This window comes from Furipterus horrens, unplaced genomic scaffold (assembly GCF_987537825.1).
Source record: "Furipterus horrens unplaced genomic scaffold, mFurHor1.1.pri manual_scaffold_1, whole genome shotgun sequence".
In the NCBI taxonomy this organism is placed as follows: Eukaryota; Metazoa; Chordata; class Mammalia; order Chiroptera; family Furipteridae; genus Furipterus; species Furipterus horrens.
In genome coordinates this window covers 11,279,552-11,351,077 of record NW_028327171.1, presented here as the reverse complement: position 1 = coordinate 11,351,077, position 71,526 = coordinate 11,279,552, and the positions used below count along the sequence as shown (strand labels likewise).

The window sequence follows — 71,526 nt, the reverse complement described above, 5'->3', positions numbered from 1 at the left end:
TAAGATTCACATGATCTCTGAGCAAAGATGAGGTACAAATTTCATATTAAAAAAAAAACCTAAGAGGGTATATTAGTTTGCTAGCGCTGCTGCAACAAAAGACCGCAGACTATGTAGCTTAAACAACAGAGAAGTATTGTCTCTCAGCTCTGCAGGTTGGAAGTTCAAGATCAAGGTGTCAGCAGGGTTCATTTCTTCTGAGGGTCTTCTCGGCTGGCAGATGCCCGCCTTTTCACTGTGTCCCATATGGTCTTTCCTCTGTGTCTGTCTGTGCCCTAATTTCTTTTTAAAAGGACACCAGTCAGTAGATGAGGGCCCACCCCCGATGAATTCATTTAATCTTAATTACCTTTTTAAAAACCCAATCTCCAAATATAGTTACAATCTGGGATACCTGGGTTAGGACTTCCATGTATGAATGGGGGAGAGCACAATTCAGTTCATAACAGGATCTAAGAAATTGAATCAAGTTCTTTCTTCTAATGTTTGGGCCTGAAATGAATGGAATACAGTAAGTAGTGAGGCATAAGGATGCCAAGAAAGCAAAGAAGAAAGGGAGGGAGGGAGGGAGAGGAGGGGAAGAAGAGAAAAGCTTGATGAATGACTAGAGTCTAAATTGGTCCAAACAAGATCTTGCTTCATGAAGGAATTCACACTATCTACGCCTCCTCTAAAATAAGAAAAGATGGCGGAAGATGCATGCTTGCAGCAGGTAAGGCCACGCTCTTCTCTGCCTGACGTGCCCTGTATCGTCCCACCGCGCCTGGAAGCTGCTCTGTCACCATGGCAACCAGAGGCTCTCTTGCTCGGAGGCTATCGAAGAAACCATACACTAGGCAGACCTCAGACAAAAACTGCCCCCAAAAGTGTTCTTTTAAATCTGCCCTGGAGATGGCCTCCAAAATGAACAAAACAGAAAAGTATGAATTTGCTACCTTTGAAAGGTATTCATGGTTCATTGCTGAACACTGTGGTCTTCATGTCTAGTGAAGGGTAGAATCCTCCGTTGCTTTTCATGCCCTGACTCCGTCAGCTAGGGAGGCATAGAAGACAGCTGGCCCTGGGACGTTTCCATGAAAGCAACAGCCTGCTATTTCCCTGGCCTCTCCTGGGCCACACTGGTAAAGGACTCCCTCATCTACCATTTCTCCTCATGACCCCTGCTCTGCGTGAGGTAGTTTAGAAAAATTCTCTTATTTGATAATCACCTTTGCAAACTTTTCAACCACATAAATGCATTGAACAGAAAACTATTTTATGTGAATGGTTATAAAATATGTAAATCATATAAACCATATCTTGTAACCATTTTGTTTTATGCTTTTAGGAAGAATCCATAGTCTGAAAATCCTAGAATGAATTATGAACTAAACAGTTTTATGTGGTTTTTGCAATGTGGCAAAGTTAGCATAGTCTGGCCATGGGGATATGGTACATCAACTCACGTGCTTAGTTTTTACACTAATAATGTTGAATCATAAAATGCATAGTCACAGACAATACAACTTTTAGACTCCCATCCTCTTAAGATAACTGAAGTAGGCCTAAAGCAGCCACTACTGACTATAACAACAACAAATGTATTGCTAATTTATGGGGAAAATGCAAATGTAAGATAATGTTTCTTATAAGCATAATTCCAATTACTACTGCAAACTGGAAATGCATGTGATTGTAGTAGTTTTTACCTTGCAAGACTGACCCTTTTGGTGTCAGCGTTTTGTGGGGCTATACTGCCATCTGGTGGCTTATGTGAAGTATTTCACATCAGTTGGAGAGCGTGTCTCTCCTAACCCTTGAAAATGGTCCTGGTCTCCTTTTATCCATATTATTACTCCCCTGATCTGTAACAGATACAGAGAATCTGATTTGTACACATAGGCATTATAGAATCTCCATGTTATTCAAAGATTGTGGATGAGGTTGTTCCCGGACTCCACTGCCTTAAAACCGACAAGAGGGGACCCTGCTCTGCGCCCACCCGACCCTATCCCCTATTTAGAAAGTTCAGCTCTTGACATTCTCTGGCTGTGGCCCTCCCTACAGATCAAGGAGTCAGGCGGCCAGGGGATTTCCCTGTCCAAACCCACGCCTTTTTCTTCCTGCTCTTTGCCCTCTTTATCACCTTCACCACGGTTCCACTTCCTTGCGCCCTATTAATGCACTAATGTTCTCACTTTGCGTGAGGTTTTGCTGGCTCCCACTTCCCAGATATCATTTGCATTAGAACAGCTTCCCGAAGTATCAAGACACACCCCTTCCCAGCAACGGTAATAATGAAAGGAAATTTTACAATGCAAAAATAGACCTCTGGGATAACTTTTTTCACCCCTTCAAATCCTATATCGCGTCCACAAGAATCCTAAAGCATTTTCCAAACCTTAGACCTCTGCTGCCACCTTCAGGACGCTTGTTGTAACAGCATGTCCTACTGCCGCTGTTTACTTCATTTAAAATGTTACGTAATGTTTCAGTTACACAAGATGAGTGAGTGGTAGATACCTGTTGTACAACGTTGTGCTTGTAGTTAACAATACTGTATTGTGCACTAGAACATTTGTTAAGAAGATAGATGCATGTTGAGTCTTCTTACAATAAATAAAAGCTGTTTAAAATAGGAAGAGGTGGGGGGAGGAAAGGAGTAGGGAAAGGAGGGAGGGAGAATATCAGGAGGAATCTGTCTGAATCTTGTAATAGAGACAGCTATGAAAGGAATGCCAAGCAATTCCGTTATGGTACTTCACAAATCTTGTGACATATTTTATTTGCTGCTTTATCAAATAATAGAATAATAAAAATAGCTAAAACTATATGTCATGTAGATATATATGTCATAAAGGCGTATAAATGTCATGTGTTATATATATAACAAAATCAAATGGATATAAATAATATATACACACCCTACAGTCAGGACAGCTGACATTTACATGGTGCGGACTGTGTGACAGGCAGGGTGCTGTGTACTTCATCACTGTTGCCATGTATTATACATGTAATTATCTCATCACCTAATAGGAGCCTTATCTATTCACAAAAGAGGAAACTGAGGTTCTGAGAAATAGGATACTATGAAAACACGTGCTAACCCGCACTGGGGATTCTCACAAATTCCCTGCCTCCTACTGGAGACCTGCTCATTTTAGGGAAAAAGTGTCCGGAAGGAGCAGAGCTCCTGTCCAAGGAAGGAGCTGATGAGGCCACAGCACTGCCATGTTCAGGAGGGTCAAGCCCACCGGGGAACCTAATTCTGGTAACTCAGTCACCACGTCGCACGTCCCTAGCTCCGTCCTGGAACACTCTTTCTACAGATATCCTCACGGTTTACTCCCTCATCTTCTGAGTGTAAATGTAGCTTCTCGATATAGGCTAACTTTGACGCCCTTTTATAATTGTGAACTCCTCCCCCAGCCCCACCCAGCACTCCTGTCTTCCACCCTGTTCCCATAGGATTTACTCTTATCTAATGAACTATGGAGATCACTTGTTATATCTGTGGTTCATGGTCCGTCTCCCTGTGTTAGAGCGTTGCCTGAAAGGAGGCTTATGCTCTCAGGTCACTGATGGATCCCATGTACTGAAAGCAGGGCCTGGGACCGAACCTCCAACCACGGCCACCATCCCTGCCAGCACTCTCACCAGCATCAAGATCCTCAGGCCCCCAGAGCTTGTGTCCATCATTTCAACCATGTCTCTCTGCCAAGATACACAACTCTCCTTGGTCACTCTCTTCTCTCCCCCTCACCCAGCACATGATAAAAACACTCAACAAACCAGGGAAAAGGGAAACTCCTCGAAGTGACCAAGGGCATGTACAAAAAACCCACAGCTAACATTCATTCTATTCAGAAACAATGGATGCTTGCCCCTAAGATCAAGCAAGACAAGAATGCACACTCTTGCCATTATCTCAGCACAGTACTAGAGATGCTAATCAAGGCAATACAGCAAGTTAAATAAAAGGAGTGCAGATTAGAAAGAGAGAAGGAAAATTCTGTATTGACGGGTGATATGTATGATCTTATATAGAAAAAGGCATAAGGAACCCATTAAAAATTTAGAACTAATGAAAGTTTGGCAAGGTTGCAGAATAACAAAAAATTTTTAAATCAATTGTATTTTTCTTCTTTCTTTTTAGGTTATTTTTTAAGTTTATTTTATTGATTATGTTGTGACAGTAGTTCCAAGTTTTTTCCCCTTTGCTCCCCTCTGCCCAGTACCCTCCTTCCCTCCAGCAATCCCATCCCCTTTAGTTCATGTCCATGGGTCATGCAAATAAGTTCTTCGGCTTCACCCTTTCCTATATTATTCTTAACGTCCCAACCGATTATGCTTTTTAATCCCTGCACCATTTCCCCATTTGTCCCCCTCCCTCTTCCCAGCTGATAACCGTCCAAATGATCCCCATACCTATGATTCTGTTCTTATTCTGGTTTGCTTAGTTGGATTTTGTTTTTTAGATTCAGTTGTTGACAGTTGTGAGTTTGTTGTCATTTTAGTGTTTATAGTTTTGATCTTCTTTTTCTTAAGTAAATTTCTTTGACATTTCATATAATAGCTTGGTGATGATGAACTCCTTTAGCTTTACCTTGTCTGGAAAGCACTTCATCTGCCCTTCCATTCCAAATGATTACCTTGCTGGATAGAGTAGTCCTGGTTGCAGGTTGCCTTTCATCACATTGAATACTGTTTGCCAGTGCCTTTCTGCCTGCAAAGTGTTCTCTGAGAAATCAGCTGATAATCCTATAGGCACCCCGCTGTAGGCAACTCTCCACCTCTCTCTTGCTGCCCCCAGGACTCTCTCTTTATCTTGCACCTTTGGCATCTCAATCATGATGCACCCTGCTGTGGTCCCCTCTGGGTCCAGCTCGCCCGGGACCCTCCGTGCTTCCCGGACCTGTATGTCCATCTCCTTCACAAAATTTGGGAAGTTTTCCTCATATTTTTCAATTCCTGCTTCCTCATTCTGCACTGGTTGACTGTTTTTTGTTTGTTTGTTTTTTTTCTTCCTTATGTTCCAAATCATTGATTTGAACCAGAACCACAGTTTTCTTCCCTTCACCATTGGTTTTGTGTGGATTTTCCTTCATTTCACTTAGTATAGCCTTCACTTCTTCTCTTATGCGTTTGCCATACTCAGGAATATCTGTCAAGACTGTGAGCATCTTTATCACCAGTGTTTTGAATTGTGCATCTGTTAGGTTGTCTATCTCCTTATCTGTGAGGTTGGCTATCTCCTCGTCACTTAGTTCTCCCACTGGAACCTTGATTCATTCCCCCTTTGGGGCCATACTTCTCTGTCTCCTCATTCTGACAGGCTCCTGTGTTTGTTTACCTCTGTGTCTTAGGCAGAGCTGTTGCTCCTGTTATGTTGTGAGGGGTGGAGCCTTAGGGATTTGTCAGTGCAGGGCAACCTATTTCACCATGTTGTGGCACTGTTTGTGGGGGAAGGGTCCAAGAGTGAACAATGCTGCCTGCCCAGCACTTGCCCCCACCTCTAGGCACCTCTCCCACCTCTGCACCAAACCGGAGCCCCTCTAGCTGCTGCCCTGGCTGTCGTTTCCAGAGTGGGTGGGTCTGTGGACATTCCAGGACTGCGGGGGCCCTTCAAGCAAGCAGACTCTGCTGAGAGACTGGCAGTTTCTGCCTCCACGCCAGCCCCCACTGGTCTGCACAGTCAGAAGCAACGAGGCTTGATTTTCCCCGGAGCTGGGACTGTCAGCTGCTAGGTCTGGTGAGGAACTGGGAACTCTCCCCAGGTGTCCCTCCTGACTTTAAAACATATGACTGCACTTTCTGCTGGCCTGCCGCTGCTGCCGCCACCACACCACATCCTCTCCGCCCTGGCTCCGCCCCTCCTACCTGTCTGGATGAGTATTTCTTCTTTATATCTTTGTTTGCTGTACTTCCATGCAGTTTTATTTTTCTGGAACTTCTGGTTGTTTCTAGTTTTGAGGTATTTGTAGTCCTTCTTAGTTGTGGAGGGAGATGCAGCGTGTCTGTCTAGGCCTCCATCTTGGCCAGAGTCCTAGGTCTAAAAATCCATTGTAGTTTTCTACATCTATGCGATCAAATGAATTGTTCTACCCAAAAATATATGTTGAATCCCTAACCTTCCACATAATTATAGGAACTAGGGCATTTAAGGAGGTAATTAAGGTCAAATGAGGTCATAGGGTGAAGCCCTGATCCAGCAGAAGATAAGAGAGGAACTGACACCAGATCTATCTCCATCTCTCCCCCCCCCAACTCCTCCCTCCCTCTCCCGCTAGGATGTATCAAGAGAGTGGCCATTTGCAAGCCAAGAAGAGTGCTCACCAGAACTAGAACTCTGCTGGAAACTTGATCTTGAACTTTCCAGCATTCAGAACTGTGAGAATATAAATTTCCATTGTTTAAATCACCCAGTCTACCATATATTGTTACAACAGCTTGAACAGATTAATACCACTTGTAATAAAGAATCTGAAAATAAATTTAAAAAGCAATTTTATTCAAGCTAACATCAAGAAGAAAATAATTGGCTCTAGGATGAAGTTATGTACAATGTTCTACTTAAATTTTGTCTGAATCTTGTATTTCCTTTGGAGTTTTCCTGTAATAGTATGGTCAATATATAGGCTTTTTAAAGACAGTATTCCACTTCCGGCCAAGATGGAGGCTTAGACGGACACGCTAGGTCTCCCTCTACAACTATAGTGGAATACAACTACTTCAAAACAAAGGATAACTAGAAATTCCAGAAAATAAAGCTACACGGAAGCCCAACATATGAAGTTACAAACCAGCGGTGCCATTTGGGCAGGTAAGAGTTAAAGAAGGCAAAGCTGTTTGCGGAGCGGCGGGGCGGGGCGGCGAAAAATCCTGGAGGCAATCAAGCCCCTGGCGTGCGCGACTCCAATCAAGCCCCTGGCGTGCCCGACTCCGGCGCTGGGGAGCAGCCGCAGCATCGCCTTGAACAGTGAGGCCCAGGGGGGCAGGAGGACGGATCCTGGTCTCCTAGCTGAATAACTGTGTGAATCCATCTTGGACCCCCGCCCCCACAGAAAGCACCACAGGGCTGCGAAATAGGTCGCGGACAGGCAGGCGCCGGTGGTCGCTGATTTGTGACGCGTACGCAGGCACTGCCCTCTGCCCCCGACAGCCGGCCCAGGAAAACAAAACGCATCTGTCAAAATGTGGCAGACAAATATAGAGATTCCGGTGGTGCAGCTCACCAGACAGCAGATAGAGAACCTGACAGATGAACAGATAAGAAACCTGTCAGAGGCTCAGTTCTGGGCCATTGTTATCAGGTGGCTTACAGAATTCACAAAAGAGCAGGAAAAAGATATGAAAGAAGCGAAAAACTTTCATAACGAAAGGAACAAAACCACATACGAGACAGATGGTGAGGAATCCAGAGTCCATTTCAACAAACTGGAATATGGAGAAGGAACAAGCAGTCAACCAATGCAGCGAGAGGAAATGGGAAGCAACAATGAGAGGATCAGAAACCTCTGGGACAGCTATAAAAGGCCCAACATAAGAATCATTGGTTTGCCAGAGAATGAGGAAGATGAACTAGAACTTGAAAAATTGAGTGAAAATATAATAAAGGAGAACTTCCCAGACTTGGGGAAGGGAATAGACTTGCAGGTCCAGGAAGCAAGGAGAGTTTCCAAGAGACTGGACCCAGGGAGAACCACTCCAAGACACATTATAATCAAAATGTCAAAAATTAAAGATAAAGAGAGAATCTTAAAAGCAGCAAGAGAGAAGAAAAGAATTATGTACAAAGGGGTCCCAATTAGACTATCAGCTGACTTCTCAAGGGAAACCCTACAGACAAGAAGGGACTGGCAAGAAATATTCAAAGTAATGAAAATCCAAAACCTACAACCACGAATACTCTATCCAGCGAAATTGTCATTCAGAATAGAAGGACAGAGAAAGTGTTTCCAGGACAAAATAAAACTGAAAGAGTTCATTAGATCCAAACCACTGTTATATGAGAAGTTAAAGGGACTGGTTTAAAAAACAGAAGCTAGGGAGATGAAACAAAGGCAAACGAAACAGGCAACGAGAGTGGAAAAGGAACTGTGGGTAAGGGAAACATAGTGGGGGGAGGCCAACAGGGAGGGGGAGTGGGGAGAGGGAGGGAGATGATATAGGAATTGGGGATCATGGTAGGAGGGAATGGAATAGACGGAGAGAGGTTGGGAGGAACTGTAAGCACAACTAATGGACATAATCTAAAAGGGGGGGACAACTGGAGGGAGGGGGCCACCGGGTGGAGGGGAGCAGAGGGAAGGGAAAGTGGCACAAATGTAATATTTTAATCAATAAAACACATTAAATCTGGAAAAAAAAAAAAAAAAGACAGTATTCCAGATGAAATATGTATTTACATTTCTCTCCTTGTTCTGTTCCTCCCTTATCCTAGAAGCTGATTCCTATTTGTCTAACCTAAAGCACACTGCCTTAGATATGGCCAAATCCATGAAGAGAAATATGGTGCAACCATTATTTTTTTGTTTTTTGTTTTTTTATGGCATGTTGATAAATCATATTTAGCATAAGGTAATGTCTCCCAGCACATACATTGGCTTTTTTCATTTGTATTATATTGTGTGAACTCCATTTACTGTCTTTTTTGTTTAGAGAACTGAAGAATCTAGACTTTTAAAATGTTCAGTTTTGTACTGTTGATTCACACCTTTATTCAAGAACGTCCCAAGGTATTACCAACTTATTCATTTACTTTTTCAATATTTTTAGTCACTTAACAAATGTTTATTTACTGACTGTTTTGTGCCAGGACCTTTTCTATGTGCTGAGGATATAGCTGTGAAAGAAAGCAGTCAATTATATTTGGACGCTTTGTATAAAAACTGCTCAAACAAGCAATTTTAAATTTTAATTATAGAACATAAACAATACCTTTTGGATGATAAGAAAAAAAAAAAGAAGAAAATACTGAGAAATATTTTCTAAAAAAGTGCAAAACTTATCTCTAAAACTACAAAACCTTGTTGAAAGAAATTAAAGATGTAAATGTGTGGAAAAACATTCAACGTTCACATATCAGAATGCTTGACATTGCTAGATGGCAACACTCCCCAGACTGACTTACAGGTTTCATAGTAAACTATTCGAATCCCAAAGTACTTCTCTATAGAAACCAGCGATCTGATTCTAAAATTTATATAAAATTGCAAGAAACCAAACTTGCCCAAAAAAATCATGAAAAAGAAGAATGAAGTAGAAAGGTTTCTACTTCCCAGTGTGAAAAATACAGTATCCCCCACACCTTATCTACAGTTTCCACAATTTCAGTTACCATGCACAACTCTGGTCAAAAATATTAAATGGAAAATTCCAGAAATAAACAATTTGTAAGTTTTAAATTGTTGCCATCCTGAATAATACCATGAAATCTTGTGCTGTTCCACTCTGCTCCTGCTGGGAGGTGAATCATTCCTGTGTCCAGTGTAACTACACTGTACACCCTGCCTTAGTCCCTATACATGTTTCTTGGTCCCTTTGTAGCCGTCTGTTATCAAAGCGACTGCGGTGCTGCACTGCTGTGTTCAAGTGACCCTTACAGAAGCCAAAAGCTAGGTCACAAAGCCTACACCATTCATCCATGTCATCTCATCACGTAGGCACTCCTTCCTCTCAAGAAGAAAGAGGGAGCATGATACAATGAGCTATTTGGAGAGAAAAAGAAACCATGTACACATAACTTTTATTACAGTATATTATTATAATTGTTCCATTTTATTGTTAGTTATTGTTGTTAATCTCTTACTGTGCCTATTTCATAAATTAAACTTTATCATAGGTATGTACTTATAGAAAAAACAGTATGTATAGGGTCCAGTACTAGCCACGGTTTCAGACATCCACTGGAGGTCTTGGAACATATGCCCTGTGGGTAACAGAACTATTGCATACAAAGGAACAGGAATCGAGGCATATGGTACAACAGAGAGATAGAAGATTGATTAATGGAATGGAATCGAGGATCCAAAAATTACCCCATACATCTATGGTCAGCTATTTTTCACAAGGGTGCTAAGACCATTCATTAGGAAAAGAATGGACTTTTCAAAACGTGGATGCTGGTACAAAGGGATGGCCATTAGGAAAAAAAAAAAAGTTGGGACCTAACTTTAAATCAGACACCTAGTGTAACACAAAACATCTCAGATCTAAAGGTAAAGGCAAAAACTATAAAACTATATAAAAAAAAAAACAGGAGTAAATAATTATAATCTTGATTGGCAAAAAAATTTCTTAAATGTGTAACCAAAAGCAAAGCAAAGCAAAATAAACTACTTTATATAACCCAACATTATCCAAATCTCAAACCCTAACACCAACCCCAAACATAAGGCCTAACGCTAAGCCATATACGCCCCCCCAGCCCCAGCCCAAACCTGATCCCCCAACTCTAATCCTAATCCTAACCCTAACCCTAACTCTATTCTTAATCTGAATTCAAACCCCAATCTGAGACTCGACCCTGAACCAAATCTTAACAACCCCTCCCTCCAAATCCAATACATATAACACCAACACTTCTGCTATTCGATTGGGTTGGCCAAAAATTCCATTTACTTTTTCCCATAAAATAAAAAATACATTTTTCATTCTTACCAATGACTTCATTGAATTGGATATTTTGAGTATGTTGGCTACCTCCTGCTATTGACTTCTAGTTGTTAGGGGCCAGGGGTGCTGCTAAACACCTTCCAATGCATAAAACAACCCCCCAGCAAAGGATTATTAGGCCAAAATGTCAATAGTACCAAGAAACTTTTCAAACCCCTTCTGACATGTTCTATCAGTCAAAGCATCCTCTCCATACACTGCACAAATCTCTTTTTGTGCATTTTTACCTTTCTTGAAATAATAAATCATAATACACTGAAAATGTTGCATCTTTTCTTCCATCTTCAATATTAAAATGGCTGTACAAAAATTTACCAATTTTGATGTTTTTGTTAAATGCACAGTGATATGATGGCTATAAATATGACCTAACGAAATTGTTTCAAATGAAGTTAAAGACAACTAAGCACTACTAGAGCCATCATATGGGAAAAACTGAACCAACTTTTTGGTCAACCCAGTGTATGTTTAGTGTGTTGTCCTTTGGAGTAACAGGTAATGGTGAGAAGCTCTTCCATATGTCTCTGCCCTTGGGAGGGACCTAGATCTTGAGCACTGACCTCTTAATCCCCTTGTCCTTTTAATCCTTAATCCAAAGCCCAAATTCACCTGTATGTTACACAGTCCTACTGACAAAATGCTGCTTATCTCTCAGTGGTCCTGCTTTATCTTAATTGCAGGTAAAGAATTATTGCAAATTTGAAGACATTTCTGAATTGATATGCACATACAAAGAATGTTGTTTATTTTTAAAACTAAACCAGAAATACTTCTGATGTCCAAAAGTATAGAGTACAATATAATAGACACACATATTTCATCACATAACTTAGGGTTATCATTAACTTACACCCAAAAGAAAACATCATCTTTTGCTGGTTTATCAATGTTTATAATTTTATAAGACTTCCTACATTACAAAACATTCTATATTACACGTGTTATTATTAAGTTTTAAATCTTATATCAGAGAAGGAAAACTCTGACTCCAAAAAACCTCCGCTGCCTTGCGGCATACCTCTTCAGGGGAAAGGCTAAGGGAGTAAACCCCGACAGAAAATCCGGAGCCGGAGTCCCTAAGGCGGTTTGACGTTGTAGTCAACACCGGCAACTCCTGCGGCGCACCTGAAGCCAAGCTGTATTGACTCCGTCTTTCCCTTGGACCCTTCAGCTGCGAAGAGAGGGGGGGTCTGCTGCATGGGCAACAGCAGACCCTCCATATCACCCTGCCCAGGCTCTGTAGCTTCAGCTGTAGCTAAATCTTATATAATAGCATTATTATCTAAACATTATATTTAATGTCTAAACTGTTTCATAAATTGAAGATGCCTTGATTATGCTTCTTTACCTTATTAACTCAGTACAATAGGGACCAAATATATCTCTCAAGCCATCGGTAAGCATGTGACTCTGGACTCATACAAATGACTTCTGTGATGATAAGGATGCTGGAAAGTGTTCATATGATCATTAAATTTTCTTTAAGGAGAAAAAATTCTGGTCCTTATCTTGATGAAATTAATTCTGGAAATTCTATTCTCAATCAGTACGAAAGGACAGATGGTCAGGTAACATGATGAAATAAAATTATTAACGTTCTCCAGGTGCCAATTTTTCTTATTTTCAAACTGTGAATAAGTAGTCAGAACGCTGTTAGTCCAATAAAAGAAAATTAAGCAGCACACCAGTATGAGACTAACATGGGTAGCTTTGTGCTCACGAGAGCTTCGTGAAGAGTGGATGGCACTGTGGACATGCTGAGCTCTTTTGTGGTGTCTGGAAAGGACAGTCACCATGTAGATACCATTGCATGCCATTAGAAAGAGAAAGAACAAATCCCAAATAAATACTGTACTGAGAAATGTTATTCCTACCTGGTGATTGTAAGTACTGACTTTACAAAAAGGGCTATGATACTCAGATGCAGCATCAGCGGTATTCCTGTTGGCCACAGTTTTATGATAATCTCAGAACACATGACCATGGTGATGATCCAGAGGAAAAGTAAAGAGGGCCGAATGAGTGCAGAGATCCTGTTTTTGAGCCAGGCCCATTTCGGGTAACAGTCACTGCCTGAAATGTACTCTGGAGGGAGGCTGTCCACAAAGAAATACTTCCAGTCACTCTCTGAATGTAGAGCACTATTTTATACCCAATGCCCCTGTCATCAGGCCCACTTCCAAAGGAAAAGGTTATGTTTGGAACAGCTCTGAATGAGGGTCAGGGCATTAGCCGAAGTTAAGTGGACAAGAATCGCACCTGCAGGCCTCTTCTTATGGAGGAGAATTAAGAGGCTGTATGTGTAATAACATCAACAACAAGGAATCCCCCATGAGACCAATACAGGTTGGAATGGTGCGGAAAAGCCCAAAAATTATGTCGCTGGAAATTATTGTCTGTCAGTGTCTCTTAGATCTTCCAGCCAAGACAAATTATCCTATAGACAAGTGATGTGACTATGAATGTAAATGTTAAAATTGATTAGGACTGAGAAGTAGTTTATCAAGTTTCAAGGATATAAACTATAAAGTGAATGTAATGACAAACCCTATGGAAGAGAAAGTTACTTGCCAGAAACATAACTCCAGTTTCTGGTGTGCAGGACGCATTAGGGTGTGCAAGTGAATTTAGCCAAAAGATAGTAGACTTGTGCATAAAAAAAGGAAAATGAGGATCCAGGAATAGATTAGGGATCAATATATAAAATATTTCAATCTATAATCAAGTACATGTGAGTAAAACAATAATTTAAAAATATCTAAATTATATGTTGGGTTATTATCTTTTTAGATCACTGAAAATTAAGGAGGAAAAAGGAAAATGACCATGGGAACAAAACAGAAATTTAAAAAGAGGAATAAAAAATTTAATAAATGGGTAATCGACCAGTAAAATAGGAAAAGAAAAATATTCTTAAAGCTGGTATTTTTTTTTAAGTCTGATTGTACATAAAAAATCAATGCAAAGAAGAAAGCTGAAACAGAGGGGAGCATAGAGACAAGACTGAGTTCACATGTGGAATGAAGATAATAAAGCAAGTAGCAGAGATCCTAGAGAAGATTTAGTATCTCCTTTGCTACCCCGAGCCGCCAGCCACAGCAGCACCCTTATCAACGCTGGTCTCTGTGGCTGGTGCAGGTGGGTAATGCTCAGCTGTGCCGAAGAGCAATAATAGCAGGAATCAGGGTTATGAGGAGCGGCTGAGGGACTTCATCCCCCACTGGGCACTAACCACTCTGTTATCCAAATGGAAATTGCCTCGCGTACGGTGACTCAGCCTGGCATGTCCACAGGAACCTAAATTGCTCTCCCCAATGCAATGTGTCTCCTGTTAAGTTATTAGGATCATCAATTACAACTATGCAATCACCTCCTGAGCTAACAGACTGCTTCTGTGTTGAATTAAGTGATAACTATTCCTTAGGGTTCCATAGCACTGAGGGGAAGCTAATCAGAAGCTTATGCTCTCCACTACCAGTGACAATGTTCAGTGGGATACTGGCCACAGTGCAACATCCCTCAGGCTGGGAAGGTGACTAACTACTCAGAACTGAATTTCAAGTTTCTGAAACGTTTGTATAAAACCACCATGTCGCATTGTCTTCACAATGACCAAATCTTAACTTTTATTTGAATTCCCAATACATATTCACCAACATAACTTCAACAACTACACATACATGAAAAAAATAACATATTTTTACATTTAAACTTTGATTGTGAAATAATTTAGGGTTACAGGGAAACATAAAAGTAGTACAGAGAAGTCCCACTACTCCTCTCTCCAGTTCTCCCCAATGGTGTATGTTTCATAATTATAGGACAATATAAAATCATGTGAGATGATGACATATGTACCTATAGTCTCATGTCATCACATGTATAGATTCATGCAATCACCACCTTCATCAAAACACAAAACTCTTCCATCCACACTAAAGGTTTCCCTCATGCAACTTCTTTATACACCCACCCACTGCCACGATTCTCTGTTCCATCTCTACGATTTTGCTTTTTCAAGTAAGTTTATATAAATATAAACATATAATCATCAGCACATAATCTTTTGGAATCGCCATTGATCACTGAGCATTATTCCCTGGATCCATCCAATTGTCCTATGTATCAATAGCTCCATCATTTTTACTGTTGAGTGGGATTCCTCATATGGATGTACCACACTTTGCTTAACATTTACCTACTGAGGGGCATTATAGTTGTTTGGCAACTCTGGCTGTTAGAAATAAACAGCAGCTTTGTCTATTACAAGAACAACTATGTACAGGATTTTGAGTAAACATAAGTTTTCATCTTCTTGAGATAAATGCCCAGGTATACAAAGGATGAATTGTATATACATATATATCCCATTTTTTAAGAAACTGTAAAACTGTTTCCCAGAGTGGCTATATCATTTCACATTTCTACCAGCAATGTATGAGGGATCCAGGTTTTCCACAGTCTCTCCAATGTTTAGTATTGTCATTATCTTTGTTAAATCGTGGTAAATAATACATACAAAATTTACCATCTTAACTATAGCTCAGTAGTGTTTAGTATAGTCACATTGTTGTACAATAGAGTTTCAAAACCTTTTCATCTTGTAATCTAAAACTCTGTACCTATTAAACAAAAAACCTTTTCCTCTTTTCCCCCAGCAAGCATAACTACCATTCTCTGCTCTGTTGCTATGAACTTGACTACTTGAGATACCTCATACAAGCGGAATCATGCAGTACTTGTCTTTCTGTGACTGGTTTATTGCACTTAGTTTAATGTTCATGACGCACCATGTGACAGGATTTCCTTCCTTTAGGCTGTTCTATTGTATGTATATATCCCGTTTTGTTTATCTTCTCATCCATCTATGGACTCTTGAGTGTCTTCCACCTCTTGGCTATCATGGTTAGTGCTGCTATGTACATGGTTGTGCAAATATCTCCTCAAGTCCTGCTTTCAATTCTTTCTAAATAGACCTAGAAAGTGATATTGCTGAATCATATGGTAGTTCTATTTTTAATTTTTGAGGAATGGTCATCCTCTTCTTACAGACCCAAGTCCTTGGGTGGACCCTACAACACCGCCCCACCACCCATGCAGTCACTGAGCCCCCATGCTCACTGGGGAGGCCCAAACATGTGGAGCAGCCCCCGGATGCCAGCTCGTCCCTCCCCAGGATCTGCACACTACCCAAATATTATCTATTTAATGGTTCATATGAAGGCTTGGAACATTTCCTGGACAGGTCTCTGTGGGGTAAGAGATACTGAGCATTTGAGGGCTACCCTCGTGGCTCAGCCTCCTACAACCTCCTACAGAACAACCCAACCCACATGTGTCCAGACAATAAGAGCCTTTCCTTCACATTTAAGGCAGGACACCCAAAAACACAAAGGAAACAAGGGTTTGGAAGTGGCTCCTCAACTCAACTAACCCATCCAGAAGATCTCTGGGAGATTGGACCACAGGCAAATAACCCCCCCCCCCCCAACAGGCAGCTGTGTTTTTTCTGTCCTCACCCTTGGTCCCACGTGACCTTTGGAAGGTCTTCACAGATTCAGTTCCATCAGTCCCATGTGAGGTCCCCTAGCCCATCTCCATAGATTGGGGTGCTGAAGGGGTATCTTCCTAAAACCCTGCTCTTTCCCTAAACCTTCCTGTTGATGCCTGCAGTGTGTGTAAAGCCCAAGAGTCCCCAGAATGGCATTAGAGGGCACAGAAAGGAGATTAGCCTGGCCTTTTATGGTGGTTGGGGTAGGCCACGGTGAGAGTTCTTGCTGGGGGCAGGGCTTTCTTGGTTTGAATCTCCCACGCTCCAAAGGAGGGGGCACTGAGTGCTCTCACCAGCTCACTCAGACACTGGGGTACAAAAGGAAGAGAGAGGCAAGACTTGAAATCTGTCACAGTCCAGAATTCAAACCCAGTCATTCTTAATTACCCTGTATTTCATCACTCCTTTCTTTGGGGGACAGGAACGGAATGCCATGTGATCAGACAGACATCAGAAAAATGCAGTTTCACCTGCTTTTCATATAAATGCTGTTCCCTCCCCTGCCCACCCTGAGGAGGTCATTCCCCCCAGGATTCACATGCATTCCCCGTTGTCAGGCAGCGTGGTTCCTTCTCACCAACTTACAAGTATGTTCTCTCCTGAGTCAGGGTCATGAGACTCTGATGTCCGTTAGAAGAGCTGGTTGCAAGCAACAGAACGAATTCTGACTGCCAAAGCATGGGGGTTTCTATTCTTTGCTTAAAAAGTAACTTAACCACAAAAACGTTCATTTAAACGGGACATAACGAGCATCCAACCGCCTGGACAGGCTCCCGTGTTTGCCTGGGAGGGGTCCCAGAGCCCTGCGCTTCCGCAACCGCGTCTCCAAGCTCGAGGCTGAGGCTCAGCATCAGACACCCTGTTGCAGTCCGAGCCACCCAGACGTGCCCCGTTCTGACAGCACAGCTGATGGCTGAATGTGGAGAATGGCTGTGTGGCCCTTTGGCCAGGACCACTTTGGGCACAGGGAAAGGGGGTCCTCTGTAGAGCCCTGCGAAGGGGAAATGGTGTCCCATCTGGCAGGAAGGCATGGGGACACCGTGGGTGGAAGGCACCTTGAAAAACGAGGCGTGTGGGGCTGTCTGCCAGCGGAGCAAAAGCAGAGAGGTTGACAAGGCTCGGGCGGCTACTGCTTCTTCCATCAAAGACGCAGAATGGCTGAGGCTTGCGGCAGCATGTCCACTTACTCCTGCAGCTTCGAACCGCAGGTCTCATTGTTCAGGAGCTGAAATGTCACCCAGTATGGCTCCACCCATCTGACCTGCGGCTGCTGTCACCCAGAACCAGGCACACAGTGGCCGCGTGATGAATGTCTGTTGTACGGATAAACAAGTTCAGTGCAGAAGAAACCATAGAACTAAAGCACAAAGATGCCACAGAACCTGCACAGTGCAGAGCCTGGTGGGGGGCCCCTTTAATGCCACCATGGCCACCACCACTTACCAGGAACTGCGGACCTGCACGTGGCGCGGACTACAGGAAGGCCACCCGTGCTCGTCTTCCGCAGCAGCGGGCCTGCTGGCCGAGTTCTGTTTTGTGTACGGGCGGTCTGCCGCCCTGGACCCTCCCACACACACTGAGAGACCAGCTGAGGCCCTGCAGCCTGACAAATAGAGGAAATACACGCAAAAACGTTCACCAGGTGATGTCGGCATCACGGCAGTGAGGGACACTCCCTTTGTCTTGCCCCTTCAATCTGCAACTAGAGGGACACTCGTAACTCGACACCCTGATGCCCGAGTTACCCACACGTCTGTGCATCTGAAGGTGGGTGCATTGGAACACGTGGGGAGGTGGAACTGGAGGCACGGCGGGATCGGTGCTCTTGACCCTGGTCTCCCTGAGCCCGCAGCCCCCGTGAGCATGCTAGCAGTGGTGGTGGTGAGGCCCCCCGCCCTGCTCCCCACAATGACCCCAGTGAAGAAAAGGGCAGCGTCAGCATTGGTGCCCGTGACCCTGGCTCCCACCCACCACCCCACCACCACCCCCGCTGCCGTGGTGCCCATCCCGCTGGAGAACCCAGTGGCCTCAGTGGAGGCTGCTGGCCTCCCAAGCGACAGCAGCACCAGCAGCCACAGGGAACCACACGGCAGTGATGGCGGGGCTCACAGCCTCAGTCCCCCTAGTCACAGGATGGCACCTGCAAGCCCGGCAACCCCCGAAGCAGAGAGGCACCCATGATACCAGCTCCCCACCACCTGCCCCATCTTTCCTGCCACGGTGGTAGTGCCTGTGACCCAGGTGACCCAGACACAGCAGGGGCACCCACCATCCTGGTGACCCCAGTGACAATACCTGCAACACCCACATCTGCAGCCGCACCACCGCAGCGACGCACCAGTGGCTCTGGAGGCACTAGCAGAGACGCAGGAGCACATGCAGCAGCGCTCTGGCGGAGGTGGCGGCGGTGGTGGCGGTGGAGGAGCGCCACCTCCCGGAAAATCAAAGAAGTGCCTCTCACTGCCAACCTGTTGAATTGTTCCGATTAAACAAAGCTGTACCTAAATTGAAGTGTTTGCTACATCAAATGCGCCAGTCGAGGAACAACCCATCAAGCACCACGAATAATCAGAATAACATGGTATCACAAAAGGGAAAATGTAAGCGCTTAGGGGAGGGCTGTGTAGAGTCCGTTCAGTTAGGTGCTCACCTAGTGCCTTCTTTCCAGCTGACTGCTTACCCAGGATGTTTGGGGGAGGCAGTGAGGGATGTGACAGTGGTTGGGGCAGCAGGATGGACCCTGAGCTCCAGAGAGAGGAAGAGGGAGAGACAACAGGAAGTGGGGAGGGAGGGACCCATGCCCGAGCGCAGCCCGACTGAAGTTTCTTCCAGAAATCGGAGGGTGTCTGGAGACAAGACAGAGCCTTTCTCCCGCCCCCACCCCCACCCCAGGGGGTTTTATTCCCAAGGACCAGCTCAGCCTCACCACCTGCATACCACAAATAGACCGTTGTCTATTAGGACATGATGCTGCCCTATACAGATCCTACACGAAGTTAGAGAATTTTACTTCACCCTACCACGTTGAGCCTGTATTTTTAGTTTGACAGATAAGGGGAAAGCATTTATTGAGTACTGGTGAACATTTTTGTTTTATGGAGGTAACACTGATTTGTAACATTATATAAGTTTTAGGTGGGAGGTGATTGATTGTCTCTAGGGGCAGCACTATGGGGAATTTCTTTCTTCTCTGACATCACTGTTATTTCCCAAGTGGTCTTTAGAAAGAAGGTCTTGATTGTAAGACAGGAAAAATCTATTTTGAAATCCAACCAAGCAACAATAATCAAGCAGTGCTCCATGGAGCCAAGCCCACCCTCCCAACCCCCGCGGGGCCAGCTTCCGGCTCCAGCTGCCCTGCCCCTCATTGGGTGGGGAAGCTCAGAGAACCACTGAGCACCCTGCTGCTCCCCCATACACCCCATGACTCATAGGGTGTTGCTCCATTCAGGGGAACTCTAGTGAAGAAAACGCAACCTGAAAGAGGTCCGATAACCCTCTCCGTCTTTTTTTTTTAAATATTTTATTATTTGTTTTTAGAGAGAGGGGAAGAGAGGGAGAAAAAGAGGGAGAGAAACATCAATGTGTGGTTGCCTCTCTTATGCCCCCAACCGGGGACCCTGCCGCAACCCAGGCATGTGCCCTGACTGGGAATCAAACCAGTGACCCTTTGGTTCGCAGACTGGTGCTCAATCCACTGAATCACACCAGCCAGGGCAACCCTGTCCATCTTGATGGTTGCTGCTGCTGTAGGTTCCGTGAGACTCTACCTCCCTCTGCTTGTACATCAAGTGACACTCTTGTTACTCATCAGGTCTTCTGGGGAGGCCGTGGGGAGAGAAAAACTGGAAAACTATAAAAATGTTTGTGAAAAAGACATGCCTTTCAGAGTTCACAGGAGTGCCTCCAATTTTCCTGTTTCTCATAGGTAACAGATGCGCTTGTCTACTTAGATAATGTCTTTAAAGGTGCAAATTTACTATTTAAGGTCACACATGTTTTTTGCTGTCAGCCAAAAGGACATATAATACAGGCAGGGCTGCTGTATTTACACCACTCCATGGTCTGTCACGTTTGCATATTCCACGGGTCACCACATCCCACCCCTCCAGCCACATGTCCCACCCCTCCACGGGTCACTTTGGGCTGCTGTGTTTGCGTGGCCCCTACAGAGAACCATTTTCCTTAGTTTCTGGTTCATCTCTAATATTTCTTTAAGAAAAATAAGTATGGATTTACATTTTCTCTTCTTACACAAAAAGTAGCACATTTACTTACTCTTCTGCACCTTGTCATTTTCATGCAACAATATCACCTGGGAATCAGGCTATATCAGTTCACAGGAACTTTGTTGTGTCTTTACAGCTACAGCAGTGCTCCATCCTGGACATACACGGGAGCTAATTAAACCAGACTACAGAGCTTATTCCAATGCTTTGCTATTACCAGATAACACCTCAAAGAATAACTGTATACTTATACCGCTGTGCGTCTGTGAAGAGGTTGCCTCCAAGCTGACTTTCAGCATTGGGGTGTACAGTAGATATAGTCTGAAACCATGTGTGTATGTGTTGTGTGTTGTGTATGGTGTGTGTGTTGGGTGTGGTGTGTTTGTGTAGAGGGAAGAAAATCTGATCCGAAACTGGCCCGTGGAGGAGTGATTTAACTCTCTGCAAAAGATGATCTTCTCTGTTGCAAAAAATAAAGAAGACAAAAACAAAAACCTTGATACTCTGCTCCAGGTGCGGAAAGCGTGGCTCCCAAGTCTTGGAGGGAATCAGAGAAACAAAGGTGTAAATAGCTTTGTCTGATAAATAAACACAGCCTCGGTGTGGGAGAGGACAGGAACAGGGGTGGGGACCAAGAAAGGGGTGCCAGGGCACAGTGCAGGTGGGAGCTTCTGGAAACGTGGTGGCCAGCGGCAGGAGCTGCGCGGTGTGCCTGCTTCTCTGAGGGCCCCCTACTGCCGTCGGCACTCAGGAACGCCCACTGCACACATGCACATGCGCATACACAGGTCTGCACTCCCAGCACCAGGGACAGCGCAGTCACAGAGGGCCACATTTAGAAGAAACAGGTTAGCCAAGAAACAGCAGGCAGAGAACAGATTGCCTGGAATTTGCCAGAACTTCCAAGGAGCCCTTTGATAGCTCCGAAGCTTAAGGTAAGTTTTCTGAGCCAAGTCCAAGCCAATCTCAACCCTGACTGGGTAGCTTAGTTGGGTAGAGTATCGCCCCATACGCCAAGGTTGTGGGTCCGATCCCTGGTCAGGGCACATACAACTGATGAATGCATAACTAAGTGGAACAGCAGATCAATGTTTCTGCCTTCCTCTCTCTAAAATCAGTCAAAAAAGGGCCAAGTAAATCTCAAAGATTTGGGTGACCTCAGAAACAGCTGGATTTCAACAGAAAGATTACATCCACAAGTTACATTTTGTTCATGTCTTAGAAATTATCCAGCAATTCCATATCACTTCCATGTTATCACTAGGTGCAGTGACTCACACTGAAGGTTTCATGGGACAGGATAGTGGAGCTCGAATGGACACCGAGACAGTAACTAGACCCTGCCGCTCCCCAGAGGACAGGACTCACAGATAGGGTCCTGAGCAGGAGGACAGATGAGCAGATGTTCAGTGTCCATGAAACATGCAGAACGAGGGCCCCCAGTGGGAATCCAGGAGCTGCCATTGCTGTGGCCTGACTCTGCCCCAAGGGAACTTGGGCTTGCAAAGTACCCAAGAGCAACTGTCTGTGCTGCATTTTGCGTCCTGGTAACTAGAACACGCTCTGTTCAGCTGCCCAATGTAAGCCCTCCTGAACCAGCTTGGAGCCACCACCCCTCCACCAAAACCCCTACAGATGACAGAAAAGACAGGCTTTCAATACAGAGATCCACAACTCCTTCACCAGCTACAGACGTTTAAGACACCAAAGCAAGTAGAATCTGGATTGAAGGAGAAAACCACAGACCAAAAGGGGCATGCAGAGGACAAAAGGTGACTTTCGGCAGCCGTCCGTCTCGAGAGACGATGGTGTAGCTTCTTTTTTTTTTTTTTTTTTCAGGTTTAATGTGTTTTATTGATTAAATTATTACATTTGTGCCAATTTCCCTTCCCTCTGCTCCCCTCCACCCAGTGGCCCCCCTCCCTCCAGTTGTCCCCCCCTTTTAGATTATGTCCATTAGTTGTGCATACAGTTCCTCCCAACCTCTCTTCGTCTATTCCATTCCCTCCTACCTTGATCCCCAATTCCTATATCATCTCCCTCCCTTTCCCCATTCCCCCTCCCTGTTGACCTCCCCCCAATATGCTTCCCGTACCCACAGTTCCTCTTCCACTCTCGTTGCCTATTTAGTTTGCCTTTGTTTCATCTCCCTAGCTTCTGTTTTTTTTTTAAACCAGTCCCTTTAACATCTCATATAACAGTGGTTTGGATCTAATGAACTCTTTCAGTTTTATTTTGTCCTGGAAACACTTTCTCTGTCCTTCTATTCTGAATGACAATTTCGCTGGATAGAGTATTCGTGGTTGTAGGTTTTGGATTTTCATTACTTTGAATATTTCTTGCCAGTCTCTTCTTGCCTGTAGGGTTTCCCTTGAGAAGTCAGCTGATAGTCTAATTGGGACCCCTTTGTACATAATTCTTTTCTTCTCTCTTGCTGCTTTTAAGATTCTCTCTTTATCTTTAATTTTTGACATTTTGATTATAGTGTGTCTTGGAGTGGTTCTCCCTGGGTCCAGTCTCTTGGGAACTCTCCTTGCTTCCTGGACCTGCAGGTCTATTCCCTTCCCCAAGTCTGGGAAGTTCTCCTTTATTATATTTTCACTCAATTTTTCAAGTTCTAGTTCATCTTCCTCATTCTCTGGCAAACCAATGATTCTTATGTTGGGCCTTTTATAGCTGTCCCAGAGGTTTCTGATCCTTTCATTGTTGCTTCCCATTTCCTCTCGCTGCATTGGTTGACTGCTTGTTCCTTCTCCATATTCCAGTTTGTTGAAATGAACTCTGGATTTTATTTCCTTTCCTTCTGTCTCGTATGCGGTTTTGTTCCTTTCGTTATGAAAGTTTTTCGCTTCTTTCATATCTTTTTCCTGCTCTTTTGTGAATTCTGTAAGCCACCTGATAACAATGGCCCAGAACTGAGCCTCTGACAGGTTTCTTATCTGTTCATCTGTCAGGTTCTCTATCTGTTGCCTGGTGAGCTGTGTCACTGGTATTTCTATAGTTGCCTGCCTCATTTTGACAGATGCGTTTTGTTTTCTTGGGCTGGCTGTCGGGGGCAGTGCCTGTGTACGCGTCACAAATTAGCGACCGGCGCCTGCCTGTCCGCGACCTATTTCGCAGCCCTGTGGTGCTTTCTTTGGGGGCGGGGTTCCAAGATGGATTCACACAGTTATTCAGCTAGGAGACCGGGATCCGTCCTCCCGCCCCCCTGGGCCTCACTGTTCAAGGCGATGCGGCGGCCGCTCTCCCCAGCGCCGGAGTCGCGCACCGCCAGGGGCTTGGCCGCCGGGATTCCTCGCCGGGGTCGCGCACCGCCAGGGGCTTGCGTAGCCGGGTTTCCTCGCCCCCCGCCGCTCCGGGTGCGACCGCAAACAGCACTGCCCTCTTTAACTCTTACCTGCCCAAATGGCACCGCTGGTTTATAACTTCATATGTTGGACTTCCATGTAGTTTTATTTTCTGGAATTTCTAGTTATCCTTTGTTTTGAAGTAGTTGTATTCCTCTATAGTTGTAGAGGGAGACCTAGCGTGTCCGTCTAAGCCTCCATCTTGGCCGGAAGTCCTGGTGTAGCTTCTTAAGAGTCTATCTGCACCGCCGAGAATGATTGTGCAGTCCGACTCGGGAGTGACACGGTATCTGTCTCCTCCCGTGTTGAATCGACATCTTGCGATGATGCTGGAGTGTCCTCTCCAGTGAAGCTGAAGCTACAGAGCCTGGAACTAGCCCTGGATTAAGTTAGCAGGGGCCTGGAACGGGGCGGAAGTCAGGGCACCTGACAGTGCGACCAGTGGAAATGGGAGTAGACACATTCACACACCACACACACATACAGACTTAAGAAGGCAGTCGTCTGGTTCTGGGGCAAATCTTGTAAGTTCATGATGGGGCTCAAACCTTTGGTATCCATATAATCAGGCCAAGAAAAGAACCTTTTGTATAACCAGTTTGCTCCCTATTGCACAGAACACTTTGTGTCTCAAAGCAATCATATTTGTGTGATATATTCCTAGCAAAAAGGTACCAACATGTACACATAAACACAGGAATAACTTCAGAAAGGTCTTTGCTGCTTTCTTTTCTTGCCTGTGTGAGACTGATTTTTATTTCACAAAGTTTGGTGCATGATTTTAGTGATGAGAGACAAAGACAGATGTGGGAAAGGGATACTTCTAATTATTAAAGAAATTACTAAGCCAATATTTTCACAAGGCACGTTGTGAGGATAAACCAAATCCAGAGGGGCAGGGTGGGGTGAGAAGAGGCTTTCAAGTACTGTCAAACAAAACCATGTATCCGTTAGCTTATGCTGCATAACAAACCTCTCCAATGCTTACTAGTTTAAAACAGGGTCCTTTATGAGCTCAGGATTAGGTCATTTACTGGCCAGCAATTCCAGCTGGGTTAGCTGAGATTCTTTGGTCAGTCTTGCGTGGGCTCACGCCCACATCAACAGTAAGCTGGTGCTAAGTTGCAGGGCTGATGGGTTGGAGGGGGCTGAAAAATGGCTCCCCAAATAGCAAACCCTAGCCTCTGAAACCTGTAAATGCTGCCTTCTATGGGGAGACTATCGTGGATAATCTTTATTAGTGTCCTTATAAGATAGAACAGAGACTTGAGGATGCTACACGACTGGTCTGAAAAATGGAGGAGGGGACGAAGAGCTAAGGAATGTAAAGAAGGCAGCTCTAGCGGTCGGCTCCAGACAAATAAACATGGAGTCCATCTTCCATGAGAAACAAGAAGGCTCACTCTGTGCTCAACATTGCTTGAATAATCTATTGCAAGGAGAGCGTCTTAGCCCTGTGGAATTATCTTCTATTGCACATCAGCTGGATGAAGAAGAGGGGATGAAAATGGCAGATGGGTAACAGTGAAGATGATGGCACATTTTTACAGTAGCCTTCTGGAAATACGGTTGGTCGTGGTTTTTTTCTCTGTTGAAGTTATAAGCAATGCCGTGAGAGTCTGGGGTCTAGAACTAATCCTGTCCCACAGCGCAGAGGCTCAGGCTCAATCACATAAATGAAAGATCATTCATATGCAATTATAAAAAACACTGGTTCACTGCTAGAAAATTAGAAAAACAGTGGCTCAACTTGAATTCTCTCTTTACGGGTCCATAATTAATATCAGACACATACCCTGCACCTTCCTTGACTCGATTACAACAGGAACATTATTCTATATTTGTCGTTAAGGGTGACCTGCAGATTGTGTTTTAAGCCAAAGTCACTAGGATCTATTTTTTGCTGGCTTCATGGCCTTAAGAAGCAACCAGTAAGGAATTTTGTTCTTCAAAAAGCACTACTTATTTGCTCTGAAGCCAATATATACCTGATCTTGCTTTGGGCATTGCAGCACTAACCCGCTTACTGAGCTTCCTGATATGACACCATTTATAGATGAAATAAGTAGAACAGCGATCTGCAACCAGTGCGCCACAAGAATTTTTTTAAACATGCACTACCTGACCTCTTTTCCCTTAGGTTGTCAAATAAAAAAATGACAATGGCCAACACAATAGCCCTCCGGTGAAAAGGAATCAAAATTATACCAATTTTTTTTGTCAGATCAGCAAAAATATATATATTTTAGTGTGCAGCAGAATTTTAGTAATTAGTGTATGCGGAGAGATGAAAAAGGTTGAAAATCGCTGGGTTATAAGGAGACACCGAGGAGTAAACCCACCTGGTCAGGACACCAAGTTGACTTTCCTTTATTGAGCTGTGTTGTGTATCAGGTTGTAATTGAAAAAAGGTGCAGGACAATTTTAAATGTTATCTGCTGAATTTCACCAGTATGCTTCTAGACTCAGCCCCACAGGCCTGGAAGCTCACCCTGGGCCTTTCTCAGTCCCCTGCCTCTCATGCTGTGGCTCAGAGCCCCATGGGTCGGGGAGGTGCAGAGTCACATGTCCCCTGCGCTGAGCCTGTCCATTCACATTCAAAGAACCCACTGTGAGCAAACTGACTAAGATGAAGGCAAGACCTGAGAGGCAGGACCATTCTGCCACCCTGGACAGGTCTGTGCAACTCGGAGTGGAGCCCAGAACATGTCACTGAAACCCTTCAGGAGATTTCTCTTCATGGCTGTGCAGAGATTGTGGTGGCTGGTGTTTCATCTGAGTTCATGTGGCTGCACACACATTAGCAAACTCACACCATGCAAAAGGCAGCTGGCATCAATGAATTCTGGACAAAGGAGACCCCGGGCACCTCCAGGCACATTTCTGTGTGTGTGGAGAGCCTATTTTGTAAAGAACCAGCCAAGTGCACCTTGGATAAGGTTCTCCTGTCACAACACTGAGATTTGCTTGTGGTCTCTGTGGTCAGATGATCACAGCTGTCAGCTCAAGGATGTGAAGAACTCAGTGAACAGAAACCACACAAAGGGTACCATGGACCTAAGTCACCTTAGCCCAACACTGACCAGGACCAGTGAGCAGCCCCCTGAGCCAGCCAATGGCAGCCCCTGTCCCGCTTGAGCCCCCAGACCAGTGGCCTTCTTTTCCTACCTGGGTTGCTATCTCAGACAATTACAGGTTTGACTTTTAAGATGCCCACAAAAATATCAAAAACGCACCACAAACACTGTCTTTTGTGAATTAATGACTGAAGATTTGTTGCCAGCAGTTCACTGGGTGTGCAGAGCCCAGGGGGGCATGAAAGCTGTCACAGCAGGTGGGAAGATGCCCAGGCTTCCCTCCCACACCTGGGCCAGGCTCACACATTCCTGTGCACATGTGCACAGGCACACACATGTGTGCTTCCCATGTTCTCACTCTACACTCACACATGCTCACACTCCTGCCTTCACAAGAACCTGCCCAGACTCAGCCCAGAGCAGTGACATCCAGTGCCCTGACTCTCCAGGTGCGTTTCTCACCTTTGTCACGGGCCTTCAGACCCAAACGTGGAACGCAGTTGGTATCCAGGTATGCATTTGTATGCCAGTGGTTTCAAAGCAGTAAATAAAGTCACGTCCATCCTTCCAGCACCAACTCACTGGAACTACAAACTGTGCGACTGTTGCTCATTCCCTGGGCAGGAATCACGTGGGGAAAGGGGCAGCCTATCAGTCTCCTGGGACAGGGCGAGGACAGGCTCCAACAGCAGGCTGGATCTGAGCAGGCAGTGTGATGATGGGCTCAAGGGACAGCTGAATCCCTGTCCCCTGCATGCAGCTGGAGGTTTATCCATTTTAATCTCAAAGAACCAGCTGTGGTTTCACTTGTTTTCTATAGTTTTATTGTTTCCTATTTCATGATTTCTCCTTTTTGATATTTTTCATACATTTTACTCTACTTACTTTGGGTTTCTTCTGCTCTTTCAGGTTCTTCAGGTAGAAGCTCAGATCCTTAATTGAAGACCTTTCTTCTTTTCTAATATAGACTTTTTAAATTGTAATAAAATGTATATAACATAAAATGTTCCATTTTAACCATTTTTAATGTATCATTCAGTGTCATTAAGTATGTAATATAGACTTTTAATGGTATGAATTTCCCCTAAATACTGCTTTAGATGCACTCCCCACATTTTTATATATTTTCATTTTCTTTCAGTTCAAATACATTCTCATTTCTCACTCTTTGAACTATGGGTTATTTAGAAGTACGCCTTCTACTCTCCAAATATTTGAGCATTTTCCAGAGATCTTTCTGTTATCGTCTTCCTAAATTAATTTCTGCTTTCATTTTTATGTATGCTTTCTTCCTGCTTTGTCTATTTTTTAATTGATGGTGGCTTCATTTATCTTTATTCTCTTTTGTTTTATCATTCCATCACATCATTCTTTTTCATTTTATGTGAGACTGACGAATGCTCTACAAGGACACCAAGACAATTCAAACGGGGAAAGAACAGCCTTGACCACAAATGGCATGGAGACAACTAGAAATCCACATGCCAAAGAATGAGGCTGTACACCTTCCTTCTGCCAAATACAAAAGTTAACCGAAAATGGGTCCAAGATCTAAACATAAGAACTAAAACTATGAATTCTTTAATGAAAACATAGGAGTAAATCTTCATACCCTTGGATTAAGCAATGATTTCTTAGATAGAATACCAAAAATACAAGTGACAAAAAAAAAACCCACAAATTGGATGTCACCAAAATTCAAAACAGTTGTGCTGGAAAGTGAAAAACAACCCACAGGATGGGGGAAATATTTGTAAATTGCGTATCTGATAAGGGACTTGTATCCAGAATGTATGCAAAACTCTTACAACTCAATAACAAAAAGATAAATAAATAGGCAAAGGATCTCACTAGATATTCCTCCAAAGAAGATATACAAATGGCCAGTAAGCACCTAAAAAGATGCTCAGCATCATTAGCCATCATGGGAAACACAAGTCAAAAGCACAATGACATACCACTTCACATGCACTCGGATAACTAGAGCCATTTTTTTAAGACACAACAAATTCTGGAAGGGATGTGGAGAAATTGGAATCCTCAGACAGTGTTGATGGGAGTGTAAAATGGTGCAGCTTCTATGGGAAATAGTTTTCAATTCCTCAAAAAGTTAAACATAGAGTTACCACATGACCCAGAAATTCCTCTCCTAAATACCTACCCAAGAGACGTGAAAACACACGTCCATCCAAAAACTTGTACACGAATACTCACAATAGCCAAAAAGCAGAAACCACCAACGATGAAACCAGAGCCACCATGAGGACCCTGCCCAGTGTCTTGGGGGCGGGGGGTGGAGTGGGGTGGGGGGGCCCTCACAGAGCTGCATGGGGGCACCAAGCTCAACGGCCCAGAGGGCTTGGAGCTAGAGCAGCCAAGCAGAGGATTCTTGCCCAGCCTTATACCCTAACGGACTCTGTCTGCCCTACTAGGCTCTGGATGGGCTTGGGGCCCGTTGCCCATGTATTCTGAGTTCTCCCTCTGGAATAGAAATGTCTATCCCATCTGGTCTTATCGTTCTGTTTTACAAGCACCTAACTTGTCTGGTTCCACAGGCTCAGAGCAGGAGAGGAATTCCGTGTCAGGGAGAACCATACCTGAATCTGGTTTAGGTATTTAGACGAGATGTTGGACTTTTAGAGCTGATGCTGGAGTGAGTTAAGACTTTGGGACAGATGGGTTGGAATGAATATATTTTGCATGGGGGCTAGGAAGTAGAATACTATGGACTCAACTGTGTTCCTCCAAAATTCATGTGTTGAGGCCTATCTTAGTCTGTTCAGACTTCTCTAACAGAATACCAGAGACTGGGAGCCTTATAAACAACTGAAATTTCTATCTCACAGTTAAGAAGCTGAAAGTCCAGCATCAAGTCACCAGCAGATCTGGTGTCTGGTGAGGAGTCACTTTCTGGTTCACAGATGGCACCTCCTCACTGTTTCCTCACAGGGTAGAAAGGAAAGAGAGCTCTCTGGGTCTCTTTCATAAGGGCACTAATTCCTCATGGGGCCCCCACCCTCATGATCTAACCACCCCCCAAAAGGCCCCATCTCCTAATACCATCACATTGGGATCAGAATTCAAGTGTCTTGATCTTAGTACTGGTTACATGTGTGTCCATGTTGTGAAATTTCATCCATCTGCACACTCATAACTTGTGCAGTCTGAAGTATGTAGTTTATATTTCAGTAAAAAGTTAACTAAAAATCAAAACACACACAAAAGGCATGGACGTGAACCTACTGGCATGGAAGTTTCTTAGTAATATTAGATGAGAAAGGTTACAAAGCAATGCACGTAGTATGATCTCATGATGCACACAGAATGCACAGGCAGAGAAGCAGGACCTACACGAACATTCATTTATTTAAAAATATTTATTGAGATGTACTATGTGCCAACACGAAGTATCTGGAAGACGTCTCTACGACTGCACTACCTCATGCAGAGCCCCAGCGCATGCACTGCCACCTCCAGGTCCTGCACGGCTCTGTGCAGCCCCACACTCTGCGCGAGTGGATGAACCGAGGGCAGTAAGGACACCGTTAACACATGATGCACGAACAGTCACTTTCACAGGAGGACAAGATTGACGCGTGTGTCCTATGAGTGTAGAACTAGACCTAGCTTAGGAACACTGTGCCCCCAGCCCACCCCCAGGTCGGCGCCGGACAGCACTGGCGGACACCTGGAAACACAGCCTACTTCTAGAGGACGGACACGGGCAGTGACAGTGGCGAGGGCAGCCCCAGCGTGTTTGTCTGTGGAGCCCACAGGGAAGGGCGTTACCACCTGCCAGGCAGAGTGAGCGTTCACAGGCTTTCACAAGAATGAGTGTTCACCTCCGGGTGTGACCTCCTTCGCTCACGTGCATTCCTCCGATCGCTCACGCTGCCTCCCGAGCGGAATTTCAACTGTCATCTCCAGATCGGAAAGACTTTTTCTCCAACCTGAGCAACACAAAGAAAACAGATGAAGCAAGTAAAAAATCATTAACGTTTGATTAACATGCAGTATCTCCTACTAATAATTTAACATTGGACGAGAGGATGGCATTCAGGTGCAGAATTGTATTAAACGACAAACTTTTAACTGTAAAGCAAAGCACAGAGCAGGTATCAAAAATAACAGAAAACCATCTGACGGTTTTCTTTTCCCCCCTACATTAAAAGAATCCACGTGCCAGTGGTCTCCGAAGCCAAGACCCCCACCGCCGCGCTGTTCTGCTTGAGGAGCCACGGCCTTCACCCCTCAAACTGTGCCTCGCGCTGCCCAGCCCTACACCCACCGCCTGTGGGCATCAGGGGTGTGTGGGCCCGCGCCGCGGCTCAGCCCTCTGCCCCCTCTCTCCGCCCAGGGCTCCGGCCTGGTGGGGTCTCCTCTCACTGACGAGCTGTGTCACAAACAAACTAACTTCCAGCACCCCCGTTTCCTGTTCTGGAGATAACAGCGTCCACTACCCAGCATGAGGATTAGAAAAATGATGCAGACACAGCGTGGCCATGGCGTGTGGCCAGGGCAGGGAAGAGCGCCCGCCACTGTGATCACCACAGCCATCCCCGACACCAGCACCACAGCGTGACTTGACAGCTAAATCTCTTACTCTCTGTGACGTGGGGTCTTGTCCGGAAGTGACAGACCAGCTCAGAGCAACGGACATGTGCCTCCTCCACACTGGGTTTCTCTGCAGCACAACCGAGCCTGTGAGAACGTCCCCTAAGTAGACGGGGACGGGCTCGTCCATCATGAACAGCACCTGCTTCCAGTGGGTGGTGCTGCAAGACATGGGGGCGGCGTTACCGGAGAGCCGGCCCTGGGCCCCACCTTTCAGGGGTACTGTGGGGCAGACAGAGCCCAGCGAGGACACGGCCCCTGGACACCGCTCAGGTTCCGGGAGGGGCAGGGGCGGCTCGCCCTGGCGGCCCCGGGGACACTGGGGTGCTCAGGGGTGCATGGCCAGACACAGGGTCCCTGTGTGGAGCCTATTCCCTGGCCCCTCAAAGGGCCAACCCGGCCCCTGCATCCTGCACAGCAGGCGTCCACCCCAAGTCACCCAGCTCCTCCTCTAAGCCACTGAGGCCTGCAGTTCTGGTTTCTGCAGTTAAGGAGAAACAGACACCGACGAAACTACGTCCAAAGAACGTTACTGCTGTGACAGTTAGGTTGCATGTGTACAAGACGACTGTGACATTGGGGGAAAAACAGAAACACTCTGGGCCCCAACACAGCCTCCCACCAGCACGCCCCTGGCGTGGCCCCACGGTCGTGCCCAGCGGAGGCGCTGGCTGCCTCTCCCTCCTCCGTGACTCTCAGGCCACCCTCCCCCAGCTCCCCTGGGAGTCTCTTCCCCTGGCCCTCCACTGAGCATGTGTCCTTTGGCTCTGTGCCATGCCCACCCCAACCCTGCCCCCCTGTGAACAGCCCCCTGCAGACACTCAGACAGAGACTGGCCCAGGCACACGCCATTCACCACTGGCTCCTAAGGTGAGCACTCACCCCTGTGAGGTGCGCCCTGGAAAGAGGACTGGCCGCAGTCCCAGCCCTGCAACCTCCACAGGACACCCTGGGCAAGCAGCTCACCCTCCTTTCACAGAATGATGACCCGGCTCCTTCAGGCCCCAATGCCACAACCGGCGCCCGCCCTGGAGCCTTGCTCACCTCTGGCTGACCCCCAGTGCCCACAGGGAATGTCCAGGGCAGCTACTGAAAGGGGCCCTGAAAGCCCCACGCGAAGGCAGCATTTCCACGGGCTGCCGTGTCCAGCACCAGGAACAGACAACGCCGGCTCCCCGGTGTGGGCACACACGTGCAGCCACAAAATGCTGTTGCGCAAAATGTTCGTCTCAAGAAGCATTTGCCTTCCACAAAAAACGTCTGAGTAAAAGCCCCTACAATGCTGCTAACTATGAACAGCTTTAGCAGCATCTAGGGCAACTGAGAAGACAAAGCCTGCTCCTCCCGAAGCCTGGGGTCTGGTCTCCAGGGCGCCCAGGAGCAGCCTGAGGAAGCCGGGTGCAGGGACAAGTTGGGGCACAAGGCTCCAAGTCACAGCTCCCCAGTCTGGGGGTCAGCCCGGCCTAGAGAGATTTTAGGTCAACTTTCAACATCACTAGATCTTCACATTCGTGCCTCTGTCGTGCTTTTCTGTCATGCCACTAATGTGAAGGCAAACCCTTCCGCTCCGCGGAGGGCCGCCCGTGTACCCGTGGAGAAGCCGACACTCACGGGTGGAACGGTCCTGTGCTCAGCACCAGCTGTGGCTCCTCCTCCTCCAGGTTCTGAAAGCGGACACTGAACCAGGCCGTGAATCCGTGCAGAGTGCCGGCTTTCTTGATATCAAAGCACAGTTCACCTTTCATCGTCTGTGTTAAACCAAACAATTAAAACGGACACAGTTCATAAGCACGTGGCACAAGGCTGAGCGACGCTCGGCAACTCTGTCCTCCGCTTGGCCACATGTCCCACATCCCACAACACCGCACTGAACCAAGACCTGTACTACCTAGTTCAGTAACTATGAAACAAACCTATAACTTGCTAGTTTAGCTGAACACATCAAAAAACATAGAATTTCCCCCCCAGGGAAAGTAAAATATTAAAACTTGTGCCATGGCCCTGGCTAGTGTGGCTCAGTGGATTGAGCGCCGACATGCAAACCAAGAAGGTCACTGGTTCGATTCCCAGTCAGGATACATGCCTGAATTGCAAGTCAGGTCCTCGGTTAGGGGCATTGAGAGGCAACCAAACGATGTTTCCCTCCCGTCCTTCTCCCTCCCTTCCCCTCTCTCTAAAAATAAATAAATAAAATCTTTTTTTAAAAACTCCATCACAAAATTGGATATCATTTGAATCTGAAGATGTCAATAATATTAAACATAAATCTAAAAATGGAAGAGGTTAACTAATAAGATATCAATGTAAAAATATTTTTTAAAAAATCAGCATAGAACATAAGAAAAAAGACTGTGGGAAAATCAATAGCAAAAAGTATATATATTCGTTTATTTGTAGAACAGGAGTCACGCGCGGTGCGCACCAAGTCCACAGGCTCACCTCCAGATCAGCGATCTGCACCGTCCTCATGTCCAGCTGTAATATAGTGCACGGTTCAGAGAGACAGTCTTCTGGTTTCAAAATGTGGTTATACTTGGGCTTTGAAAAAAACTCCTTAATTGCTAAAGATCTGGGGGAGAGGTCAAAGTAATTACTCAAAGTCATCACCAGTACCTCAGGCTCCGACACACACATTTGTGACAACAGGACATGCTTTCTCCCTTCTGTGTTAGCAGGAATTCTAACCCACTGTCTGCAGCCCTGAGAGCCCAACTCCGGGTCCCTCCCTGCCACCCTCCCAACAGGCTAGCCTGGAGGACAAGTGGTCCGAGTGTGCGAGTAATGGGGCACTTACTTCCCTTCTGTCCTCCTCATGAGGCCTGAACACATGGGAAACCAGTCTTCACCAGATGCCCAGAAGCTATAGGGCTGTAACGTGTTTTTTTTAGTTTTAGAATCTATTTTATCCCAAAACACTTTTCATGGATCTTCTATTATAATCACAGCAAATAAAAAAAAAAGATACTTCTGTTCTAGGTTACTCTGTAATAAATGCAATGACTCAGCAGGGCTGACTGTCAGGACACAGAGCTGGATGTCCTGCCCGGCCCCTTTGCGTGTCATCCCCCATCTCACGCTCCATTTCAAAGGCTGAGCCTTGTGCTTGCCCAAAAGTAATCAGTTATTTACCACAGAAATGCTTCAAACATTAAGCACAGCAGTAACTTCTGAAGTAGCAAATAAAAGTAAACATTTTAGTAAGTCTCCACTATATGTACATATTTTAATATTTTTATGATAAAATATGCACTTATAAGGAACTTAGAAAATACAGCATACTCCTACCTTAGCATTTTGATACATTTAGTCATTTTTCTCCTCCACAGACATATTGAGAGAGATATGTATTTGTACAAAATAGAAGCCATTCTGTATAGACAGTCTGTGTCCTAGTACTTTTCTATTGCTTTAACTCTAATATCATTTACTATCTCTTAATTCTAATAACACTTGGGTTCTTTTAAACAGCTGCACGATACCCCATCCGATGGCTATTTAACCACGTTGCTATGGATAGCCATTGTTGCAACGTTTTGCATGCACACAGGCACACCCCGGCTCTGTGACAAGTACCCTCGAGCAGGAGGCTCTGATGGTAATGGCGAGTGGACACCCCGATGTCTACCTGCAGGGTCCCCACACCCATAGCTCTGTTCACAGGGTGCCCGTCCCTCTCCCATCATACATGTGGCTCAGGAACACAGGCTGCTACTTTAATCTTTGCTTATCTGGTGAGCAAAATGGCATTCATTTCATTTGTTTTAATTACTAAGTGCTGCAATTTTTTTCAAATACAGGGTGAGGTAAAAGTAGGTTTACAGTTGTGAGTATGCAAACCACAGAGTTTATTCTTGTATTATTATTTATTAATTATATTTTTTTCATTCAAACAACTTTAAACCCACTTTTGTCCCACCCTGTATTTTTTGGTTAATTTTTTTGTGTGAGTGACTTGCCTGTTTCTGTGACTTGATAATAATTTGGATAGTCATCTGGCAGCATGAGAACCTCCTCATTGCTCTTTTCATAACCTGCCCAGCCCTTCCTACCCATTTTTTCTTAGATGAACTATAGAACAACGCTGTCAGGCCCTTCCCTCCCCATTCCCTTTGGGATCTGGGCTGATGGTGCAACGATTCAATGGCCCACATATTTATGAAGGGCTCATTTGTAAAGGCCCACTATATATGGGAACTCAGATTGCAAAAGACATTTCAATTCCCATCACAGCTACTGTCAGTTTAAAGACATTAAAGGCAACATGCGAAATTCTTAGGCATGTGATATAAATTTAGATTCACGGCAAGTTCTACACCACAGCACATGATCCTGTCTCAGAAACTCCTGCAGCTCACTCTGTGGGAGGCCCGAGCACGCGTGGATGCCTGGGCCACGACACTCACTTGAGAGCGCTGAGGTTGAACTCGTAGGCGTTGTCCCAGAAGAGGACCTTGCTGCGGTAGTCTTTGTCGGCGCTGCAGGGCACCAGGTGCAGCGCCGCCGTGGTGGGCCAGATGACCCCGCCCTCCTTCAGCCATGCATCCCGGGCATACAGGATGGACTCGATCATGAACTCAAACTGCACAGGAGGGAGAGACACATGGGAGACAGGGTGACTGAGTGTCTGCACAGACCTCCCTGCTGCATTCAGACAGTCTGGTACCTGTCTTTACAAGTTTCACCCTCAAGAGTATCCCCAGTTAGGATAATTGCTGTCCACCTGACATGTCTTGGAGAATTTATCTTATTCCCACACATTAACAGTCACCTCCTATCACAGCTTAGGTTAAAGTTCCATCATTTCGCATTAGACTCAGAACTCAGACATGGCTAAAGGTCAGGATAAATCTTCCTTCTCATCCTACTTCAGTCACTCGGTAGTTACCGCTCCATTTTTAAAAGCCCCTAAGTGTTGCAGGGTTTTAACTGTCAAATGAAATCAGTTTGGTCTGGGATAGTCTCAGAATATTCACAACCCTTTAAGTTAACTGAAATTGCTACTTAAAAACATGAAAGGTCAAAGCAGGAATACCACGGAGGTTCACGTGGTGCTTAAGTCAGAAGAGAAGCAAAAAGCCACCTCCTGTTGCTCAGAAAGCCCACAGACACAGGCAACATGTGTCGCCTAACGGAGAACACAGCTTAGTGTTTGAACCAGAGACTGCACCAGGGAGCGAGGTGAGGCCAGAGATCCCTCATCCTGGAGCACAGCGGTTCTCAACCTGTGGGTCGCGACCCCTTTGTTGGTTGAACAACCCTTTCACAGGGGTCGCCTAAGAACATCGGGAAACACATATATAATTACATACTGTTTTGGGGATTAATCACTATGCTTTAGTTATGTTCAATTTGTAACAATGAAAATACATCCTGCATATCAAATATTTACATTACGATTCATAACAGTAGCAAAATTACAGTTATGAAGTAGCAACAAAAATAATTTTATGGTTGGGGGTCACCACAACGTGAGGAACTGTATTAAAGGGTCGCGGCATTGGGAAGGTTGAGAACCACTACTATAGCAGGTGAGAAGCCACAGAGGGTTTTGTTTTCCTTAACCTCGGGAAGGTTTTATTATAAAAGTAATACATGCTCGGTATGGGAAATTTTAGAAAACTCAGAAAAGCATGGATAAAAGTTAAAATTCTGAATAAACCCAACACCCAGAAGGAACCCACCACTCAGAAGTTTATCTTCAAGAATTTTTCTTCAAACACACACACATACACGAATGTGAAAATTATATATGTGTAATTTTTAATTTTATTCTTAAATTAGCATGCAGTAAATCCAATCTCTCCCCACTTCCTCCTTGCCCTCCATAAAACAATGTTCCTCTCCTTTGTTGGACTTGCCTATGGCTTCGCTACAGCTTGCTTGCCCCAAATTTCAATTCTTTGCTGTCCCTGAATAAATCAATTTTTGCTGGTAAAATAACTGACTTTTATTTTTAAGGTCAACGGTGCTTTTTCTCCAAATTACTGAAGTTACATATGCTGAGCTAGAACTAGAAAAGGAATAAATGATAAACTCAAGACCAGTACTTTGTACTCAAGTAGTACTTCAAATTCTGGTCTTTCCCAACCCACTCACTAAAATATGTACTTTTCAAAGTTCTCAAGCAGCCTCTCACTACGCCCTGTGCTAGATCAGCCGCTGCATTCAGGGGGCGAGACAGGGTGGGAGATGCTCGCTCCATCTCACCTGGAACTGAAGCGAGGTCATTGCTCCATGTGATCTTAAAAACAAAATTGGAATCATACTGCAATTATTTTTTGTGGTTTTTTGAAAACAAACTGTCACCAACTTTTCTCCAAGTTTATAAAGAATCTTTCTAAAATATAATTTTCATGGCCACAGAGTAGTCTCTTTTATTGATTGCCACCATTATTTGCACTTTTTCCAGTTTTCTCCCATTTTAAATGATATTGCTATGTACATTCTTTAGCATAAATATGTGTGAAAATCTGATTATTTCCTTAGGATAATGTCACTTAAATATCTTTTAATGCTTCTTGACATATTTTTCCCTGTTTTCCTTCAAAAAGCTACACCAATCAGCACTGCCGAACAGAGTATATGATGGTTTCCCCAAAACCTCAAGAACACTGGGCATCATCAGATATTAGATGATTTCTCAGCCAATTCGATATCTCAAAAATATTTTAAGTTCTTTGATTATTAGTGACATTAAACAATGACCGTGTGCCTGGTCTTATGCCTTTTGTGCCCCCTGCCCACTTGCCTGGAGTTATTTATCTTATGCTTTTCTTTGCCTTATTGGAACTCTTGCTGAAATAAGGATATTAGCCTTTGTCATATACACTGCAATTCTTCAGTTTCACTTACCTTTTTATTGTATTTTTTTCCACTTACCTTTTAATAATGTATAGGTTGGTTATGTATAAAGGGTACATCTTTGGTCAAATATTTTATTTTATAGTTCCTTTATGGGCTTTGTTCTTAGAAAGATCTTCCCATCCTAACATCAGATGAATTTATAACAATTGTTTTAATTTTTTTTAACTGCTTAACTCTATAACCTATCTGGAATTTATTTTGGTCTATGGTGTAAAGAAGGACCTAAGCATTTCCTGCAAAATAATCGATTGTTTCAGCATCTTTGGACAATTACATATCCTTGCCTCAGTGACTGGAAACCTCTTCTTGTTATAAACTAAATGCATGTATATCTGGGGCTGCTTCTGCACTTCCTGTCCTGTCCCATGATCTCTCTGTCTCGTTACTATATGTCAGCAGCAAAGTAGGAAGATGGGTGGGAGAGACTGGGGACCTCAAGTCTGAGGAGCTCTGAGAACAGGCAGGGAAACCTAAAGAAGCTGCCAGAAGGGCACGGAGCACAGCTGCAGGGAACAGCAGGCGCTGCACAGGGACACGGGGCAACCCAAGTGGGTGCAGCTGCGACAACTCCCAAATGCACAGCTCTAGGCCAAGTCAAGACACTGCAGGGATCTCCCTGATGGGATGTCCCAGGCACCTGCACACAGAAGCCAGGCCTCCCAGGACTCTCCATCTGCTCTAAGGTCCTTGTCCTGAATTTGGTACCACTCATTTTTCCTCACCCCTGCACCATCAGGGTCCAGCCCTCTGCACCCCAAATCTGCACCTGCCCTGGAATCCATGCCTGCACCTGCGTGTGGAATGGAGCTGCCAACCCTACAAGTTCCCTGCTGAACAACATCAGCCAGCCCTTCCCTCGGCCCACAACCCCCACCAGCAAGTCTAGGGACCCCACCCTGCCTCCTCTGCCTGAGAAACTGCAGACCTACCAACGGCTCCACCCAAGGCTGGAGACCAGACATCCTTCCAGAGGACAGAGAATTCACCAGACCCTGCTCCCCTCCCACCCCCTCAGTGGGCCCCTGCCAGTCCTTCCCCCTCAGTACCTCTCCCCTAGTCCTCCCCTTCGGCTCCCTTCTCTGGCCCCTTCCTTGCTCACCCCCCAGCCACCCTCCCCAACCCTGCCACCCCAGGTAACCCTACCCCACTCCCCAACCCCCATAGCCACAGGCCCCTGACCAACCACCCTCCCCAACCCTGCTACCCGCTCCCCACGCAACCCCACCCCAACCCCCAGACCCTGAAGGCCTCGCCTGCCCTGTAGTCCCGTGGGGCCTCCCATACATGGCCTGATCTCTACTCTACCCCTTAAAGTCCTAGACAGGCCAGCCAGTGGCTGCCTAACACATGACAAAGGCCTGCGGGCACCAAGAACCTAAACCCAGCTTCTGTTCCCACCCACCACTGGATCACAGGGACACTGAGTCCGCGCTACTGCCCCTGCCTGATGCTGCTGCCCCTCCCCTCCCCTCCTTCTCTCTCCCTCCCCTTCTTCCTCTTTGTCTCCCACATTGCCCCCCTCCAGAAGCAGAGCTGGACCCCTGGCAGCTGGGCTGCCCCCCATCCCCAGACTGCAATGGGCATACTCATCTCCACCCCAGGCTGGCTGCCCATGTCCCCACGGCCAGAAGGAACTCAGTAAACATGACTGAATGAACACTGGCATCTGGGGGGCGAAGGCCAATGCCCACTTCATGAATTAATTGTGTAATTGGTCCCTTTTATCCTCATGTATAATCTTAGGAATCCATAGATGTTATGAATAAGCCAAATTACATCATGGATGTTGAGTCTATTTACACTTTCTCTTTAGACAACATAATTTCAACAGGGCTAAAGGCCCCATGTCGTTTGCTGTCATCTCCCCCAATCTCTGCGATCCGTAAGCAGCTAGGGGCAACACTTAAACAGGTCCCTTGCTGGAAACATCAGCCACATTCCCCTCATGTTCACCCAGACGTATTTCTCTAGATTTTTACAGATGCTAATTTCAGACTGGGGTGTTTCACTCTGATGCCTTAGAGCCTGAGCCAGAGGGCTGGGCACAGGGTCCGAGGAGACGGGGACCTGCAGCCCCCAAACTCAGAGTCTGTGAGTACGTATAGCACTGTGCAGGGTGGGGTGGTCTATAACCAGGAAAGTGTCCACTCCCACCTGGGAGACTCAAGAAGCACCAGCCTGGGTCTCACGGATACTAAACAAGGGGCAGCTGGGAGAAGGGCGACCCAGGCTGGGAAAAGTGACAACGACTCTGCCTGCACCAAAAATCAGCCTCACACACTAAGCACTGGATATTTGCAGGTTCCCAAAGAAAACAGAGTTTATATAAATCACTCATGAAAGAGTTCCAGGTTTCTTATAAAAGCATTTTTTAATCAGTTAAAAATAAAACACTGGGCCAATGTTCATATAAAAAAAAAAAATCAATTACAGCTGACCTTAGGAAAAAAGCCAGAACTAATCATGATTTGTGGAGATCCTGGAGGCCAGCCCAGCTGCCGCCCCGCCCTTACCAGCAGGCAGGTCCCCATCCACTCGGACACCAGCACGTCCACCTTCTCTGGCAGCACCACGTCCTCCACCTTCTGCTGGAACACAGTGATGATGTCGGCGAAGCCGTTCTGCATGACCAGCTGCCCCGTGTGCTGCGCCATCTCGCTGGCCTCCACCGCATACACCTGCATGTGGTGGAAACACCATCAGGGCACATCCTGGCACCGCACGGCAGCCTGCCATCACTGGCGCCAGAGAAAATGGCAAATGGCAGGGACGGAAGGAAGGCAGTGTGCTGCTGGCGGAAGGGCCAGTGTGCTGCCTGCACCAGGTGGAGCCCTGGGAAGGGAGCTGCATCCAGTCCTAATTCCAACCTTCTGCCTCAAACAGACGTGGGGCTGTAGGTGGGCAGAAGCCTCAGCACCCACACGGGGCTGCCTGCCCCAACGCCTCCTGGGTAAGGGATGGCCACCCCCTACTCACCGCTTTGGGCTGCGCATAATGTGCACAAAAGAGGCTAATAATCCCAGTCCCACAGCCGACATCCAGAATCACTTTGTCTTTGAGGGACTCCCTGTTCTGCAGGATAACATGGTGGTATTTAGTTGTTCGTGGCTGGTCTGTCAACATCTCCAAGTGAAGTTTCTACAGGAAGAGCACAGTAAGAGTCAATGTCTGTAATTAGAGCTACACCAAGCTGTGGTTTAAGGTGGAGGGTGGTGGCCTAAGTTTAGCCCCTTGACCCCACACCTAAAAACATGCACAATCCAAAGGTCAAAATATTCCACCAGATTAAAAAGAGACTAGACAGTGAAGGAATGAACTGGAAGCTTCCAGAGTCCTTCAGTTTCAATGAGGTGCCTACAGCTTCTCCCTGCACCTCCCAGAGAGCCAGGAGCGGAGAAGCAGGTGCGGATCACTAGGAAGCAGTGCAGATGTCCCTTGACACAGAAGGAACTGCCATGGTCCTGATCAGACATAGCCTGACTGAATGTCCACCAAGAGGGCACGGACAAGCCATCAGGAGGGGTCCTGAGGAGGCACACAGAGCTCCCGTCCCGGAATCCTCTTCACATGGGGTCCAAAAGACACTCTCACTCCCGTCCCTCGTTTGCTTGAGGAGTGCAGAAACTATTGCTCTGGAGGGAGATGACAGCCCCACCAATCCTCTGAGGTTCAGCTCGAGGACCCCCAGCCATGTCCCAAGGAAGGAAAATATCTGAAATCCAAGGATACAGCCCACAGGAATTGGGTCAATCCCCAGGGAGGCAGAGAAAGGCTCCCCAGATGGTTCATGGAGCCAAATGTCAGCCAGAGCCCCAACTACCAGTGAGGCAGCACCCACAGGTCTCAAGCTGCAGAAAACCCAGCTTACGGACAGCCTCACTTAGAGGAAGACACATAGCTGGGCCACCCTGTCCGTGTCAGCACAAACAGGAGGTCTGAACGGGCCTTCACAAGCCCATCTTGGCTCCTCAAAAACACACTGATGACTGAAAAACAAAGGGACTGACATAGGGTAATGGGAGCGAGGTCAAGACCCAGCTAGCCTGCCCGCAGCAGTCACCTCAATAGAAGGTCAGAGCTAGGATGTGAGGGGAAGGAAACTAAGTGGCAGCATTAAGAGCAGGAAAAAATACATTCAGAGCAAAGAATGTTCCCAGAGATGAGAAAGGTTCGTTTATAATACAGGAATCACTTCAGCAAAAGGATTTAATAATTCTAAATACTTCTGTACCTAATAACAGAGCTTCAAAACACAGAAAGCAAAAACCAGTAGGCTGCAACAAGAAATAGACAAATTCACAATCATGGTCAGACTTCAATACCCTTCTCTCAATAATTGATAGACATGAACAGAAAATTAGTAGGACATAGACTTGAACAGTACTATCAAACAACGTAGCCAAACTGATACTTACAGAACACTTCACCCATCCATTTACAATAATAACCCATAAAGAAATATCTAAGAACAGGTTTAACAAGATCAAAAGCTTAAAATTTTGAGAGACATAAAACAAGATTTAATGTAGAGGGGCAATGTGATAATACAAAGATGTCACTTCTCCCTAAATTAATGTACACTTTCCATGCAATACCAATTAAAGTGACAAATAATTTGGCATGGGGAGGAGGGGATACAACATATGATAATAAAATTAGTTTCTAAAAAATAAACAGCCAAAGCTAGCCATGAGGATTCTAAAAAAATAGAAGAGCTGCTCAAGGCCTTGCTCTCACAAAAGTTAAAAATCTTTAATAATGAAAAGTATCTGGAACTGCAGAAGAAATAAACAAATCAATGAAACAGAACAGAGATTCCAGAAACAGGTCTTAGAACTTTAAAGTACAATAAATGTATATTTCTACATCAGTAGAAAAAGAAGTTCAGTAACTGATGGAGGAACAACTGGATATTTGTGGGGAAATCAAGTCAGAATTTTAACTAATTCTTTACAAGTAAATTCCAGATTGACTTAGCTACTTCACTGTAAAAAAATGAATCATAAAAGTTCTAAAAGAAAGCTTTTTACATATTTATATTTATAATCTTGCAGTGAAGAAGGCCTTTAAAACCCAGAAGCCACAAAGAAATAAAGACAAATGAGACTATATAAAGATAAAAAGTTTTATAGGAAAAAAAGAGTAGCAAGTGATAAGTGTAATAAATACAAATACAGGCTAAACTGCTTAACTTTTACATCAACAGAAATCAAAAGAAAAATGAGAAAATTATATGAAAATTCCCCAAAAAAGGCAGAAATACAAAAGGCCAATAAAGTATAAAAGATGATCATTCTCACTTTTTAAAACGGAAATCAAAATCAAGAGATACCATATTTCACCTTTAAGATGGAAAACCTGTCTCCCTTTGATGCTCTGTGGTGGTGATAGAAGCATCGCACACCGTTGGTAGGCCGGTGTACAATCAGCACTCTCTTGGGAGGGGCAAAATGGGACGATCCAGCAAAGTAAAAAACACTTACATCCTGTAAGTTTAGCAGGATTCATGTGGGAGGACATCCATCATTACAGAACTGCTTATCACGATACAAAGCTGTTAAATAAGCACAGTCCACCAACACAGTCCTTTTAAAAGCAACACAATACTCTGCAGATGTTGTAAAGAATAGACCTTCAAAATAACACAGCTATGTGAAAAGAGCCAGGTGAAAAGTGTGTGGAATATTCCTTTTCTAGTAATAAAGAAAACCAAAACCAATGTAGGTTAGACCTGGTAGAAGCATAATCACTGCTGCCAAAAGAAAGCCCAAGGCATAGCAGCGCTCTCTGCGGGGAGTGAGGAGACAGGCTCCAGATTTCATTATGTCTTTCTTAAGAGAATGAAAGCTCTAACCACGCAGTCACGCACCCTTTAATGACCGAGATCCCTTCTGAGTAATGTGTCATTAAGCGATTTTGTCGTTGTGCGCACATCAGAGCGCACTGCACAGCTCGGCCGTGTGGTATACCGCCATCACATACATGGCCCGTCATTGACCAAAATGTCATTGTGTGCCGCACCACTGTACATACATCAATAGTTCTTCATTCACGTTAGCGTTTCTAGTTGTGGAATATAACAGACCTACAAAAATGTATAACTCCCAGATACAGTAATGGAAAAGCCAGCACCAGAACACTGTGCCCCAAACCTTCCACCCTGGCCTTGCCGATCACAGACCCCTCTTACCCATAAGCACCCTCCTGACCCTCAGGGGAACCAGGTCGCTGATCTCCTTCAGGGCTTCACCACTTGTGCACAACCATCATAAATAACACCTTTTAACTATATAACTGAACCAAATGTTAGCTATTCCTTGATGTCTTGCTTCTTTCACTCCACATTAGGTTTGTAACATTCATTCTGCAAGTATGTTTTTATCTAGTCTTAAAATATAAACAGGTTGTCCAGACCATAGGATTATAGGCCTTTATCCATATTTTTTTTAAAAAACAAACTTAATAAGCTAGCTATTTAGAGGTATTATTATTGTTGCTTTATATCTTTTTTGTATTTTACTTTTAAAGTAAAATTTTTTTTTAAATACTGAGCAAAGTTCATAATCCCATTACTCAGATAGTATCTTTAAACTGGGGGTCAACTAACACTACAGTTATGGGTCAATCCAGCCCACCACCCATTTTTGTACAGCCCGCAAGATAAAAATGGCTTTTACATTTTTAAATGGTTTTTAAAAATCAAAAGAAGAACATGACACCTAAAAATTCTATGAAATTCTAATTTCAGTATCCGAGATCGTTCCCCTGGAACACAGCCGTGCTGGCTTCCTCCTGGTTTGGGGGGCTGCTTTCACACTGCAGCAGCAGGGCCTGTGGCCACAAAGCAGAGCGCAGCCTGCGAAGCCCTGCTCTAAGCAATGAGGAGAAGCCCAGACACCCCTTTGAAAAGTGAGAACCTAAAACAAGAGAGAAGAGACCGCTACCCGGCCCACCGACCGAGGCATCGGAAAGCCATACCAGAGTCCCGTAGCTGCCGAAGTACTCCTCATCCTGCCAGGTGTCCTCGGGGTCACACTCCTCCAGGTCCTTCCCCAGGTGGTTCGCTGGGATGTACCCACAGCTCCCGGCACGCTCGCCCCACCACCAGTCAGCAGTCGTTTGTCTCAGGATGAGAATTTTCTCTCCTCTCAGGAAACTGAGCTGGAAACAAATAGAGAGGAGTGAAAATTCAAGGAAAACCCACAGTTGTCATTTCAACGGTGGCTCTGCGATAAATGCCCTCTCACTGGGGCCCAAATCACAGCAGTTTCAAAAAGAAGTCAATGGGTAATTTATACCAAGCGACAATTTATGAAAATGGTACCAGGATTTAGATTTCTGTGGAACATCTACATGAAGGAAAAGCACAGCTTAATTGATTTTTTTTTTTTTTAAAGAAAGAGTAAACATTTTCTAATGGCTTAGGACAAAATTTCTCAACAGCTTCTCCACCATTAATTCAGCTGTGTGACAGCTGATTCAGAGACTGAAGACTTAGGCTAAGAAATTCCTGTTACAAAGTAAAGAAAGCCCCATTCTATCACCTTACTTTTAAGTAATGAGAATAGGCTCAGGATTGCCAAGCAGAAACCAGAACAGGTGCCCTGCCCACCCCCACCCCCGGCCCCCCATTCCTTGCCCAGATATCTTTCACAGCAGGCTTGGGACCACAGTTTGTTAGGCTGGGAAGGGAAGGATCAGCCACTCACAGGCCTCAAGTGGCTCTAAACATCTGAGCACTTCAACTTTGGCAGGACTTCTGGGGAGTTACACCTAATTCTGTCACTGAGCATGCTGGAAGCCACAAAGCATGGACCTGGCGTACACAGCTACCTGTGTCTCATCGGTGGCAGAATAGTCTGCGATGGCCACGAACTCCTCGGGCTGCACAGCCTCCGGGAGGGGCTCTGCACAGTGTCCCACGGGTTCTTCTCCCTCCTGCGCAAAGCCAAGGAGAAAACAAGGAAATGATTATGGGGCTTCTCTTTCTTTCTTTTTCTTTCCTTCTTTCCTTCCTTCCTTCCTTCCTTCCTTCTTTCCTTTCTTTCTTCCTTTTTGGCACAAGATTATTAGGATGGTTTCCTGAAGATTCAAGTGACCAAGATTTCATCATACAGTTGGGTTATCCTTGCCAGCAGAATTGAGAGTCTCACCTACATTCCACCTTTACTTTTTTTGTTAAGATTTTATTTATTTATTTTGAGAGAGAGGGGAATGAAGGGAGAAAGAGAGGGAGAGAAACATCAATGTGTGGTTGCTCATAACCCAGGCGTGTGCCCTGATTGGGAATCGAACCGGCAACCCTTTGGTTTCACAGGCTGGTACTCAATCCACCAGCCAGGGCCCACCTTTACTTCATATCTCTAGTACAAAATTATTTTCAACCTCAAGAGAACATCAAAGAAACAAGAAAGAAGCACTTTTAGTGTCTATGAGGTGACTGACCCCTGAGCATCAGGGACGCTTTCCGAAAGTGATGCCCAGACCCAGGAGAAAAACGTCCTGTGTCTCTCTGGGTGTTGCGCTCTAGGGATCTCATCAGACTCGAAGACAGAGCTGTATGGGCCTTGCCGGAGGCCTAGGGAAGGAGCTGGTGACCTGGCCCCAGGTATGCGGCCTCACTGGACACCACTGCCACTGGCACAGGCTGCTGAGGGCGCAGAGAGGGCCCCGCGCCTTAGGGGCCTGCGTGCTGCCCTCTCCGCCTCGCACAGGAGGGCCTGCCTGGAAGGTGTTGCTGAGGGCGACAGAACCTCCCGCTGCCATGCCAGTTCACTGTACCAACCATCCCAATACGGACATTTTGAACAAACTTTCCTAACCACAAACGTAATTCCCGTGAAATTCTTGTGAAAGCACAGTTCACAGTGGAAAATTAAAACCATATGTAATCTTCCTCACTGGTCAGAGATAACAACAGTTAACACATTAACATCCTTTCAGACTTCCTTTCCAAAGTGTACATTTAACGCGTGCGTATAGGTTGTTTATAAGGATCACACAATTCTGCCTTGTGACATGTTTTCCACTTACTAAATTCTGAATATTCTCTTTTATTATTAAATATACTTCTAAACCATTTTAATACCAGATAGTATTCTATGAATTAAAACATTTATCCAATCATTTAGTTTTGAAACTTAAAACTGTTTTCACTTTTTCACTATTATAAATTCTGTGAAGATGAACTTTCTTAAATCATTTTGTCCCTCCCCATTTTCTTAGGATAAATTCCTGAAAGTGAAGCTGGTGGATCAAGACGATACATACACTTATGACTTTTGATACCACTCCCAAATGCCCTCCAGAACGGTGGCTCCTTAGACTCCTACGTGAGCGTAGGACTCAGCACAGGAGAGTCAGCCACAGGTTTTCCTACACCCTTACCAACAATGGATAGTCATCACTTTAATCTCTGCCGGTTTAAGAGGGAGAAATTACCGGTCTTTGTTACTTCCTTTCTTTGATTATCAGTGAGGTCAAACCTGATTTTTAGGTGCTCATTAGTCTCCTTTTTGACGTTGCTAATTGCCTACTTACATCCTTTGCATGTTTTCCTATTACCGTAGCGTTAGTTGTAAGCAGTGTGTCACTGTGTCGTCTTCTTCCAAGGCTGCCCTCCATGCCCTGCCCCTGCGCCCCCAACGCCATCGGCCTCTCGCCACCGCCTCTCATCCTGATTGATCAGCTGGTCTATATCCTCCCCTCCTTTCACCATGCTTGTGTCACGCACACCCCGTTCAGTTTACCTTTTGGTATAGTTTCTCGTAAATGACGTCACAGGCTCTTCTTTGATTTTGCTTTTTAACTCACACAACACCTTATGGGAAAAACTGCCCAGCTGTTAGAACCCTAACTTATAATTTCAACAGCCACGTAACAGTGCGCAGCAGAAACTGCGCCCGACTCGTCAGTCATCCTCGACTGATGGACTTTCTCTTGGTGTCCAATTTTCCACCACTGTAAACAACACTGCCACAAACATCTGTGCACATTTATCCTTATGTGGTGACATTCTATTCTTTATGGGATGCCAGAGCTGAAAAATAAGCATAGTTTTCACTCAAACTTTTGTCAGATTCTTCCAAAGACTGTTGCCCTTCACATCATCAGCAATGCATGCTTTACCCTCTGCCTAATACCCAGCAGCAACAGATATTATCAGTCTTCATTTTTCCCAGAATGATAGGTGTAAAACCCCAGAAAAAGTAACTATGTGGGAAAACAGACTATTCCTTATACTGTATTCAAAAGACTTTTGATAGCATAAAGAAACAATAGCAATTCATTGTGGGGTTTATAACAGATACAGAAGTAAAACAGTTACAACAATAGCACAAAAAATGTGGGCTGCTAAATGGAACTGATTTGGAGGATTGTTACATTGTGAAGTTGTCCAAAAAAAAAAAAAAACCACCAGAATAGGTTTAGGATTCATAGTGCAATTTCTTGAGTAACTACTAAAATAATATTTTAAAAGTATAGCTAAAAAGCTAACATAGAATAACAGAAAATATTTTATTAATCCACAAGAAGGCAAGAATGGAGAAAGGTACAAAGAAAAAATAAAATACACAGAAAACAAACAGCAAGATGGTAGAATCGGTCATTACATTAAATGTTAATGGACTAAATACTCCAAATAAAGGGCAGAAATTACCTGACCAAAAAAAGAAAGACACCGCCATAGGCACCTTACGAGAAACACTTTAAATATAAGGAGTTAGCTAAGGTGAACATACAGGTAAATATTTGTATGTGAGCCATGGAAGCACTAACCATGAGAAAGCTGGCTCAGCAATATTAATGTAAGACAAAGGAGATGCAAGGCAAGGAAGTATTAACGGGTAAAAAGAGACAGAATTCTTACAAATAAAAGGGCCAATTAATCTAGAAACAAAAACCAACCCAAACATATGCACCAAATAAACAGATTCAAAATATATAAAGCAAAAAGTGATAGATCCAAAGGTAAATAAACAAAAACACAGACAAGTCTACAATCCTAGCAGATACTTTTTAAAGCTCATCTCTCTTAGCAACTGATAGAACAAGTGAACAAAAAATCAGAAAGGATATAGAGATTCGAACAATGCTAATAACCCATTTGTCCTTAATGACATTTGTAAAACACTACACCCAACAATTGTAGAATATGTATTCCTGGCAAGTACATGTGGAACATTAGTCAAAAAAGCCCATAAAGCACGCCAAAATAAATTTCAAAAAATGGAAATTTACGAAGTATGTTGTATTTTCTGACCAAATATAATCAAACTAAAATTAAATAACAAAGAGATAAGTAAAACTTCCCATATGTTTGGAAATAATACATTTCTAAATAGCCCAGAAAATTACTAATTTCTATTGTGACATATAAAGAAGTATATTAACTGAACAATAATGGAAATACAACCTATTTAAATGTGTATGAGGCAGCTATAGCAGGGATTAAAAGAAAAGTTATAGTCTTAAGACATATATTAAAGAAGTAAGGTTTAAAATCAGTGCCTAGTTTCCATCTCAAGATGTTATGAAAAGAAAAAAATTAAATAAACCCAAATAGAACAGACTAAAGGGGAAAAAAAGCAGAAATCAATGAATAGATGAATAAAGAGAAAGTCAACAAAGAAACTGGTTCTTTGAAAATATAAAATTGATAAACCCTAAAAAGACTAATCAAGGGGAAAAACGAGAGAAAACACAAATTGTGGGCATCAGGCATTTCTTCTGTAATGGAAGGTGCCATTATTAGGATGAACACAAATATTATTGAAATAAATTTCAGTATTAACTTAAATGACAGTAACATTTCAATAAGGAGTCAAATCATGATTTATAAGTAATAAAAAATTAAAACAACAAGATACCATTTCTAACCCTTCAGACTAACCACAATAAATTGTCTGATGCTCTCAAGTGTTAGCAAACACTGTGGACTACTGGCGGACCTGTGAACTAGTAAAGCCTCTTGGAAGAACAACTGATCGTTACCTAGTAAAACTGAAAACTTCCATTCCCTTCCACCCTGCAACACCATTACTTGGGTGTAAACCCTACAGCACATGTGCACAAGGAGACATGTAGAAAGATGTTCACTGAAGCACTTTTTGAAATAGAAAAAAACTGGAAAAATCTAAGTGTCCAACAAAAGAAAAATAAATAAAATGTGGCACAAACCTAATATACACAGACATCTGTCCATATCTATGAATGTGATATGTTCTTATAAGGAAGATACTGCAGGAGTATCCTTTTGAATTGAACTAGCTCTACATACGCATTAAGGACAAATCCCCCAAAGCAACATTAGTGGAAAAGGCAAGGTGCAGGTAACACACAGAACATGTTGCCACTTAGATTAATTCTAAAGATGCCTAGGATAAGTTATAAAAAGTATTTTAAATGGTGCAGAAGCACAGAAACCAATTTATAGCTCATAGTAGTGTTTGCCTCTGGAGACAAAGGAAGACTGGGCCTGGGGTTGAATAACAAACTTTATTTATGGTTTTGTTTTATGTACTGTGTGTATGTATTCTGAAGCACACATGATAAAATGTTAACAAATTTTCGCTTCCATATAATATGTACTTGATGTTTGAAATATTATTCTGTAAATGTTCCAACATCTTGTATATTTCTCAAAGGAAAAATGAGACATCCATGGAATTAAAGCATTTTATGATTAATTTTAAGAAACAGATTAATGAAATGATCCAACTATAAGTTCCTATATATAAAAACTCAAATTAAATTAGATCATCAGAATAAAAAGAGGGGAAAAAGAAATGTTAAAATTGACATCACAGACATGAAATTGTTTAATTTTAAAAAAACATGAGTTATTAGAGTTTTCATTCAATTTTTAATTTTACATAATCAACATTTTCTTGAAATTTAAGATGACTTTTTTTACTGCCAACTTGAATGAAACTGTATGTGTGCCCCAGGCAAAAAATAAAAAAAGCAGTATGAATACACAAATCTTTTCTGATGTATCCTGCCTGTTTAACATATTATGCCTGAACCTTTATTAAACAACTAAGAAAATGTATTGGGTCCACCAGCAGAGGTACCAAAAATAGATTCCTGGGGAATGTTTACAATGCCCAATGCAGAATGTCATCTGTAATCCTTACAAACACTGCATTTCCTGTATTTAATTATTTTTTTTTTTTAGAGAGAGGAGAAGGGAAGGAGAGAGGGAGAGAAACATCAATAGGTTGCCCCTTGAACACGCCCCTCCAAAGCACCCTGTCAGGGGACCCAAACTGCAGCCAGGCATGTGCCCTGACCAGGAACCAAACCGGCGACCTACCTTTTGCTCTGTGGGACATCACCCAATCAACTAAGTCACACCGGTCAGGGTGCATTTGCTGTATTTAAGTATCCCATGGTTGGTGGCCACCTTCATAAGTCCAAGGAAAGCGCTATCACTCTTATCTCAGCTCTCTGTCATGTTCATGGTCTTTAAGTACAGGTTCTTACAGATCAAAACTGAAATTACCTGAGATTCACTTCCGGGGCAGTCACCTGATGTTGCCATAGTTCTCTTAGGTTCTGCAGCATAGCTGCCCCTTTTAATGCTTCATTTTCCTCTCCATTTCTACTTCAAAAGAGAAAGAATGAGAAAATGTTTTAAGTTTACTTCGCTTCTAAGGTTCATGAAAATGTTCTCTACCAAATGTAAGTAAAACATTTATGTGCAAAGAATGGAATAGAAATAAAATTTATAAATGCAATTCTTTATAAAAACAGTGAAAAGCATTGAAAACTTATTAACTTCCAAGAAGTGCGTTTTCTTTCTCGTCTGCCAGGTGTTAATCTTACTCATTGGCCAAAGCCTGTTAGTTTCTGTCAGATACCTGGATTGATTTAAAACACACCACTGTCAAAAGTTTTTCTTGGAACCGTGTTAACTTGAATTCCAATTAAACTTCCCTGCCTGGGGCCTTAAAGTGCGTCCACTAACAGGAACCAAGGTCTGCATCTTCCAGAGTCTTTTCCTTCACATTCTCAATTCTTATTTTCCCAGTGACAGTGTAATCCATATTATGCTCTGAGATGATTTTTTCAATTTAATTGTTTAAAGTGCGTGTTTCACTCATCAATCAAGACCTAAAAATTATTTTTCTGACATTTATAATCACAAATACTAATTGACAAACATTGCATCTTCATGGGAAAACACTGCACTGGGACACGGGTGGGGCGGGTACTGGGCCAAGTAGATGATATGGGGCGGGGCTTGGGCGAGGCCGTTCAAGGGGTGGGGCGTGGCCTGGGCGGACCCGGTTGCTAAGGTGGGGCGTGGCCTGGGCGCGGCTCGGCTGATGGCATAGGGCGGGGCCTGGGTGGGACCCGGTTGATGGGGCGGGGCGGGGCCGATAGAGCCAGGTGGGCCAGGTTGATGGATATGGAGGGCGAAGACAGGGGTTGAGGGCCAGATGATGGCCAGGCCTGCAAAGGGACGCAGTCTCTGTGCCCCAGGAGCGTGAGGAGCAGGCAGTCAACGAAGGGATGGGTGAAAGGTTGGGGCAGTAAAGGGAGGGGCGGGGTAAAATCAGCAGATGGAGGAGTAAGCGGAAAGCGTGACGTCAGTTCAGAGCGGATAAGGGGCTGACAAGGGGGCGCGGACTGAAGGAAAGTGGGCGTGCCACTGCGAGGGGCGTGGCTCAGTAAAGGGGCGTGGTGTGTGCGGGACTCCGGGAAAGGGCGGGGCGCCGAACTCGCTAACACCTGCTACAGCGCGAAGCACTAGGGCGGCGAGGTCCCGGGTGGTCTCGGAATAGGATGGAGGCCTCAGTTCGCCCGCTGACGCACACGCCGAGTGAAGACCTCTCATCTGCCATGTCCTGCCTAGGCGCTGCCCAGCGGCCCGAGGTGCCCACGGGAAACCTACCTCAGCCGCGTGAAACCTACCCAGCCGCGTTCCTCAGCCGTGTTCTGCGTCCACACCGCCAGCGTGGAGGGGCGGACGGTGACTGCCAGCAGCCGAAGCCACCGCCCTTAACCCGCGCAGGCGCGATGCGCACAAGCCGTCAGTGAAAAGGCCACGCCCCGCGAATGCTCACTCCGTGCTCGAGCCGCGGTCCTGACGAGTGGAACCAAGGGCCGTGTTCCGCGCAGGCGCCGTGCGTTCCGGCCCTTCGTTGAAAGGCCCTGCCCAGGGCTGATCGCCCCACGCAGGCGTACTTCACGTGTCGTGCCTCCCGCGGTTGCAGGACCCGGGACACTGCGCCCCTGCTGTGCCGCCCGGCCTCGTGTCTTGGCGGAGCCAAAGTGCCGGGGCTCCCCGCCCAACCCGGACACAGGGAAAGCACTGTCATCGGACCATTCTGGCCTGAAGATACAGATCCATTAATGGATGACAGAAATGGCAAAGGTTTCTGGAACCAGGACCCCCGTGCTCCTGCTTTTCTTGTAAATCAGTTAACCTCACCTTCTGCACTATGAAGTGTGAATCATTTGTCTTTCTTTCCACTTCACAAATGGGAGCAGAGTGATTACGTTTTTCTTTCACCAAAAGGAAGTTTGGAGTTAAAAGGGAAATAGATAACGTTAGTGACCGTGACTGTGGTGGTCTCGGGGCTGCGGGAGCGCGAGGAGACAGCGTGCAGGGCTTCAGTTTTGCGGAGGTGGATGTTTGCAATGGTTGGACAATATAAATGTATTTAATACACTGAACTGTACACTTACAAGTGATTAAGGTGGCAAATTTTATGTTACTTGTATTTTACCACAATACAAAAAGAAGGGCCCTGGCTGGTGTGGCTCAATGGTTAGATTCCGGTCCGGGCACATGCCAGGGTTGTGGGCCAGGTCCCCAGCTGGGGGCGTGCAAGAGGCTATGGCTGTTTCCCTCACATTGTGTTTCTCTTTCCCTCTCTAAAACACAAAGTCTTTAAAAAATAAATTAAAGGAACACGAAGTAACAATATGAGGAACAAAAAACGAATTCACTGCAGGTTCTGTAACTTTTTAAAGGATAAACATATTACAAAACTCTTGTCAAACATGCCTGACAAGTTAAATTCCATGAATTTCTTGAAAAACACAAATTACCAAAACTGAACAAGAATATTTAGAAAATCTGTATAGTTCTATTATCTATTAAAGGAATTTATTTCATAATTTAAAACCTTATGAAGAATGCTCTGGGCCTAGGTGGCATCACTAGTAAATGCTTCCAAACATATAAGGAGAAAATAATACCAAGATTATACAAATTCTTCCAGAAAACAGAGAAAACTGAAATGCTTCCTAACTGGTTCTATGCAGCCAGAATAATACTGCTATAAAATGTTAGCAAAAATAATACAACAATAATATAAATTGATTGCATATCATGACCAAATGTTTATATAACATATATTTATATTATTTAATAAATTTGTTTTTTTAAACCTTACCATAAAGAAAATTCTAGCCCCAAATGGTTTCAGTGGTGAACTCCATCAAATGTATGAGCCAGAAATAATACCAATATTAAACAAAATTTTAAGAAAATAGGGGACGGATACTTCCCAATTTGTTTTATGAGGCAAACATAATTCTAATACAAATACCTGACATAGAAGAAAAAAATTACAGAGTAATATCCCTCATAAAAATAGATGCAAAAACCCTTAACAAAACATTAGTAAATCAATCCTAACAATATATACTGATAAAATTAATGTAATTCACCATATTAACAGAATAAAGGATAAAAATATATAATCATTTCAAAAAAAGAAAAAGGATTTGACAAGAACACCTCCTATCTGTTAAAAGGCATCTGTCAAAAACCCTATCACTAAAATCATCCTTAAAGATGTTATATTGAAAGCTTTTATTAGAAATAATGCATATGTATCCACTTTCACCACTTCTATGCAACATTTTATAGGTGTTTGCGGCAAAATTATGCTCAGAGACTGAGAGTGTCTTTGCCAATAATTTATTAAACGTAAGTTCACTGCTGGAATTATAACTTACAATAATATCTCCCAAGCCAATGTCATATGGGATAATATCTTTTAATAAGCTGATACAGAAATACAAGCATACGCCAAACCAATGATAGGTTAATTATACTATTGTTCCAGGCAAAGGGGAGATGAAAGAAATTAAGTCCAAATTTAGTTGAGGTGGACCTTTCTGAGTTGAGTTGGTTCTCGGAAGAGTCGGCTTAGCCAGCATACAAACAGCCGATGTCCAGCTACCAGCGCTCATTGAAAGTCCCTGTCACTAGAATATGATGCTAGTGGAACCAAGGTGCCGGAGTTGGCAGGCAAGGTGCTCTCCTTCATGGGCCGCTGCACAGTTTTCATCACTGCCAGCAGAGAATAGCCTGGCCCAAGGTATTCAGAGAGCTGTTTAGATCAGCAAAAAGTAGCCTTGCCCAGACCGAACACTCTCGGTAAGTCCTCTCAGACTCTTGGTGTTCAAGTTTAAATAGTCATTACATCATAGTCACTTGACATCATCCTGATACAACCTCCCATGTAAATACATTTGCCCTTAGAGCAGAACAACTTCATTAAGCCATAACAAGTAGATCTGAAATCATAACAAACCAATACACAACAAGAGGAAATCCTGACCAGCACAATGAGGCAAGAAAGGCAACAAATACATAAAAGGAATAACTATTAGAAAGGAAGCTATAAAATTATATACTACTAGGAATTTGGCTCCCTGATTTATACGTCCTTATCTTTCATATTCTCTATTTTCTTTGGTACATTCAAACATTCTTTAAATCTCAAAATAATTAACTCATTCCCACTTCCTGGATAATTCTTATTGGAGATGGTTCAGTCTCACAGAAACATTTTTAAAATCAGTGTATGAGTCCTCATTAAATAATTTTAACAATCAATTGATTAGGTTTTTGTTATTGTCCATTTAGCTTAATGTGGTTGAATACTATTCTGGGCCCATCAGGGGACAAAATTATAAAAATGTGTAATGACGACAGAGTAAATTTTAAAATGTTCCCATTGAGTAAAAAACCAAAGAGGCTAATATAGTGATTCTTTTAAACTTCAAACCTGATATGATTTTATGGCAAATTTCCAAGAGTACTTAAAAGTTATAAAAAATATACTCGAACAAATGTCTGTGACAGAGTTCCACCAGAGGGGAAAACGCGATTTTCTTTTTGATGTCCTTTCCTGGCATCAGTTCAGCACCTCCTCTCACATTTCGTGGAGACGCAGTTCCGTGGGCAAGAAGCCTCACACACACAAAGCAAGGCAGAGGAAAGTGTGCTCGCTGCGCTCCCAGCTCCAGTTCCTTCTCAAAATTAAAAAAGAAGAAGAAAAAGTTCGAAAACAAAAACAAAAGCACTGTTGTTTCAACTGGCCCTAACGTTGCCATGGATCCAAAGCAAACCCCAGCAGCTCCGCTCACGCTGGGCTGCCCTTCTGGAAGGGAGCAGCAATTTTAGAACGACTGGTTAGAAACCAAATGGATTCATGGAATTTGATGTGGTATAAAAATAATAAAATATGATACTCACAAAACACACATACGCTATCACAATTTCCCAACTGGGCCTGCTGGACTCAAAGTACCCTGAATTAGCCAGTGAGTTCATTCTGCACTTTTGGACCCTCATATGCTCTCTCAGAGAGAAATCTCTGTCCTGTTCTTTGCTTTGCTTTGCTTTGTCTGTTTTCTGTACCAGAAGTTCACCTGACAGGTCCAGAATCTTTTGATAGACAAGAATAGTACATTTTATGACAATAATGACCGTTAATTAAGTGCATTAGGCATTTTACGCATGTGTGCGTGTGTGCAAAATTTCACTTACTCTTCCAACAGTCCTCTGAGGGGTACTCCTTTTCTGCTGTCACTGAGGCTGCGAAAGGTTAAGTCATTTGCTGAAGGTCTCTCCACAGAGGTAGGATTTGAACCCAGCCCCATCACTCCAGCCTCAAGCCCCCGCCCCTGGCCACCTGTGGCTGGTAGCAGCCTTCTTTAGAACAGGAAAGGCAATTAATTCTCATCGCCTCCACACTTGCAATTCCTACAACATAAGTCTTTGTCCCTTCTCCCACGTCAATTTAGAACACAGGCGTCCTTTACTCTCAATGGGCATGGGTCACTGTAACCAACCTCGTGAGCAGCTTGGTGGCGGATGGCACTGTCCTTTGTGCGGAGAACAATGTTACTGCCCAAGGCCTTTTCCTCTAGGAAAACTCAAGCCAGAATGGCTCTTCCTGCCCCGTGAACAGACCCAGCAAGGAGACTTAGGTCTGCTTACTGAATTCACTGGGGCCACAGGTTTGCTGAATAGATGAAGGGTGGGTGGAAGGGAGAAGGAGCCTCTAAGTGGCGGGAGAAGACCTAGGCAGAAGCTTTGTGCCCACTGCCTGCATGGAGAAGGCACTCCTGCCTGGGAAGTGGACCCCTTCCCTACCATGACCAATGCTGAACTGCTCCCTGGAGCCAACCGCTCAGCAGACCTTTAGCATTAGGCCACACGGGGTGCCTTTGGCATTGACAGCATCTGCGGCCTAGACGGGAAGGTCTGCGCCTCCGTCATCTCCATCCAGTTTTGCAGATGGAAATACTGGACATTTCTGCCATGAACACTAACGAAGCAGAAGCTCTTGGCTACAGAGACGGCAAAGCCAGAGGAGTTGGTCCAGTGTCATTCACAGTAGACACCTTTCTTCAAGGGTCACTCATAGTCAGGTAGTGATTGCTATCCAACAGCCAGCCTCTGTCGGTTTTCTGTCTCCCTAAGCTTTTTTATTATTTGGGCAGTAATACATATGCATTTCCAGGTGGGCTATTTATACTTACAATGTCTTATTACATCATGTGATATTGTGATATGATAACAAATATATATTTGGTCTTGGTCCTGGTTCCTGGCACACAGCTTCTAAAACCCTGGAATTCCCTGGGTGATGAGGTGAGAGGGGTATCTTCTCTGACTCCCAATGGGCCCCTTTTAACCACACCTGAGAGTATGCTAATGAGGTGGCTTTGTAGGCCCCTAGAGAGCTTCAGGATGCAGTCTGGTCATTGAGGAAACCAACCTTGCCATTAGGGGGTTGGATCTTTCAGCCCCAACCCCAAACTCAGGGGTGAGTTACTCAGCAATGGCCAGTGATTTAATCAGTTGTGCCTATGTAATTAACTGCCATAAAACCCCAAAAGATTGGGGTTCAGAGAACCTCCAGGTTGGTGAACATGTGGTGAAGGTGCTGGGAGAGTGATGCGCCCCGAGAGCACAGACGCTCCGCACTCCCTTCCCCATACCTGACCCCACGCAACTCTTCCGTTTGGCTGTTCCCGCGTTATAGTCTTTATTATAAACCAGTAATAGTAAATAAGCTGGTTCCCTGAGTTCTGTGAGCCGTTCTAGCAAATTACTGAACCTGAGGAGGGGGTGATGGGAACCCTCAATTTATAGGCAATCAATCAGAAGTACATGTGACCTGGGACTTGCAATTAATATCAAGTGGGTGCAGTCTTGTGGGACTGAGCCCCTAACCTGTGGGGTCTGCCTAACTCCAGGTAGATGGCATCAGAATTGTACTAAATTGTAGGACACCTGCAGGTGTAGGAAAATTGGTCGATGTAAGGAAAAAAACCACACATTTGGTGTCAAAAGTGTTCTGTTGGTTAAAAAAAAAAAAATCAGTATGTCAGTTTGGGGATTTTATATACAGTAGTCCCTCTCTATATCGTGGTTCACTCTGAGTGGCCTCACTGTATCACAGGATTTTTTAAAATATTATATTTAATTATTTATCGTGGAAGTTTTGCTATATTGTGGGATTTTGCAGTACTACTGTACAGTAAATACTAAAATAAATGTAAGGTAGCTACTTCGCGGATTTTCACCTGTCGCAGGAGGGTCTAGAATGTAATACCCGCGATAAGTGAGGGATCACTGTATTAAAAAAATAACTGTTGATTTCAGGCATTAGCACTATTGATTACTTCCATCTTGTTCCTGCTGCTAAGTTCACATTTTTCATATAGTATATTTTTAATTTTTTTAACGTTTTCATTATTATTATTGTAATCTTCACCCAAGTATATTTATTTTATTATTGATTTTAGAGAGAGAGGATGGGAGAGAGAAAGAAACACTGACGTGAGAGAGAAACATTAATCAGCTGCTTCCTGTACACGCCCCGACCAGGGATGGGAATGGCAACCTTCGGTGTACAGGATGATGCTCCAACCAATCGAGCCACCCAGCCAGGACTAAGTGTTTTATTTTGAAATCATTTTAGACAAACAAAAGAGTAGTAAAAAAATTAATAAACCCTTTTATTTTTCTTGTTGCTTAATGTGTCATCTGGGTCAAGAGACAGAAACCACACAGTAATTTAAACAGGGCAAGTTTAACATAAAGAATTATGAAACTGCGACCAGACAGTAACTACACAGAGAAATCTACAGAGCAGACTGTGGCTGAGAGAGAATAACCATGGAGGAAACAGACTCAGAAGGGGGACCCCCTCCCCAAGCCTGGGCCTCATACCATGTTGGGAGAAGTGTGCCGTCTGCCCAGGCCAGAGCTGGTCCGCAGGTGGGGGCAGCAGGAAAGCCTGCTGGAACAGGAAGTCGCCATGGCCCCGGTGTCCTGCGCATCGCTGCCCAGGAATGCCGAAGAGACGAGGCCCTTGCCGCGCTTTACCCAGGCTAGCGCTCAAGGCTGTTGCAGGGAGCAACCCTGAGGAAGGAGGACAAAGGGCAGCTTCATCACTGCTTGGTGTGGAAGCAGCAACACCCCCAGCCCAGCGTGCCCTCCTGGGACACACGCCCTGCATGTGCACCCTCATCCAGGCCCATCTGCCTCCCAGCCATGGACAAGAGGAACCAACGCAAACATGGAGATCTGGCCACTGGGTCTTCTGTGAGCAAACTCTGGCCCAGGAACCTCGAGCCTCCTGCCAGCATCAGTGAAATAAGAACATAACCAACTGGTTAGCTTGCAAGCAGGGTGGAAGTGCAGCCCTTCACAGTTCTTGACACTACCCTAGAGAGCACAAGTGAGCCAAGGCTGGGGGTGGGTGCACAGAGAGGGCTGCGGTGCAGCTGTGAATGTGGGCGTGGGCTTTGCAGTGACCACACCAGGAAGGTCGTGAGAAACAAGCTCCAGGGCCCAGGCAGGCTGAGGCTGGTGGGTGGACACGCAGAGAGAGTGGGGAGCTGATGTGAATGCAAGTCCTGGAGTGTTCTGTGTCTGGCAGGAGAACCAGGGTGAAATGGCCACCGGGCCCAGGCCTGGCTGCAAGGTCACCATGAGCCACCCTCTCTGGACAGGTGGCTGGAGCAGAGCACCACCAGAGGCTGTGAAGGGCTGTGAAGAAGGAGCGAGACAAAGCAAAACATGGAAGGAAGCCCCTTGCCCCTTTTAACACCCTCACTACCGAACTTGACATCATGCTCACCGGAAGGGGCTGCGATTAGAGAGTCCAGCCCATGAATGCCTTGCAGGTGCTGAAGCAGAGAATCAGACCTGAGAAGCAATAAATCTACAGGGGGCACAGTCCACCCTCTGGCAACCCAGTATCTGTGAGCAACATTCTACACACATTTAGACTCCCTTACAACAACTGAATAAGTCTATATTTCTCCCTAAAAAGACGCAGCCATCTTTGTGACAAGTGAAAAAATTCTTCCCCAAATGAGACGGCACACAGTTCCAACAGTCATGTACCCATCACTGTACTTACTCCTCAAATTCAGTTATAATTCCACTGAAAATTCAGTTGCCTAAAGATTAAACTGAAATGCTAACCTTCAACAACTTGTTTATAAAATAAAAATGGAGGAAAAGAAAAAATGGTTAGTAAATAAACACATGTATATATCAAGCAAAACACGTGCAAAGCTGTTCCAGTCCTCGTTTATGCAGGTAGGTAACATCATGGCTTCCTTCCTCAACTGTCCATTCCGTATCTTGCTGGCCCTCAGCAAGAACCTGCTCTGGGTTCCTTGGTGGGTCGAGTCACCCAAAGCTTCATTTCTGAAGGACCTGAGTCTTCAACAGTCTTGCTATATTTTTATTTATTTATTTACTTTTATTTATTTATTTATTTATTTTGGATGCTGTTATTTTTCATTAACCTTTACCACCGGTCATGAAAGTATGAAGAGATGCCCCAGTTGCCCAGATGCCCCGGCCACCATAGACCTCCTCGTCTCCATTGTGCTGTAACAACCCAACATCCCCCTTGACAATTGGGATCAATCGTCAAGCCAGTAGATTAACCCTTTTTTTTGCCTGTTGGTTCAGAGGCATAAGGAGCCCCAAGTGGCCAGGTGGCAGTCTCAGCCTCCAATTCAGTGGGATCATTGCAATGACACCTGGTGGAAGCATTCCCCTCTGGAGACCAAGATCTCCAAACCAGGATCATTGCAATGACACCTGGTGGAAGCATTCGCCTCTGGAGACCAAGATCTCCAAACCATCCCAAAGTTTCCAGGACAAGAAACAAAATTTCTGCAAGTAGGTTATTCAGTGTACTAGTGAGAGAAGCCTTCTGGCTGTAGGGACATAACACCACATTATGCCCCCTGATTCAAAGTATATATTGTATCCTGGAATGTAGAACCCCACCCTTTCAGGATGGTACCTCCCATCTGGCACCATAACCGACTCTTCAGGAAGCTATTCCACCTTTCAACTGGGTCAGCCACTTCTGAGTTATGGAATGTGTGATAAAATGACTTAATTTCATGGGCCTGCGTCCCTTGCTGCACTTCCTTTGATTGAAATGAGTTTCTTGATTACATGCAATGCTGTCCAGAAGGCCATTACAGTGAATACAGCTTTTGTGATGTCATGGATGTTGGTGCTGGCAGAAGCGGGACAGACAGGGAAGTCGAGTCCATACCCAGAATATATGTCTGTTCCAGTGAGAACAGATCTCTGCCCCTTCTATGATGGAAGAGGTCCAGTGTAATCGACCTGCCCCCAGGCATCTGGCTGGTGACCACAGGACTCAACGTTGGACTTGGCTGCTGGCAGCTCAGGCAGGCACCCAGCAGCAACAGCAGCCAGGTCAGCTCTGGTGAGGGGAAAGCCATGATGCTGAGCACAGGCACGCATCCAAGCCTGCCACTTGGTCACTTCACTCACGGACACACTGAGTGAGGCCAGGAGTAGTGGCAGTCAGAGCTGGCTGAACAGAGAAGTTGGACAAGACATGTCTAGGGTACTGTCTAGCTCTGACACCCAGAGGGCCCATCACATCCCACCTGATAATTCAGAGCCTCTTCTGCAGTGTGTGCCTGTTGATGGTCATTCGCCGGGAACACAGTGTATTCGTACTGTGCTCATTCGGAGGCCCATCCACGTGCCTTGTCCAGAGCCAAGTCTCCAATCCTGCTCCTTCCAAGTTGTGAACCAAATATTAGGAGCCTCTCTTGAATTAATATACATCCATATACTGGCCACTTCTCGCTCCAGACATAGTGGACAACCCAATGTGCTGCTCCACGTTCAGCCCCTGAGAAGACCTCCCTTCACCACCGTTTACAGGGTCGCCTTCAGTGGGGCCCGAGTGCTGCATCTGTCCATTTCAGGGTGGTACCAGCATATCCTGCACACTCCCCTGGAAATCGGACTCATGTTTTTTCTCCCACAGTTAACGGCTATAAGAAACAGGCCAGGGGTTGGGGGGACGTCCAGGCAGGGACAACTCAGGTGCCAAGGCTCACAGCCCTGTGCTATTTCCAGGCCACACTTCTGGGTGTTGAACAGACAAGAAGTTCCCAGTAAAACAGATGACCACTGAACGAGTGTGTCCACAGACATCTGTGAACCTGAGTCAAAAGGGCCCTGATCCTGGTTCAGGCACCTTTTGATGACTTTGGAGCTCATGTTTTTTGGGTTTGGAATTTCTCTTTGGAAACATCTCAGGTAAGGTGCCATTGAAGACGGGCGGCAGGGAGGCTGGGCCTGGCTTCCCTGTGGCTAGCTGTGCGGCCTTCAGTCTCAGTGAGGCACAGAACCTGTACCTTTGGAGAAAAGAGTACTTGGACAGGACATGTCCAAAAGCACTGTCCAGGTCTGAAAGTCTGCAACCATTTGTCCTGGGGTGAAGGAGGAGGGCTCAGGGAGTGCCCAGCATGTGCCCTCAGTCATATTTAACAGGATTTCCCCTAAATGCACCAAGTATCTATTTTACCAGACATGTCAGTCGTCACAGGTGCTGAGCTCAGTTGCTCCTCGAGTCAGCCCTGCTTAGCTCAGGTCCAGATGTCCACGGGCATCCTGCCTGCTGCTGGGGACTAGACTGGGGGAGCTGAAGACAGGAGAGTCAGAGGCCTCTCCGCTGGAAAACAGCGTGGGCCAGCCTGCACTTGGACGCTTCGCGTTCTTGGCTGAACATTTGCTTTGTTTGAATCAATTAATCCGGCTCTCTACTCTTCCCACCCCCAACCTTGCTTGTAGAAGAACATTAATATTCATGTATAAATTAAAAATAGTACAAAAAGCTGACTCCTCACTTCCTGCCCCACAGGCCGTTTTCTTCCTTGGCCCAAGTGCGGTCCCCGGGTGGCAGCCTGGTCAATGCAGCCCTGTGTGCAGGCCTGGCTGCCCCAGCCACCCCCACTCGGCCCTCAGCCCCCATTGGCTGCCTGGACCTGCAGTGGGACTGCAGGATGAGCCCACGCCCAGGGGAAGGAATAAAAGGCTGCCCCTGCCCACCTCTCCTGCCGCTCAGGACGCTGCAGCCAGGAGGTGACCACCAAGAGCAAGCAAGATCACAACGTGAGGGGGGAAAACCTGTTCTTTTTTGGGAAGGGGGCAGGGGGTCCAGAGGGTGGGCTGGGGAACTGGGTGGTAGTTTATAAGCCCCTTTAGGATAATTGCAGCATTTCAGAAGTATGGATCTCACTAACGCGTTGTGGACATGACTGCCTCAGCCTTGGTACCTAGAGGTTCATTTTTCCCATGTTTTTATTAAATCAGAGAAACCTCAGGTCTGGGGCTCAGAGGTGATTGCTGACATTTCCCCAGGAGTACTACAAATATTGATTCTTCCCTTTCTGAAGAGGAGGGTTTTTGCTTCTTCAGGACTGAGAATGGTAGGCGACCTGATACTAGTTTAGCTCTGTCTTACAAATCAATGTTTTCTCTTCCTTGCTCCTGTCCTGGCACCGGGCACGTGACTGCTTCTCAGTGTTCCATTTTCCCTCAAAGGGAGATGTCAGGGTCCTCTGGACACCACTCAGAAATTCCATGACAACTGAGACGACTTTACAAGTATATTAGAAATCAGGTCAAACAAATCAGGGCTTATGGTGGGTTTAACTGTTACCGGTCTTAGATTTTCTCAAGGGACCATCACATCATGTGTGGTGTGTCCTTCTAAGAAGTTAAAGCCCAAAAGTTCTGTTTTTGACATAAAAAGATTAATGCAGAAATAAGAAGCCAATTGATGCAGGAATAACATTGACAGAATGGAGTGAACAGGAAACATAGATATTTGATTTCCATTTCTCTTAAAAGATGAGCTTTAAACCATCAGTTGTTTCTTAGTGAAAGGAAAGAATTTAACAAGAAAAATTTTTTATTCTAGTATGGTTATGAAGAAAATCACATTTTATGGAGTTTTAAAACATATGAAGGTTTTATGCTTTTTCTTTTAAAAATCTCTCTAATCATATTTCATAAATAAAATAATAATGATTTACCTTCCTTTTCCCCAAATCATGGACTTTGAGAAGCATCAGGATACTATAAAAGTTTTTTCTTTTCTTTTTTTAATTGACTTGAGAGAGAGAGAAGAGGGAGAGGGAGACATCGATTTGTCGTTCCACTTGTTTATGCATTTATTGGTTGCTTCTTGTATGTGTCCTGATCTGGCATTAAACCTGCAACCCTGGCGTATTAGGACAATGCTCCAACCAATAGAGCTACCCGGCTAGGGCTTATTTTGTTTCTTTAAACATATATATCAATAATTGAAACGAGTGCAAAGGACAGGAAAGAAAATGTTAAAGATTTTTTTTAAAGACTTTATTTAGTTTTAGAGGGAGTGGAAGGAAGAGAGAAAGATAGGGAGAAAAACACTGATGTGTGAGAGAAACATCAATTGGTTGCCTCTTGCACTCCCCCAACCAGGGACCTGGCTGCAACCCAGGCACATACTCTGACTGGGAATCGAACTGGCGCTCAACGCACTGAGCCAGACCAGGCAGGGTGCAAATGTTAAAGATTTTAATCCATCTGAATTGTTTTATCTACATATGATATATCCGATTATTAGGGACTTAAGAGTAAAACAAAGTATACTGATAATTAATAGCATGACTTTAGCAAAGATCAGGCCAAGACAAACATCCTCAATGCTCTTTCCCTTAGGAAGTCAGAAATAAATAAAATTTTAAATATTTTATTCCAAGTTATTTTTAAGATGTGACACATTCAACATGGAAATGATTTTTCAACAATTTGATGTAATTCTTTTATTTATTTTTAACTATTATAGTGCTAAGATTCTTTAATAAGAATTCAAGGTCAAAAGTTGGTAAATTTCTCCTGAATGTCTCAGATTTATGAAACAACTGAAAAACTCTCCTTTGTAAAATGTGCTTAATCCCCAGGATTGAGGAGGTATTTCTTCAGTTTACAGGCCATGGTATAAGGTGGAGGGAAGCAGAACGTTTCTGACTTTGACAACTGCACAGAAGCACTTATTAGTGAATAAGCGGCGTTTCCCCCATTCACTGGAGGCAACACCTCCGTGGGCACTAGGTTAATACCTGGCAGTGGCACCTGCTGCACGAGTCCATTCCTGTAGCAGAACCAGCTTAACTGTATAGCCTGAAAATACGTTTTTGCTTCTGGTTGGTCAAAGTAACTTTCATTAATCTTTTTGTTTTTTTTTTTAATTGTGGCAATTCTATTGTATTTATTTTTCCAGTAAAGATTTATATTTAAATGAGTTCAACTTATATATTAATTCAAAGAAAAGCAAATTCCTACATTTTATGATCCTTAAAATCTTTTGGAAGGAACTGCACTTTTCATACTAAACTTATTCTTAGTAATGTGTAAGTGCGACTGAATGAATGGAATTCTCCTCCTGTCTTCCAATTGTTTATTGAAAGAATATAAAAATACTATTGATGTTTGTACCCTCATTTGGCTCCTAGTCACCTTACTTCTTTCTGGTTGAATCTAACAGCTTGCAGCTGATGCTCTGCTCACCTGTTCTGTTACCGATTTGAAGCCCTGCCAGGGCAGATGGTGGCCCAAGGGAGGAGACGGGGATCAATCCCAGCACCCCCTCACTGCTCTGCTGCCATATTTTTGCTGAAGTTTCCCATTGGCCAAAGCCAACCAGAGAAGCCAGAGGGCCTGGGAAGCTGTCAAGGTGGCCGACAGGAACAGAGAAGGGAAGGGGGAGGGAGAAGAGTGGATCTAAAAGGGGCCTGGGAGAATGGTGACAACTGAGCGAGTTCCCAGAATGCCCTGCTCTAAGCCTGACATGGGAGATGCACCAAGGCTGGCCCAGCCCCCTCCTCTGGGTTGAGGTCTGTGTAGGTAACATGTTAACTGTCCGATGTAACACAAGGCAAAAAGCGTGAGAAGGCCTCTCTCCTCTGTGGGCCCCTAGGATGTCTGAGCTGGAGAAGGCCATGGTGGCCCTCATCGATGTGTTCCATCAGTATTCCGGAAGGGAGGGCGACAAGCACAAGCTGAAGAAATCTGAACTCAAGGAGCTCATCAACAATGAGCTTTCCCATTTTTTAGAGGTGAGTCTTGCTTTTTCAGATCGACAGTTTACGCATTCTCCTCGCCACTTATAAAACCACCTGTGCACTGACTCTTCCAAGCAGCCATGAAGGGGGTTCCAGGTCTGTTTCTAGACTCCTAGGTTGCTTCTGAGAACTTGTTTGCACGACTGAACCTTCATTATGGAGGCTAGCTTAGCTGGGCCCCACTGTCTGCATTTTCATTTGTTTTGTGTATAGTAGGAGCATCAAGGAAAAACTGCTGCCTCAAAGGCAAAAGTACAGATTCCAAACAATGCTGACTTTTCTCTGAATAATCTAAGGATTTACAGCAGTGATGGCGCAATGGATGGAAAATAGATCGTGACTTATCATAGACCAGGGTGCATATAGGAAAGATGTTGAAGATAAGTTTTGTTTTGGGGAAAAGGATTATTTTAGCTTAGCTAAATGTTTAGCATCCCCCATAGTGATAAAGATGCCGTTCACACAGCAAACATTTACTGACCACTCTCGTGTTCAATACTGGGAGAGGCCCAGGCCCAGGGACATGGTCTCTGCTTCTGAGAGCCCCAGGCTGGCATGTCAGGGAAGGGCCACAACCTTCCTGACTGAGGGAATGAGGGCCCTGCACCCACTGGAGACCTGGGGGCTAGCAGAGGGCTTCATGAAATAAGGGAGGTTGGAGAGGAAGCGGCTTCAGGTTAGGACCCTAACTTAGGAAGCTGCATGAGGGCCCCACGCAGGCCCCACTGGCCTGTGGTGAAAAGATGTCCAGGAACCTCATCGAGGACTCACGTCCCTACCCACCAGCTCCTGCCCTTGGATCAGCCACCCATCGTCTCTACTGCACATCAGTCTTGTGCTTTCAAGGCAATGAACTGCCATCTACCTGGTACCTGTCCTTCCCTTTGTGCCCAGAACAAAGGTCACTGAAGTGACCAATCACACACAGGGGAAAAGGCCAGCCAATGAACCAGTGCACTAATGTCTGGCCAGGAGCTAATTCTGGGGAAGGTACCAGAGCACTAGGGCAGGGCTCTGGGGCACAGTGATGGTGACAGGGAGCTGCCCTCCCAGCCAGCTGAGCCTCTCAGTGCAGGGCAAGCCCCAGGTTCCAGCAGCAGGGCAGCATCCATTATCTGCAGGTTTGCCAGGGTTCTCCTGCCCCACTCCCACCCAAACATCCCAATGCTGTGAATGGCACCACCAGAGCAAAAGAAGTGATCTGCAGGTTCAAGGTGTGGTAGGGGAGGCACCCTCTAGTCTGATTCTGGGACTGGTTTCTGGGATATTCAAGTCCAGGTGGCAGCTGCCTCACTCACATGTTTGGTTATCTGATCCTACCAATTCTGCCTTCTAAAAAGGATTGTTGTAAAGCTGAAATGACACAGTCTTTTTCAGGTGCTTAACATATAATGAAAGCTCAGTAACTAGTAACTGCTATTATTATTTATTTACTTTAAAATATAGAAAAAGATTAACATGTGGTAGCCACAACTTATAAAAGGTAAGTAATTCAAGGGTAGTTTACCAAAGTATCATGAACATTTGTTGGCCTGGTTTTATCAAGGTAATTTTGGTTTGGAGGCAAACCTATAATGTAATTAAAATAACACACTGCTACCATCTATCTATCTTTTAGTCCATGTTTAGAGGTCCTGCCCAACCCTGACCGGAATCTCAAGTCTTTCACACGTTTGAGATTGAAGGCAGCCACTGATCATTACACCTGACTTATTCAGGCCTAGCAATGCTGCACTGGAGATTGGTTATTCTAAACAACCTGCATTCATGCCCGTCTTCCATGCTCAGTGCCACCTTCTTTCCACCTGTGTACAGCCCTGTACCGTGTTTGTTCCTCAGAGGCTTTGTAACCATTCGCTTGGCTTCTGTGCTGGGTAGAACTGTCAGGAAAAGTTCCATGACACCTAGAAAGCAACTCAAGTGGCAAAAAGAATACATGGGGTTAACAAATTTAGGGCATGCTCCTAAGAGTGGCTTCAGCAAACAAGCAAACAAAAAACCATTTCCAAAACATAAAAGTCCATAGAAGCCTTCACTTTAGGAACTTCCACACATAGAAACTGAAAAATTTAGGGGAACCAAAAGTTCATTTTTTCTTTCAAGACATTTTCCTATAATATGCTCTGGCTGACTGACATGCTGTTCTTCTTTTCGGGGTGTTTTAAGTATAGTGGTAACAACCCGCAGGTTTTCAGATCTTGGTTGTTCCATTCAGCCTTTACAAGTAGCCCAGGTTCCACTGGACCAAAAGTAAGGTAGAGAGGTACACACCCCCGGCCAACTGTTCCCCGGTCATAGGAGAAATCTTTCTGGTATTTTGCATTTTATATCTTAGGTTGTTTCTGATACAGATTTTTAAAACCAGCCAACTTATAATCATGTTTTGATGGCCTTGAATTTCATTTAAAAACAAGCTGGGTGACTGATCTCTCTTAGGAAATCAAAGAGCAGGAGGTTGTGGACAAAGTCATGGAAACACTGGACAACGATGGAGATGGCGAATGTGACTTCCAGGAATTTATGGCCTTCGTTGCCATGGTTACCACTGCCTGCCATGAGTTCTTTGAACATGAGTGAACTAGAGGAAGCAGCCAAGCTGTTCCTGTAACAGAGGTGAAGGTCACACAAGGAAGCAGAGAGAAAGGGCTTGCAGGCTAGTAGGAGCTGAGCTTTCCAGCCCTGTTGTAGCAATTAGGATGCTTGATTTGCTTTGTGAATGAAAAATTGAAAACCTCTTTCCAAGGGCTGTCTTTAATGGCCCCCAGCATTATCTCTGCTATGTTAGGCATACATGCTAGCTGACTGGTCCGAGGGAGTCCTGATAATATCATGTAGGAAAGTCAATTCTCAGTCACAGAGCCTGTGTTATACTGGCTGCCATGACTGTACAGAATCCTAACCCAGAAAAAACAAAACTGACTACCAAAGGAAGACTCCACATATTCGTGGTTTCCTTAAGTCTCCACTACATTTGACACTACAAACCTCTGTCCATCCTTTGAAAAGGCTGCCATTTCTTACTTAAATTTGTTCATCATCAGTGCAAATGGAACCAGAAGTAGTCAGATGGTGTGACAATGCTGTCCCAGTAGCCCTCAGAGCACTGTCTCATTTAGATCGCTTTTGCTATGGTGAGCTGTGATTACTGAGTAGATATTTATTTAATACTAACAGTTCTAAATGGAAAAATATGTCTCATAAACCAACAAGTACTGAAACTGGAATCGAAATTGAGAATCAAAATTCTACATATTCTACATTCAGTGGAGTCGTGATGGACTCACACTTCGGTGCCTCCGTGGGGCATGCGTTTTGCAGGAGGATGGCTGGGTTCAGGACCAGCGTTTCAGCTCAGTCTCTCTGGAGATAAGTGAATTGCGAGTAATTTTGTCTCTTCGGTCTCCTTTCCTGTCTGTGAGACGATGGGTTACTACTGATGTGTCTGGTCTGCTGGTGAATGTCACTTGTTTGTGCTGTTGGTAAAGTCGGTGTACTTGGAAAGCTGAACTTGATGTTTTTGCAACCACGAATTCAAATAAATCAAGTTTCAAATAATCAAGTTACTAACATTAAAAATCACCTCCAGGAAAATTCAAATTAATCTTACCCACTTCTTTTTCTGTTTTATTTTATTTAAGGAAACAGCTTCATAAAACAAATGATCGCTTGTATTTGCATTAAATAAAAGCACTGTGACAAGTCTCCGTAGCCGTTTAAACATGAAATAAAAGCGAAATACACACCTGCAAAACTGGGAAGAGGCGTCAAGTCGAGGGGTCCTGGCTTTCCTCAAGGATGCAGATGCCAGGGCAGGTGCAAAGCAGGGGTGGAAGGGAATATTTGGATGGGGGCGGGGCGCAGGAGACAAGGCGGGGTGCGGAAGGTTGTGTAGGGGCGGGAGCGGGGCGGGGACTGGAGAGGTGGGGCACAGGGAGAGAGGCGTGGCGAGGAGGGAGGATGGGACAGGAAAGCGCTGGGTGAGATGACCTTCCCTCTCCTTTTTCCGCCTGCCGGCCCCCTCCGGTCAGAAACTTCCGGTCCGGTAGGCGTTACGTAACCTTTCCTGGACCAACAGCCACTCAGGGGAGCTGCGATTGGTCCTGGCAGTCACGTGCGGGCCGGAGCGGATTCGAGACCAGAAGGGACTCGGGGAGTTCGACAGGCCGTGAGCTGAGGTCTCCGGGATTCGCTCTGCAGCTGACTCGGCCCCGCCCCCCGGGCCGCGGTCCTCGCGGTTTTCTTGCGGGGCTTACGGGGCATCGCCACTGCTTCTTGGCGGGTTTGGTCCCGTATGATCAGTGGCCCCTGCTGGACCCCCGGGCCTGGCCGCAGACCCAATAGAGAAGCCTGGTGGTGGTTGTCGTTAAAGAAGCCTCCTGGGGGTGTTGCCCACGTGGCTAGAGTGGGCGAGCTGCCCCTCTGGGGAGACCCCAGCTCCGCGG

The 71,526-nt window shown here is 44.9% G+C and overlaps 2 protein-coding genes, 1 long non-coding RNA gene, 1 other non-coding gene and 1 pseudogene across 7 annotated transcripts in view; 2 read left to right on the top strand and 3 right to left on the bottom strand.

Moving 5' to 3' along the window:
• The window catches only part of LOC150020684 (U6 spliceosomal RNA), a 104-nt gene extending 42 nt beyond the window's left edge, over window positions 1–62 (top strand). Inside the window, exon 1 of the small nuclear RNA XR_016513532.1 lies at window positions 1–62. This exon is cut by the window's left edge and continues 42 nt beyond it. This is a non-coding gene — a small nuclear RNA (U6 spliceosomal RNA).
• A 12,078-nt stretch (window positions 63–12,140) lies between these two features.
• Window positions 12,141–13,091, bottom strand: LOC150020683 (vomeronasal type-1 receptor 3-like; annotated as a pseudogene).
• A 17,657-nt stretch (window positions 13,092–30,748) lies between these two features.
• PRMT2 (protein arginine methyltransferase 2) lies at window positions 30,749–53,395 on the bottom strand. 4 transcript variants are annotated; one of them, XM_090272578.1, is made up of 11 exons: window positions 53,244–53,395; window positions 51,849–51,950; window positions 46,175–46,279; window positions 45,320–45,502; window positions 41,318–41,479; window positions 40,855–41,019; window positions 35,881–36,056; window positions 33,917–34,046; window positions 33,089–33,225; window positions 31,467–31,638; window positions 30,749–30,813 (listed from the first exon to the last, which is right to left on the bottom strand). In XM_090272578.1, the coding sequence occupies exons 2-11, from the start codon at window positions 51,885–51,887 to the stop codon at window positions 30,781–30,783; spliced, it is 1,302 nt and encodes a 433-aa protein (XP_090128704.1). In that variant the 5' UTR covers window positions 51,888–51,950; window positions 53,244–53,395; the 3' UTR covers window positions 30,749–30,780. The 4 variants fall into 4 exon arrangements, with proteins under 4 accessions (XP_090128704.1, XP_090128681.1, XP_090128696.1 ...); XM_090272555.1 differs by having other exon boundaries at window positions 51,849–51,947; XM_090272570.1 differs by having other exon boundaries at window positions 53,264–53,395.
• Window positions 53,396–59,605: 6,210 nt separating this feature from the next.
• LOC150020680 (uncharacterized) lies at window positions 59,606–70,939 on the bottom strand. Its single transcript, XR_016510425.1, has 2 exons — window positions 70,828–70,939; window positions 59,606–60,249 (listed from the first exon to the last, which is right to left on the bottom strand). It is a non-coding gene; the product is annotated as an uncharacterized LOC150020680 (long non-coding RNA).
• Window positions 64,002–70,785, top strand: S100B (S100 calcium binding protein B). Its single transcript, XM_090272537.1, has 3 exons — window positions 64,002–64,085; window positions 66,940–67,078; window positions 69,521–70,785. Exons 2-3 carry the CDS (start codon window positions 66,941–66,943, stop codon window positions 69,659–69,661), a joined length of 279 nt encoding a protein of 92 aa, XP_090128663.1. The 5' UTR covers window positions 64,002–64,085; window position 66,940; the 3' UTR covers window positions 69,662–70,785.
• Window positions 70,940–71,526: the final 587 nt, after the last annotated feature.

Excerpts from the sequence above, each read along its gene's own strand:
- PRMT2 (XM_090272578.1), bottom strand. The coding sequence starts at position 51,887 with ATGGCAACATCAGGTGACTGCCCCGGAAGTGAATCTCAG. Across the intron at positions 41,020-41,317 it reads ATTATGCGCAGCCCAAAGCG|GTGTATGCGGTGGAGGCCAG; the intron begins GTGAGTAGGGGG and ends CACCACATGCAG. Across the intron at positions 31,639-33,088 it reads AGCACAGGACCGTTCCACCC|CACCACCCACTGGAAGCAGG; the intron begins GTGAGTGTCGGC and ends CATGTCTTGCAG.
- S100B (XM_090272537.1), top strand. The coding sequence starts at position 66,941 with ATGTCTGAGCTGGAGAAGGCCATGGTGGCCCTCATCGATGTGTTCCAT. Across the intron at positions 67,079-69,520 it reads AGCTTTCCCATTTTTTAGAG|GAAATCAAAGAGCAGGAGGT; the intron begins GTGAGTCTTGCT and ends GATCTCTCTTAG.